Source organism: Antedon bifida, chromosome 9 (genome assembly GCF_963402885.1).
Source record: "Antedon bifida chromosome 9, ecAntBifi1.1, whole genome shotgun sequence".
Taxonomy (NCBI): domain Eukaryota; kingdom Metazoa; phylum Echinodermata; class Crinoidea; order Comatulida; family Antedonidae; genus Antedon; species Antedon bifida.
The window spans coordinates 8,896,624-8,964,941 of record NC_136234.1 but is presented as its reverse complement, the minus strand read 5'-3'; the positions used below and the strand labels follow the sequence as shown (position 1 = coordinate 8,964,941).

Genomic DNA, 68,318 nt, shown 5'->3' with positions numbered 1-68,318 from the left:
TATTTATTATCACTATGCGCTAGTTCTACCGATTGGGTATAGTAGCGCACAGTCGTAAACTAAATCCTATATATTATCACTGTGCGTTATTGCTACCAAAATTGGTATACTGTAGTAGCGCACAGTGGTAAACTAATCATATTTATTATCACTGTGCGCCAGTGCTACCAACATTTGTATAGTAGCGCACAGTGGTAAACTAATCTTATTTATTAACAATGTGCGCTAGTGCTACCAAATGGGTATAGTAGCGCACAGTGGTAAACTATATTCTATTTATTATTTATGTGCTCCTGTGCTACCAAACTGGGTGTAGTAGCGCACAGTGCTAAACTAAAACATATTTATTATAACTGTGCGCTAGTGCTACCAAAATAGGTAGAGTAGCGCACAGTGGTAAACTAATCCTATTTATTAACACTGTGCGCTAGTGCTACTAAATGGGTATAGTAGCGCACAGTGCTAAAACTAATTCTATTTATTAACACTGTGCGCTAGTGCTACTAAATGGGTATAATAGCGCACAGTGCAAAATTTATTATATTTATTAACACTGTGCGCTAGTGATACCAAAATGGGTATAGTAGCGCACAGTGCTAAAACTAATTCTATTTATTAACACTGTGCGCTAGTGCTACCAAACGGGTATAGTAGCGCACAAACGTAAACTAAATCTTGTTTATTATTTATGTGCTCCTGTGCTACCAAAATGGGTATAGTAGCGCACAGTGCTAAACTAAAACATATTTATTATCACTGTGCGCTAGTGCTACCAAAGTGGATATAGTAACGCACAGTGGTAAACTATATTCTATGTATTAACACTGTGCGCTAGTGCTACCAAAATTGGTATAGTAGCGCACAGTGCAAAATTAATCCTATTTATTAACACTGTGCACTAGTGCTACCAAATGGGTATAGTAGCGCACAGTGGTAAACTAAATCCTATATATTATCACTATGCGCTACTGCTACCAAAATGGGTATAGTAGCGCACAGTGGTAAACTAAACCATATTAATTATCACTGTGCGCTTGTGCTACTAAAAAGGGTATAGTAACGCACAGTGGTAAACTAAATCTTATATATTAACACTGTGCGCTAGTGCTACCAAACGGGTATAGTAGCGCACAAAGGTAAACTAAATCTTATTTATTTTTTATGTGTTCCTGTGCTACCAAACTGGGTATAGTAGCGCACAGTGTGCTAAACTAAAACCTATTTATTATCACTGTGCGCTAGTGATACCAAAATGGGTATAGTAGCGCACAGTGCTAAAACTAATTATATTTATTAACACTGTGCGCTAGTGCTACTAAATGGGTATAATAGCGCACAGTGCAAAATTTATCATATTTATTAACACTGTGCACTAGTGCTACCAAACGGATATAGTAGCGCACAAACGTAAACTAAATCTTGTTTATTATTTATGTGCTCCTGTGCTACCAAAATGGGTATAGTAGCGCACAGTGCTAAACTAAAACATATTTATTATCACTGTGCGCTAGTGCTACCAAAGTGGATATAGTAACGCACAGTGGTAAACTATATTCTATTTATTAACACTGTGCGCTAGTGCTACCAAAATTGGTATAGTAGCGCACAGTGCAAAATTAATCCTATTTATTAACACTGTGCACTAGTGCTACCAAATGGGTATAGTAGCGCACAGTGGTAAACTAAATCTTATATATTATCACTATGCGCTACTGCTACCAAAATGGGTATAGTAGCGCACAGTGGTAAACTAAACCATATTAATTATCACTGTGCGCTTGTGCTACCAACATAGGTATAGTAGCGCACAGTGGTAAACTAATCCTATTTATTAACACTGTGCGCCAGTGCTACCAAATGGGTATAGTAGCGCACAGTGGTAAATTGAATTCTATTTATTAACACTGTGCGCTAGTGCCACTAAATGGGTATAGTAGCGCACAGTGCTAAACTAAAACCTTTTTATTATCACTGTGCGCTAGTGCTACCAAAATGGGTATACTAGCGCACAGTGCTAAAACTAATCCCATTTATTACTTTATTAACACTGTGCGCTAGTGCTACCAAATGGGTATAGTAACGTATAGTGGTAAACCAAATCCCATTTATTATCAATGTGCACCAGTGCTACAAAAATGCGTATAGTAGCGCACAGTGGTAAACTAATCATATTTATTAACACTGTGCGCTAGTGCTACCAAATGAGTATAGTAGCGCACAGTGCTAAACTAAATCCTATTTATTATCACTGTGCGCAATTACTACAAAAATGGGTATAGTAGCGCACAGTGGTAAACTAAATCCTATATATTAACACTGTGCGCTAGTGCTACCAAACGGGTATAGTAGCGCACAAAGGTAAACTAAACCTTATCTATTATTTATGTGCTCCTGTGCTACCAAAATGGGTATAGTAGCGCACAGTGCTAAACTAAAACATATTTATTATCACTGTGCGCTAGTGCTACCAAAGTGTATATAGTAACGCACAGTGGTAAACTATATTCTATTTATTAACACTGTGCGCTAGTGCTACTAAATGGGTATGGTAGCGCACAGTGCTAAACTAAAACCTATTCATTATCACTGTACGCTAGTGCTACCAAAATGCGTATAGTAGCGCACAATGGTAAACTAATCCTATGTATTAACACTGTGCGCTAGTGCTACCAAATGGGTATAGTAGCTCACCGTGTAAAACTAAATTCTATTTATTAACACTGTGCGCTAGTGCTACCAAAATTGGTATAGTAGCGCACAGTGCAAAATTAATCCTATTTATTAACACTGTGCACTAGTACTACCAAATGGGTATAGTAGCGTACAGTGGTAAACTAAATCCTATATATTATCACTATGCGCTACTGCTACCAAAATGGGTATAGTAGCGCACAGTGGTAAACTAAACAATATTAATTATCACTGTGCGCTTGTGCTACTAAAAAGGGTATAGTAGCGCACAGTGGTAAACTAAATCCTATATATTAACACTGTGCGCTAGTGCTACCAAACGGGTATAGTAGCGCACAAAGGTAAACTAAATCTTATTTATTTTTTATGTGTTCCTGTGCTACCAAACTGGGTATAGTAGCGCACAGTGTGCTAAACTAAAACATATTTATTATCACTGTGCGCTAGTGCTACCAAAATAGGAATAGTAGCGCACAGTGGTAAACTAATCCTATTTATTAACACTGTGCGCCAGTGCTACCAAATGGGTATAGTAGCGCACAGTGGTAAACTGAATTCTATTTATTAACACTGTGCGCTAGTGCCACTAAATGGGTATAGTAGTAGCGCACAGTGCTAAACTAAAACCTTTTTATTATCACTGTGCGCTAGTGCTACCAAAATGGGTATAGTAGCGCACAGTGCTAAAACTAATCCTATTTATTAACACTATGCGCTAGTGCTACCAAATGGGTATAGTAACGTATAGTGGTAAACCAAATCCCATTTATTATCAATGTGCACCAGTGCTACAAAAATGCGTATAGTAGCGCACAGTGGTAAACTAATCATATTTATTAACACTGTGCGCTAGTTCTACCAAATGAGTATAGTAGCGCACAGTGCTAAACTAAATCCTATTTATTATCACTGTGCGCAATTACTACCAAAATGGGTATAGTAGTGCACAGTGGTAAACTAAATCCTGTATATTAACACTGTGCGCTAGTGCTACCAAACGGGTATAGTAGCGCACAAAGGTAAACTAAACCTTATTTATTATTTATGTGCTCCTGTGCTACCAAAATGGGTATAGTAGCGCACAGTGCTAAACTAAAACATATTTATTATCACTGTGCGCTAGTGCTACCAAAGTGTATATAGTAACGCACAGTGGTAAACTATATTCTATTTATTAACACTGTGCGCTAGTGCTACTAAATGGGTATGGTAGCGCACAGTGCTAAACTAAAACCTATTCATTATCACTGTACGCTAGTGCTACCAAAATGGGTATAGTAGCGCACAATGGTAAACTAATCCTATGTATTAACACTGTGCGCTAGTGCTACCAAATGGGTATAGTAGCGCACAGTGCTAAACTAAAACCTTTTTATTATCACTGTGCGCTAGTGCTACCAAAATGGGTATAGTAGCGCACAGTGCTAAAACTAATCCTATTTATTAACACTGTGCACTAGTACTACCAAATGGGTATAGTAGCGTACAGTGGTAGACTAAATCCTATATATTATCACTATGCGCTACTGCTACCAAAATGGGTATAGTAGCGCACAGTGGTAAACTAAACCATATTAATTATCACTGTGCGCTTGTGCTACTAAAAAGGGTATAGTAGCGCACAGTGGTAAACTAAATCCTATATATTAACACTGTGCGCTAGTGCTACCAAACGGGTATAGTAGCGCACAAAGGTAAACTAAACCTTATCTATTATTTATGTGCTCCTGTGCTACCAAAATGGGTATAGTAGCGCACAGTGCTAAACTAAAACATATTTATTATCACTGTGCGCTAGTGCTACCAAAGTGTATATAGTAACGCACAGTGGTAAACTATATTCTATTTATTAACACTGTGCGCTAGTGCTACTAAATGGGTATGGTAGCGCACAGTGCTAAACTAAAACCTATTCATTATCACTGTACGCTAGTGCTACCAAAATGCGTATAGTAGCGCACAATGGTAAACTAATCCTATGTATTAACACTGTGCGCTAGTGCTACCAAATGGGTATAGTAGCTCACCGTGTAAAACTAAATTCTATTTATTAACACTGTGCGCTAGTGCTACCAAAATTGGTATAGTAGCGCACAGTGCAAAATTAATCCTATTTATTAACACTGTGCACTAGTACTACCAAATGGGTATAGTAGCGTACAGTGGTAAACTAAATCCTATATATTATCACTATGCGCTACTGCTACCAAAATGGGTATAGTAGCGCACAGTGTGCTAAACTAAAAAATATTTATTATCACTGTGCGCTAGTGCTACCAAAATAGGTATAGTAGCGCACAGTGGTAAACTAATCCTATTTATTAACACTGTGCGCCAGTGCTACCAAATGGGTATAGTAGCGCACAGTGGTAAACTGAATTCTATTTATTAACACTGTGCGCTAGTGCCACTAAATGGGTATAGTAGTAGCGCACAGTGCTAAACTAAAACCTTTTTATTATCACTGTGCGCTAGTGCTACCAAAATTGGTATAGTAGCGCACAGTGCTAAAACTAATCCTATTTATTAACACTGTGCGCTAGTGCTACCAAATGGGTATAGTAACGTATAGTGGTAAACCAAATCCCATTTATTATCAATGTGCACCAGTGCTACAAAAATGCGTATAGTAGCGCACAGTGGTAAACTAATCATATTTATTAACACTGTGTGCTAGTTCTACCAAATGAGTATAGTAGCGCACAGTGCTAAACTAAATCCTATTTATTATCACTGTGCGCAATTACTACCAAAATGGGTATAGTAGTGCACAGTGGTAAACTAAATCCTGTATATTAACACTGTGCGCTAGTGCTACCAAACGGGTATAGTAGCGCACAAAGGTAAACTAAACCTTATTTATTATTTATGTGCTCCTGTGCTACCAAAATGGGTATAGTAGCGCACAGTGCTAAACTAAAACATATTTATTATCACTGTGCGCTAGTGCTACCAAAGTGTATATAGTAACGCACAGTGGTAAACTATATTCTATTTATTAACACTGTGCGCTAGTGCTACTAAATGGGTATGGTAGCGCACAGTGCTAAACTAAAACCTATTCATTATCACTGTACGCTAGTGCTACCAAAATGGGTATAGTAGCGCACAATGGTAAACTAATCCTATGTATTAACACTGTGCGCTAGTGCTACCAAATGGGTATAGTAGCGCACAGTGCTAAACTAAAACCTTTTTATTATCACTGTGCGCTAGTGCTACCAAAATAGGTATAGTAGCGCACAGTGCTAAAACTAATCCTATTTATTAACACTGTGCACTAGTACTACCAAATGGGTATAGTAGCGTACAGTGGTAAACTAAATCCTATATATTATCACTATGCGCTACTGCTACCAAAATGGGTATAGTAGCGCACAGTGGTAAACTAAACCATATTAATTATCACTGTGCGCTTGTGCTACTAAAAAGGGTATAGTAGCGCACAGTGGTAAACTAAATCCTATATATTAACACTGTGCGCTAGTGCTACCAAACGGGTATAGTAGCGCACAAAGGTAAACTAAATCTTATTTATTTTTTATGTGTTCCTGTGCTACCAAACTGGGTATAGTAGCGCACAGTGTGCTAAACTAAAACATATTTATTATCACTGTGCGCTAGTGCTACCAAAATAGGTATAGTAGCGCACAGTGGTAAACTAATCCTATTTATTAACACTGTGCGCCAGTGCTACCAAATGGGTATAGTAGCGCACAGTGGTAAACTGAATTCTATTTATTAACACTGTGCGCTAGTGCCACTAAATGGGTATAGTAGTAGCGCACAGTGCTAAACTAAAACCTTTTTATTATCACTGTGCGCTAGTGCTACCAAAATGGGTATACTAGCGCACAGTGCTAAAACTAATCCTATTTATTAACACTGTGCGCTAGTGCTACCAAATGGGTATAGTAACGTATAGTGGTAAACCAAATCCCATTTATTATCAATGTGCACCAGTGCTACAAAAATGCGTATAGTAGCGCACAGTGGTAAACTAATCATATTTATTAACACTGTGCGCTAGTTCTACCAAATGAGTATAGTAGCGCACAGTGCTAAACTAAATCCTATTTATTATCACTGTGCGCAATTACTACCAAAATGGGTATAGTAGCGCACAGTGGTAAACTAAATCCTGTATATTAACACTGTGCGCTAGTGCTACCAAACGGGTATAGTAGCGCACAAAGGTAAACTAAACCTTATTTATTATTTATGTGCTCCTGTGCTACCAAAATGGGTATAGTAGCGCACAGTGCTAAACTAAAACATATTTATTATCACTGTGCGCTAGTGCTACCAAAGTGTATATAGTAACGCACAGTGGTAAACTATATTCTATTTATTAACACTGTGCGCTAGTGCTACTAAATGGGTATGGTAGCGCACAGTGCTAAACTAAAACCTATTCATTATCACTGTACGCTAGTGCTACCAAAATGGGTATAGTAGCGCACAATGGTAAACTAATCCTATGTATTAACACTGTGCGCTAGTGCTGGGTATAGTAGCTCTCAGTGTAAAACTAAATTCTATTTATTAACACTGTGCGCTAGTGCTACCAAAATTGGTATAGTAGCGCACAGTGCAAAATTAATCCTATTTATTAACACTGTGCACTAGTGCTACCAAATGGGTATAGTAGCGCACAGTGGTAAACTAAATCCTATATATTATCACTATGCGCTACTGCTACCAAAATGGGTATAGTAGCGCACAGTGGTAAACTAAACCATATTAATTATCACTGTGCGCTTGTGCTACTAAAAAGGGTATAGTAGCGCACAGTGGTAAACTAAATCCTATATATTAACACTGTGCGCTAGTGCTACCAAACGGGTATAGTAGCGCACAAAGGTAAACTAAATCTTATTATATTCAGAACATTTATTTCTCTTCTCTTTTCTATTAACAGTGTTTGTAAAAAAAAACAATTTTAAATAAGAGAGGCGAACCCCAGAAAGTATTTATTTTTTATGTGCTCCTGTGCTACCAAACTGGGTATAGTAGCGCACAGTGCTAAAACCTTTTTATTATCACTGTGCGCTAGTGCTACCAAAATGGGTATACTAGCGCACAGTGCTAAAACTAATCCTATTTATTAACACTGTGCGCTAGTGCTACCAAATGGGTATAGTAACGTATAGTGGTAAACCAAATCCCATTTATTATCAATGTGCACCAGTGCTACAAAAATGCGTATAGTAGCGCACAGTGGTAAACTAATCATATTTATTAACACTGTGCGCTAGTTCTACCAAATGAGTATAGTAGCGCACAGTGCTAAACTAAATCCTATTTATTATCACTGTGCGCAATTACTACCAAAATGGGTATAGTAGCGCACAGTGGTAAACTAAATCCTGTATATTAACACTGTGCGCTAGTGCTACCAAACGGGTATAGTAGCGCACAAAGGTAAACTAAACCTTATTTATTATTTATGTGCTCCTGTGCTACCAAAATGGGTATAGTAGCGCACAGTGCTAAACTAAAACATATTTATTATCACTGTGCGCTAGTGCTACCAAAGTGTATATAGTAACGCACAGTGGTAAACTATATTCTATTTATTAACACTGTGCGCTAGTGCTACTAAATGGGTATGGTAGCGCACAGTGCTAAACTAAAACCTATTCATTATCACTGTACGCTAGTGCTACCAAAATGGGTATAGTAGCGCACAATGGTAAACTAATCCTATGTATTAACACTGTGCGCTAGTGCTGGGTATAGTAGCTCTCAGTGTAAAACTAAATTCTATTTATTAACACTGTGCGCTAGTGCTACCAAAATTGGTATAGTAGCGCACAGTGCAAAATTAATCCTATTTATTAACACTGTGCACTAGTGCTACCAAATGGGTATAGTAGCGCACAGTGGTAAACTAAATCCTATATATTATCACTATGCGCTACTGCTACCAAAATGGGTATAGTAGCGCACAGTGGTAAACTAAACCATATTAATTATCACTGTGCGCTTGTGCTACTAAAAAGGGTATAGTAGCGCACAGTGGTAAACTAAATCCTATATATTAACACTGTGCGCTAGTGCTACCAAACGGGTATAGTAGCGCACAAAGGTAAACTAAATCTTATTATATTCAGAACATTTATTTCTCTTCTCTTTTCTATTAACAGTGTTTGTAAAAAAAAACAATTTTAAATAAGAGAGGCGAACCCCAGAAAGTATTTATTTTTTATGTGCTCCTGTGCTACCAAACTGGGTATAGTAGCGCACAGTGCTAAACTAAAACATATTTATTATCACTGTGCGCTAGTGCTAATAAAATAGGTATAGTAGGACACAGTGGTAAACTAATCCTATTTATTAACACTGTGCGCTAGTGCTACCAAATGGGTATAGTAGCGCACAGTGGTAAACTAAATTATATTTATTAACACTGTGCGCTAGTGCCACTTAATGGGTATAGTAGCGCACAGTGCTAAACTAAAACCTATTTATTATCACTGTGCGCTAGTGCTACCAAAATGGGTATAGTAGCGCACAGTGCTAAAACTAATCCTATTTATTAACACTGTGCGCTAGTGCTACCAAATGGGTATAGTAACGTATAGTGGTAAACCAAATCCCATTTATTATCAATGTGCGCCAGTGCTACCAAAATGCGTATAGTAGCGCAGAGTGGTAAACTAATCATATTTATTAACACTTTGCGCTAGTGCTACCAAAATGGGTATAGTAGCGCACAGTGCTAAAACTAATCCTATTTATTAACACTGTGGGCTAGTGCTACAAAATGGGTATAGTAACGTATAGTGGTAAACCAAATCCCATTTATTATCAATGTGCGCCAGTGCTACCAAAATGCGTATAGTAGCGCACAGTGGTAAACTATTCATATTTATTAACACTGTGCGCTAGTGCTACCAAATGAGTGTAGTAGCGCACAGTGGTAAACTAAATCCTATATATTATCACTATGCGCTACTGCTACCAAAATTGGTATAGTAGCGCACAGTGCAAAATTAATCCTATTTATTAACACTGTGCACTAGTGCTACCAAATGGGTATAGTAGCGCACAGTGGTAAACTAAATCCTATATATTATCACTATGCGCTACTGCTACCAAAATGGGTATAGTAGCGCACAGTGGTAAACTAAACCATATTAATTATCACTGTGCGCTTGTGCTACTAAAAAGGGTATAGTAACGCACAGTGGTAAACTAAATCCTATATATTAACACTGTGCGCTAGTGCTACCAAACGGGTATAGTAGCGCACAAAGGTAAACTAAATCTTATTTATTTTTTATGTGTTCCTGTGCTACCAAACTGGGTATAGTAGCGCACAGTGTGCTAAACTAAAACATATTTATTATCACTGTGCGCTAGTGCTACCAACATAGGCATAGTAGCGCACAGTGGTAAACTAATCCTATTTATTAACACTGTGCGCCAGTGCTACCAAATGGGTATAGTAGCGCACAGTGGTAAACTGAATTCTATTTATTAACACTGTGCGCTAGTGCCACTAAATGGGTATAGTAGCGCACAGTGCTAAACTAAAACCTTTTTATTATCACTGTGCGCTAGTGCTACCAAAATGGGTATAGTAGCGCACAGTGCTAAAACTAATCCTATTTATTAACACTGTGCGCTAGTGCTACCAAATGGGTATAGTAACGTATAGTGGTAAACCAAATCCCATTTATTATCAATGTGCACCAGTGCTACCAAAATGCGTATAGTAGCGCACAGTGGTAAACTAATCATATTTATTAACACTGTGCGCTAGTGCTACCAAATGAGTATAGTAGCGCACAGTGCTAAACTAAATCCTATTTATTATCACTGTGCGCAATTACTACCAAAATGGGTATAGTAGCGCACAGTGGTAAACTAAATCCTGTATATTAACACTGTGCGCTAGTGCTACCAAACGGGTATAGTAGCGCACAAAGGTAAACTAAACCTTATTTATTATTTATGTGCTCCTGTGCTACCAAAATGGGTATAATAGCGCACAGTGCTAAACTAAAACATATTTATTATCACTGTGCGCTAGTGCTACCAAAGTGTATATAGTAACGCACAGTGGTAAACTATATTCTATTTATTAACAATGTGCGCTAGTGCTACTAAATGGGTATGGTAGCGCACAGTGCTAAACTAAAACCTATTCATTATCACTGTACGCTAGTGCTACCAAAATGGGTATAGTAGCGCACAATGGTAAACTAATCCTATGTATTAACACTGTGCGCTAGTGCTACCAAATGGGTATAGTAGCTCTCAGTGTAAATCTAAATTCTATTTATTAACACTGTGCGCTAGTGCTACCAAAATTGGTATAGTAGCGCACAGTGCAAAATTAATCCTATTTATTAACACTGTGCACTAGTGCTACCAAATGGGTATAGTAGCGCACAGTGGTAAACTAAATCCTATATATTATCACTATGCGCTACTGCTACCAAAATGGGTATAGTAGCGGACAGTGGTAAACTAAACCATATTAATTATCACTGTGCGCTTGTGCTACTAAAAAGGGTATAGTAGCGCACAGTGGTAAACTAAATCCTATATATTAACACTGTGCGCTAGTGCTACCAAACGGGTATAGTAGCGCACAAAGGTAAACTAAATCTTATTTATTTTTTATGTGCTCCTGTGCTACCAAACTGGGTATAGTACCGGACAGTGCTAAACTAAAACATATTTATTATCACTGTGCGCTAGTGCTACCAAAATAGGTATAGTAGGACACAGTGGTAAACTAATCCTATTTATTAACACTGTGCGCCAGTGCTACCAAATGGGTATAGTAGCGCACAGTGGTAAACTAAGTTATATTTATTAACACTGTGCGCTAGTGCCACTTAATGGGTATAGTAGCGCACAGTGCTAAACTAAAACCTATTTATTATCACTGTGCGCTAGTGCTACCAAAATGGGTATAGTAGCGCACAGTGCTAAAACAAATCCTATTTATTAACACTGTGCGCTAGTGCTACCAAATGGGTATAGTAACGTATAGTGGTAAACCAAATCCCATTTATTATCAATGTGCGCCAGTGCTACCAAAATGCGTATAGTAGCGCAGAGTGGTAAACTAATCATATTTATTAACACTTTGCGCTAGTGCTACCAAAATGGGTATAGTAGCACACAGTGCTAAAACTAAACCCATTTATTATCAATGTGCGCCAGTGCTACCAAAATGCGTATAGTAGCGCACAGTGGTAAACTATTCATATTTATTAACACTGTGCGCTAGTGCTACCAAATGAGTGTAGTAGCGCACAGTGGTAAACAAAATCCTATATATTATCACTATGCGCTACTGCTACCAAAATTGGTATAGTAGCGCACAGTGCAAAATTAATCCTATTTATTAACACTGTGCACTAGTGCTACCAAATGGGTATAGTAGCGCACAGTGGTAAACTAAATCCTATATATTATCACTATGCGCTACTGCTACCAAAATGGGTATAGTAGCGCACATTGGTAAACTAAACCATATTAATTATCACTGTGCGCTTGTGCTACTAAAAAGGGTATAGTAACGCACAGTGGTAAACTAAATCCTATATATTAACACTGTGCGCTAGTGCTACCAAACGGGTTTAGTAGCGCACAAAGGTAAACTAAATCTTATTTATTTTTTATGTGTTCCTGTGCTACCAAACTGGGTATAGTAGCGCACAGTGTGCTAAACTAAAACATATTTATTATCACTGTGCGCTAGTGCTACCAACATAGGTATAGTAGCGCACAGTGGTAAACTAATCCTATTAATTAACACTGTGCGCTAGTGCTACCAAATGGGTATAGTAGCGCACAGTGGTAAACTGAATTCTATTTATTAACACTGTGCGCTAGTGCCACTAAATGGGTATAGTAGTAGCGCACAGTGCTAAACTAAAACCTTTTTATTATCACTGTGCGCTAGTGCTACCAAAATGGGTATAGTAGCGCACAGTGCTAAAACTAATCCTATTTATTAACACTGTGCGCTAGTGCTACCAAATGGGTAAAGTAGCGCACAGTGCTAAACTAAATCCTATTTATTATCACTGTGTAAAAAAAAAAAAAAAAAAAATCATATTTATTAACACTGTGCGCTAGTTCTACCAAATGAGTATAGTAGCGCACAGTGCTAAACTAAATCCTATTTATTATCACTGTGCGCAATTACTACCAAAATGGGTATAGTAGCGCGCAGTGGTAAACTAAATCCTGTATATTATCACTGTGCGCTAGTGCTACCAAAGTGTATATAGTAACGCACAGTGGTAAACTATATTCTATTTATTAAACTAAAACATATTTATTATCACTGTGCGCTAGTGCTACTAAATGGGTATGGTAGCGCACAGTGCTAAACTAAAACCTATTCATTATCACTGTACGCTAGTGCTACCAAAATGGGTATAGTAGCGCACAATGGTAAACTAATCCTATGTATTAACACTGTGCGCTAGTGCTACCAAATGGGTATAGTAGCTCTCAGTGTAAAACTAAATTCTATTTATTAACACTGTGCGCTAGTGCTACCAAAATTGGTATAGTAGCGCACAGTGCAAAATTAATCCTATTTATTAACACTGTGCACTAGTGCTACCAAATGGGTATAGTAGCGCACAGTGGTAAACTAAATCCTATATATTATCACTATGCGCTACTGCTACCAAAATGGGTATAGTAGCGCACAGTGGTAAACTAAACCATATTAATTATCACTGTGCGCTTGTGCTACTAAAAAGGGTATAGTAGCGCACAGTGGTAAACTAAATCCTATATATTAACACTGTGCGCTAGTGCTACCAAACGGGTATAGTAGCGCACAAAGGTAAACTAAATCTTATTTATTTTTTATGTGCTCCTGTGCTACCAAACTGGGTATAGTAGCGCACAGTGCTAAACTAAAACATATTTATTATCACTGTGCGCTAGTGCTACCAAAATAGGTATAGTAGGACACAGTGGTAAACTAATCCTATTTATTAACACTGTGCGCTAGTGCTACCAAATGGGTATAGTAGCGCACAGTGGTAAACTAAATTATATTTATTAACACTGTGCGCTAGTGCCACTTAATGGGTATAGTAGCGCACAGTGCTAAACTAAAACCTATTTATTATCACTGTGCGCTAGTGCTACCAAAATGGGTATAGTAGCGCACAGTGCTAAAACTAATCCTATTTATTAACACTGTGCGCTAGTGCTACCAAATGGGTATAGTAACGTATAGTGGTAAACCAAATCCCATTTATTATCAATGTGCGCCAGTGCTACCAAAATGCGTATAGTAGCGCACAGTGGTAAACTAATCATATTTATTAACACTTTGCGCTAGTGCTACCAAAATGGGTATAGTAGCGCACAGTGCTAAAACTAATCCTATTTATTAACACTGTGGGCTAGTGCTACAAAATGGGTATAGTAACGTATAGTGGTAAACCAAATCCCATTTATTATCAATGTGCGCCAGTGCTACCAAAATGCGTATAGTAGCGCACAGTGGTAAACTATTCATATTTATTAACACTGTGCGCTAGTGCTACCAAATGAGTGTAGTAGCGCACAGTGCTAAGCTAAATCCTATTTATTATCACTGTGCGCAATTACTACCAAAATGGGTATAGTAGCGCACAGTGGTAAACTAAATCCTATATATTAACATTGTGCGCTAGTGCTACCAAACGGGTATAGTAGCGCACAAAGGTAAACTAAACCTTATCTATTATTTATGTGCTCCTGTGCTACCAAAATGGGTATAGTAGCGCACAGTGCTAAAACTAATCCTATTTATTAACACTGTGCGCTAGTGCTACCAAATGGGTATAGTAGCGCACAGTGCTAAACTAAATCCTATTTATTATCAGTGTAAAAAAAAAAAAAAAAAAATCATATTTATTAACACTGTGCGCTAGTTCTACCAAATGAGTATAGTAGCGCACAGTGCTAAACTAAATCCTATTTATTATCACTGTGCGCAATTACTACCAAAATGGGTATAGTAGCGCGCAGTGGTAAACTAAATCCTGTATATTAACACTGTGCGCTAGTGCTACCAAACGGGTATAGTAGCGCACAAAGGTAAACTAAACCTTATTTATTATTTATGTGCTCCTGTGCTACCAAAATGGGTATAGTAGCGCACAATGCTAAACTAAAACATATTTATTATCACTGTGCGCTAGTGCTACCAAAGTGTATATAGTAACGCACAGTGGTAAACTATATTCTATTTATTAAACTAAAACATATTTATTATCACTGTGCGCTAGTGCTACTAAATGGGTATGGTAGCGCACAGTGCTAAACTAAAACCTATTCATTATCACTGTACGCTAGTGCTACCAAAATGGGTATAGTAGCGCACAATGGTAAACTAATCCTATGTATTAACACTGTGCGCTAGTGCTACCAAATGGGTATAGTAGCTCTCAGTGTAAAACTAAATTCTATTTATTAACACTGTGCGCTAGTGCTACCAAAATTGGTATAGTAGCGCACAGTGCAAAATTAATCCTATTTATTAACACTGTGCACTAGTGCTACCAAATGGGTATAGTAGCGCACAGTGGTAAACTAAATCCTATATATTATCACTATGCGCTACTGCTACCAAAATGGGTATAGTAGCGCACAGTGGTAAACTAAACCATATTAATTATCACTGTGCGCTTGTGCTACTAAAAAGGGTATAGTAGCGCACAGTGGTAAACTAAATCCTATATATTAACATTGTGCGCTAGTGCTACCAAACGGGTATAGTAGCGCACAGTGCTAAACTAAAACATATTTATTATCACTGTGCGCTAGTGCTACCAAAATAGGTATAGTAGCGCACAGTGGTAAACTAATCCTATTTATTAACACTGTGCGCTAGTGCTACCAAATGGGTATAGTAGCGCACAGTGCTAAACTAAAACCTATTTTTTATTTGAAATCTGCATCCGAATTTATTGCTCCACCATTATATAATTTGTTTAACTTGTCCCTGCGTATGGGGGAAATCCCCGCTAAGTGGAAAATGTCCCATATCACTCCTATATTTAAATCTGGTGATAAAAATGCAATTTGTAATTACAGACCAATATTCCTTACCATATGTTCGAAACTGCTTAAAAAATAGTGTTTTCAAGTATATCTGATCACGTTGCTTATAATTGTCCAATTACAGAAGCCCAGCACGGTTTTTTCCCTCCCGTTCCTGTGTTTCCCAACTTACCAACCTAACTCATACATGGGCATCTTCGCTGGATAAAGTTAAAGCCCCCAGAATTGATGTTATCTTTCTCGACTACGCCAAAGCGTTTGATAAACTGCCTCACCATATTATTTTAAAGAAGCTGGCTAGTCACTTCAATATCAGAGGCAATGTCTGGAAATGGATCATTTCATTTCTATTTGGACGTTCCCAAAGAGTCTTGTATCAAGGATCCATTAGCCCATCATCCCCAGTTACCTCTGGCATACCACAGGGCAGCGTACTTGGACCCCTTATTTTTAACTTGTTTATAAATGACCTTCCCTCATCTATTATCTCCTCATGTGCATTGTTTGCCGATGATACGATAATTTATAGAAATATATTTGCAGTAGACGATGAAGTTGTTCTTCAGTGTGATCTGATCAGGCTTTCCTCTTGGTGTTATCTAAATGAAATGGAGCTTAACTTAAATAAAACCAAGGTTCTCCACATTACAAGATCAAGGAAAGAGTATAGACCTGTTTATCGTATAAATGATTTGCCTATTAAATCCGTATCTAGTCACTGTCATCTGGGGGTTACGATTAATAGTGAACTTACTTGGGATGACCATGTACACTTAATTATTTCTCGTTCAAATCGAATGTTGGGTTTTATTACTACTATTGCAGGAGGATCATCCCCTTCAGCTATTTTCTCGCTCTATAAAGCTCTCATTGTCCCCATCCTTATATGGTGTTCCTGCGTGGTTGCCTCGAACCAAAAAACTTACGGAACGTATCGAGGCAGTCCTTAAACAAAGAAGAGGTGAAATGGAATACGAAGAACGTCTCAATTGGCCTACACTATCTAATCGAAGAAATTATCTTCTGTTATCCTTTGTTTGTAAATCACTTATTGGAACGGTTGATTGTAGTAGTGTTCTTCAATCTGTAGTTGTTAATGGCCGTCACCTTGACCACTCAAGTTCATTCATCACTATGCTCGAACCAATTGTCTTCATCATTCCGCTATTAACATATTCCCTAGGTTATGGGAAGAGTTACCGGAAATGATTAAAAATTCTTTAATTTTAGACGGTTTTCCAACATTTTTAAATTCACATGTATTATATTGACTTTGTTGAATCGATTTTAAGTATTTTATCTCTTTGTTTTATATTGACAATGTTGATTCGTCTATTTGTAATATAAATTTCTATAGATAGTTTATTATATATCATTGTTGTTACTTTGGGAGTACGGGACCTGAACTCTTGTTATAGTGATTAGGTTCACTTTTAAGTTCCTGCCTACTCCCTTAGTTTCAGTGTTTTTGTATGTTTGTAACTGGTTTTTGGCATAAATAATAGTAATAATAATAATAATAATAAGTACATTAGAAGGCGCCGGGGAAAGTGTGTAAATGCTGACCTTAAGTTAAGGGGAAAGTAAGGAAAACAACCGTTTTAAACCAAAATATCGGCTAAATATATTCTTTTTTGCGTTTCAACATATATGTTAATGATTCCAATTACGATACAAACTTTTTTTTTTATTTTGTAGGTAAAATGGCAGATATAACCCCTTTTGTCTTTCCCCTTAACGTTTTCATACCACAATCGCTGTGCTAAGGGGAATTTATTATATTACCCTTAATGCCATTTTACACTAAAAAGAGGGAAGTAAAATCAACCGATTGACCCCTATCTAAGTTTATTTTCTGTCAATCCTTAAGGCTACAATTTATATAAAACAAAATAATTAAATGGTTAAATTCTGTTTCACCAAATTTATAAATAATTTCTAGGTCCTAGAGGCATGTCTTTTAATTTGTTGTCGGTGTCTTCTATTCTAGGCCTAGAAGGCCTAGCCTAGGTCTAAGTGATGCGGCCTTTGCCGCCTGGCTGGGCGTGAGGTGAGTTGGTACCAATTTTAAAAACTAGTTGCATAGGCCTAGTCAGCTAAGGGTGTGTAGAAAGCGACGACCTCGAATTGGACGACCCCAACGACCCGGTTTGCCATGTTTATGATATTTCGTGTGCCAATCGAGTCAAATGCAGTTTTAATGATGCACTCTTGGCGTTCCAGCATATATGTTCGTTTGTTCGTGTCGACACATTCAGTATCAAATGGCGATATTTCTGTATTTTTTCAACCAATTGCTTGCTTGCGAGTATTATATAAGGTATGGTTTAAAGATCTTTGGCTATGTTCGGCTTCGGGATGTTAATACCACACTTAGGCCTAGGCTAGGCTAGGCTATAGGGGTCGTCGGTTTCGTGTAATGGGTCGTCCAATTCTAGGTCGCCCGGGTCGTTGGGGTCGTCCAATTCGAGGTCGTCGCTTTCTACACACCCGCTATTTAAATGCCTACAGGGTTTAGCACCATCTTATTTAACAAATCTATTCAAATTTATGGACACTTTTCACCCAAAAAATACAAGAAGTCAATCAACAAAAACTCTAAATGTTCCAGCATGGAACAATATTTATGGAAAGAGAATGTTTAACTATAGAGCATCAACCTTATGGAATAATCTTCCTGTACATATCCGTAAAAATTATGAGACACTTAGTCAAGTTGAATTTAAACATCTTGTATAACTTCTATTGTACATAGTTTTAATATAGCTTTTACTTTTATTTTTCTTGTATTTTTTTTTTCCAAATCTGGACCTCTTGGGAGACCAGTACTTGTGTATTGAAAGAGCTATTCCAGAATAAAGAAAGATTTGTATTGTATTGTATTGTATATGAACATATCTCCATCCAGCTGCCCGTTATTTGACATGACATAGTGACCTTGATGGTACACATCTAAGCGTTGAGGATTGCCATACCAGATTCCGACAACTATTTTCTGATCTGGAGCTGTGTTCAGGAAATGAAGTCATAACGTTTGAGGATTCGTTGAACTCTCATATACATCTCACAAGTCTCTCCAATTGCAACGATAGACATAAATGTGCTGATGCGCTCTTGACATGTGTACCCATGACACCAGCCGTGATCTTGTGGTCCATTGATCAAATCAACATAACCGTTAGACCCAATGACGATTGGTGAAGACGTCGTAATTCTGTGTCAGGATCAAGACTTTCAATAATCAACATAGCGTAATCATAGTCATAGCATTCAAAAGCCTGCCAAGATTCATGCCATATGCAGTCTTCTGTACCAATGATACCTTAATGAAAAGAGCAGATTATATAAAAGATCACAGCTACAACACAGTGATTCTCCTACTCCTCAAAAAAGGGATGCCACAATAAAATAGCGTGCCCAGTCTCGGTGAATGGACTGGTCTTGTTTCAAGAGTGCAACTTTAATAGGAGGAAAGATTTAGGGAAGAATCACAGTTTACAAAAGCTAAAATTCAACATTAAAGCAGACAACCAACCTTTATGTGGACATTTTTCATCATAAGGAATTTTAAGTCCACGTCTCGGATCTCTATCCCACTCGTATGGAGAATCAGGAATAACATAACCAGGCCGTGATCCTCCTAGAATTCCACCATCTTCATCTCTGATCATTGCTTTCTTAAATGCATCACAATCCATCTCCACGCAATCAGAAAGATTAACTTTACTGTTAAGATTAAATGAAAAGTGTAATGTATTGAACTTGATTAATATTACTTGCTACCAATTATTTAAACTTCCTTCACCTGTTACCATATATATTATGTTAACCCACTTCTATATAACCCTGGCTACTTAATGGTCACTAATGGCTAAAGTAGACCCTCTGCTTAGACCACTAAACATTCCACCTTGACAGATTAATTACCCATTACCGATATTGTTATTATAATATATAGTAAATGTAGAATAAAGAATAAACACTTTAGTGCTAGCTTTCAACTATAACAGAACTTGTCTCTCTCTAACTTATTTGTATTGTAAATCGGTACATTACACTACAGTGGCGACGAGAATGGCCCTTATTGGCAAAATTGAAGAATTTATTGAAGGAAGGGAAGATTGGTCACAGTTTGTTGAGCGTTTAGACTTTAGACTAGAGTCTGAGGAAGAAGAAGAACAACAGGAAACTGATTGGCGGTACGTTGTCAATAACCAGAGGCTCTACGCAATAACCAACACGATATTCTACCAACAACAGCAATCTAACTGGATTTCACACTGTATTCGGAGACAGAACTATGATCCCTGCGAAGTTCTTACATTTTATGACCAAAAAAGTAAATTGATAGGAAGACCGAGCCCAAGTATACTTCAGAGAACTATAAACGCTAGTCAACTAGACCGAGAAGACTATATAAGGAAGTGCTTCCAGCATCTTTTATAGAAGACAATAACTACTATGTCCAGTAGTCATTAAGTTGATTAAGTTATGTCTTGATGTTTAATTTTAATTTTAAATGTAAATAGGTTGGGTAATCATCAGGAATAGTCCTGAACAGGGAGATGAGCGCCCCTGCCCACCGATGAGTTTCGGGATCCCTTTGACCCGGAGGGAGAGTACCCGTCAGGGTTACAGGTCCCAGGTTTTTAGTTGTTTTTAAAATTAATTAGTGTTCCATGACCTTCTCATCAAAATTAACGTCTCTCATAAAATTAAGAAAAGTTGTGCTATGTCAACATAATGTCAATGACGGCGAAATGTCCCCAATATTGGGGATAGCTATGAAAACAAATAAGTAAGTAAGTAACTTGTATTTCAAGGCAAAAGAAATTACTACAGAGGAGAAGAAACAAGCAACACTGTTAACAGTTATTGGCCCATCATCTTATAAGCTTTTACGAAATTTGGTTACACCAGAAAAACCTAAGGATAAAACATTCGATGAGCTGGTAACAGCTATGAATGGGCATCACAGTCCATGTGCCTAGTGAAATTGTACAGCGATACAAATTCAACTCACGCTTTCGACGTGATAATGAAACAGTGCCTGAATTTATGGCATCGCTTCGATCGATGGCAGAATTCTGTAACTTTGGAGCCTCGCTCAATACAATGTTACGAGATCATCTAGTTTTTGGCGTCCGTAATCACGGAATTTGGTCTTTTGGCAGAAAAAGCACTGACACTGGAAAAAGCTGTTGAAATTGCAACTAGCATCGAAACTGCAACAAGAAATGTAAGAGATCTGGCGCAGCCAACCTCTGCAGCTGCAGTTGAAAATGTAAACAAAATTGCTTACAAAAAGAAGTCAAAATTTACGGAATTGTTAAAAAAATGTCCAAAATTTCCACTTTTTAAACTTCAAGAATTATGCTATAATATTGCCATTTATGCACATATATTATAGGAACATCATCTTATAAAGCCATAGTAACTAAAAAAATAAAAAGGTCTAAATTTTGACATTTTTCGAAAAATTCACTGCGGGGGACCAAAGGAATTTTTTTAGAAAAATTGCCAAATTTTCTTCTTTTTAAAATTCAATAAGTATGCTATAATATTGCAATTTATGCACATATATTGTGTTAACATCATCTTATGGAGACATAAAAACTAGTTAAGTCAAAAAATAAAAGGGTAAGTATTTGGCCATTTTTCGAAAATTTCACTGCTGGGGACCGAAGGAATTTTTCGAAAATTTGCAAATGTTCACTTTTTGATATCCAATAATTATGCTATTATATTGTCATTTATGTATATATATTGTGTTAACATCATCTTATAGAGCCATAGTAACTAGTTATGTAAACAAATAAAAGGGTCGAAATTTTGCCATTTTTCGAAAATTTCAATGCAGGGGAAAAAAGGAATTATTTCGAAAAATGGCAAAAATGTCCACTTTTTAAAATTCGATAATTATGCTATAAAATTGCAATTTATGCACATATATTGTGTTAACATAATCTTATGAAGCCATAAAAACTAGTTATGTCAAATACAAATAAGAAGTCGAAACCATGTTTTCGCTGTGGAAAGAATAACCATTTGCCAGACAAATGTTATTTTAAGCAAACAGCTTGCCATTATTGTAACAAGGTAGGACACATTCAATCTGTTTGTCTTAGCAAAAAGAAGGGGAAGCCCCAAACAGTTAAAAATGTTGTGGCAGATGAGCCAAGCGATGAACCAAGCAACATAGCTACAGAAATGTATGAAGAATTATTTGGAATAAAGACCACGTCTAGTCCTCCACCTATGAAAGTTAAGATACTGTTAGATGGTTTGGATACTGAAATGGAAATTGACACAGGAGCCTCGGTATCAATAATGTCGCAGACGAAATTTAGGCAATTATGGCCTGAAAGAAAACTTGAACCATCGTCAGTTAAGCTACGTACGTACACTGGACAAATAATGGATGTTTTGGGTAAAATTAATGCTGAAGTTACATACCAGAGTACTACTACAATATTACCGTTAACGATTGTGCGAACAGATGGACCTACCCTAATTGGTCGAGACTGGCTTCAGTTTATAAAGTTGGACTGGCAACAAATCAAGGTAATAAACCAATTAGATTTAAGTTCACTGCTTGGTAAATACCAAGAAATATTTAAAAATGAACTAGGTACCCTTAAGGGTAATGAAGCAAAAATGTATGTTGATAAAGAGACAATGCCAAAATTTTGCAAAGCCAGAAATGTTCCGTATGCTTTGCGACAGAAAGTAGATGATATTTATGGAAAGAGAATGTTTAACTATAGAGCATCAACCTTATGGAATAATCTTCCTGTACATATCCGTAAAAATTATGAGACACTTAGTCAAGTTGAATTTAAACATCTTGTATAACTTCTATTGTACATAGTTTTAATATAGCTTTTACTTTTATTTTTCTTGTATTTTTTTTTTCCAAATCTGGACCTCTTGGGAGACCAGTACTTGTGTTTTGAAAGAGCTATTCCAGAATAAAGAAAGATTTGTATTGTATTGTATTGTATTGTATATGAACATATCTCCATCCAGCTGCCCGTTATTTGACATGACATAGTGACCTTGATGGTACACATCTAAGCGTTGAGGATTGCCATACCAGATTCCGACAACTATTTTCTGATCTGGAGCTGTGTTCAGGAAATGAAGTCATAACGTTTGAGGATTCGTTGAACTCTCATATACATCTCACAAGTCTCTCCAATTGCAACGATAGACATAAATGTGCTGATGCGCTCTTGACATGTGTACCCATGACACCAGCCGTGATCTTGTGGTCCATTGATCAAATCAACATAACCGTTAGACCCAATGACGATTGGTGAAGACGTCGTAATTCTGTGTCAGGATCAAGACTTTCAATAATCAACATAGCGTAATCATAGTCATAGCATTCAAAAGCCTGCCAAGATTCATGCCATATGCAGTCTTCTGTACCAATGATACCTTAATGAAAAGAGCAGATTATATAAAAGATCACAGCTACAACACAGTGATTCTCCTACTCCTCAAAAAAGGGATGCCACAATAAAATTGCGTGCCCAGTCTCGGTGAATGGACTGGTCTTGTTTCAAGAGTGCAACTTTAATAGGAGGAAAGATTTAGGGAAGAATCACAGTTTACAAAAGCTAAAATTCAACATTAAAGCAGACAACCAACCTTTATGTGGACATTTTTCATCATAAGGAATTTTAAGTCCACGTCTCGGATCTCTATCCCACTCGTATGGAGAATCAGGAATAACATAACCAGGCCGTGATCCTCCTAGAATTCCACCATCTTCATCTCTGATCATTGCTTTCTTAAATGCATCACAATCCATCTCCACGCAATCAGAAAGATTAACTTTACTGTTAAGATTAAATGAAAAGAGTAATGTATTGAACTTGATTAATATTACTTGCTACCAATTATTTAAACTTCCTTCACCTGTTACCATATATATTATGTTAACCCACTTCTATATAACCCTGGCTACTTAATGGTCACTAATGGCTAAAGTAGACCCTCTGCTTAGACCACTAAACATTCCACCTTGACAGATTAATTACCCATTACCGATATTGTTATTATAATATATAGTAAATGTAGAATAAAGAATAAACACTTCAGTGCTAGCTTTCAACTATAACAGAACTTGTCTCTCTCTAACTTATTTGTATTGTAAATCGGTACATTACACTACAGTGGCGACGAGAATGGCCCTTATTGGCAAAATTGAAGAATTTATTGAAGGAAGGGAAGATTGGTCACAGTTTGTTGAGCGTTTAGACTTTAGACTAGAGTCTGAGGAAGAAGAAGAACAACAGGAAACTGATTGGCGGTACGTTGTCAATAACCAGAGGCTCTACGCAATAACCAACACGATATTCTACCAACAACAGCAATCTAACTGGATTTCACACTGTATTCGGAGACAGAACTATGATCCCTGCGAAGTTCTTACATTTTATGACCAAAAAAGTAAATTGATAGGAAGACCGAGCCCAAGTATACTTCAGAGAACTATAAACGCTAGTCAACTAGACCGAGAAGACTATATAAGGAAGTGCTTCCAGCATCTTTTATAGAAGACACTAACTACTATGTCCAGTAGTCATTAAGTTGATTAAGTTATGTCTTGATGTTTAATTTTAATTTTAAATGTAAATAGGTTGGGTAATCATCAGGAATAGTCCTGAACAGGGAGATGAGCGCCCCTGCCCACCGATGAGTTTCGGGATCCCTTTGACCCGGAGGGAGAGTACCCGTCAGGGTTACAGGTCCCAGGTTTTTAGTTGTTTTTAAAATTAATTAGTGTTCCATGACCTTCTCATCAAAATTAACGTCTCTCATAAAATTAAGAAAAGTTGTGCTATGTCAACATAATGTCAATGACGGCGAAATGTCCCCAATATTGGGGATAGCTATGAAAACAAATAAGTAAGTAAGTAACTTGTATTTCAAGGCAAAAGAAATTACTACAGAGGAGAAGAAACAAGCAACACTGTTAACAGTTATTGGCCCATCATCTTATAAGCTTTTACGAAATTTGGTTACACCAGAAAAACCCAAGGATAAAACATTCGATGAGCTGGTAACAGCTATGAATGGGCATCACAGTCCATGTGCCTAGTGAAATTGTACAGCGATACAAATTCAACTCACGCTTTCGACGTGATAATGAAACAGTGCCTGAATTTATGGCATCGCTTCGATCGATGGCAGAATTCTGTAACTTTGGAGCCTCGCTCAATACAATGTTACGAGATCATCTAGTTTTTGGCGTCCGTAATCACGGAATTTGGTCTTTTGGCAGAAAAAGCACTGACACTGGAAAAAGCTGTTGAAATTGCAACTAGCATCGAAACTGCAACAAGAAATGTAAGAGATCTGGCGCAGCCAACCTCTGCAGCTGCAGTTGAAAATGTAAACAAAATTGCTTACAAAAAGAAGTCAAAATTTACGGAATTGTTAAAAAAATGTCCAAAATTTCCACTTTTTAAACTTCAAGAATTATGCTATAATATTGCCATTTATGCACATATATTATAGGAACATCATCTTATAAAGCCATAGTAACTAAAAAAATAAAAAGGTCTAAATTTTGACATTTTTCGAAAAATTCACTGTGGGGGACCAAAGGAATTTTTTAGAAAAATTGCCAAATTTTCTTCTTTTTAAAATTCAATAAGTATGCTATAATATTGCAATTTATGCACATATATTGTGTTAACATCATCTTATGGAGACATAAAAACTAGTTAAGTCAAAAAATAAAAGGGTAAGTATTTGGCCATTTTTCGAAAATTTCACTGCTGGGGACCGAAGGAATTTTTCAAAAATTTGCAAATGTTCACTTTTTGATATCCAATAATTATGCTATTATATTGTCATTTATGTATATATATTGTGTTAACATCATCTTATAGAGCCATAGTAACTAGTTATGTAAACAAATAAAAGGGTCGAAATTTTGCCATTTTTCGAAAATTTCAATGCAGGGGAAAAAAGGAATTATTTCGAAAAATGGCAAAAATGTCCACTTTTTAAAATTCGATAATTATGCTATAAAATTGCAATTTATGCACATATATTGTGTTAACATAATCTTATGAAGCCATAAAAACTAGTTATGTCAAATACAAATAAGAAGTCGAAACCATGTTTTCGCTGTGGAAAGAATAACCATTTGCCAGACAAATGTTATTTTAAGCAAACAGCTTGCCATTATTGTAACAAGGTAGGACACATTCAATCTGTTTGTCTTAGCAAAAAGAAGGGGAAGCCCCAAACAGTTAAAAATGTTGTGGCAGATGAGCCAAGCGATGAACCAAGCAACATAGCTACAGAAATGTATGAAGAATTATTTGGAATAAAGACCACGTCTAGTCCTCCACCTATGAAAGTTAAGATACTGTTAGATGGTTTGGATACTGAAATGGAAATTGACACAGGAGCCTCGGTATCAATAATGTCGCAGACGAAATTTAGGCAATTATGGCCTGAAAGAAAACTTGAACCATCGTCAGTTAAGCTACGTACGTACACTGGACAAATAATGGATGTTTTGGGTAAAATTAATGCTGAAGTTACATACCAGAGTACTACTACAATATTACCGTTAACGATTGTGCGAACAGATGGACCTACCCTAATTGGTCGAGACTGGCTTCAGTTTATAAAGTTGGACTGGCAACAAATCAAGGTAATAAACCAATTAGATTTAAGTTCACTGCTTGGTAAATACCAAGAAATATTTAAAAATGAACTAGGTACCCTTAAGGGTAATGAAGCAAAAATGTATGTTGATAAAGAGACAATGCCAAAATTTTGCAAAGCCAGAAATGTTCCGTATGCTTTGCGACAGAAAGTAGATGACTAACTTGATCGCTTACAACGAGAAGGCATTATTGAACCTATACAGTTTTCAGACTGGGCTGCACCAATAGTTCCGGTACTTAAGGCAGATAAATCTACCATTAGGATCTGTGGTGACTACAAAATTACTGTAAATAAAGCAGCCAAAGTTGATCAGTATCCTTTGCCCCGAAGAAAAATTTACTAAATTGGACATATGTCACAAGCGTACCAACAATTACTCTTGGATAAAGATTCTCGAAAATATGTTGTAATCAACACTCAAAAGAGACTTTACAATATACACAGTTGCCGTTTGGAGTCTCTTCAGCACCAGCGATTTTCCAGCATGTCATGGAAGGACTATTACAAGGAGTTAAAGGTGTTACAGTATACCTGGACGATATATTAATTACAGGAAAGAATGACTTTGAGCATTTCGAAACTCTTGAAACCGTCCTAAAGCGACTGGCAGATGCTGGACTTCGTCTAAAAAAGCGTAAGTGTGTTTTTATGTATTGTTTGAAGGTTTGCATGGCGAAATCGAATGTTGATATAAAGTTTGCGGTACACCACGTGTATTAGTTCTGAAAAGAACTGTTGAGTTTCTCGACGTTTCGATCAATATACTTTGATCGTCCTCAGGAGTGAGAATGCAGAAAGTCCAGGAAACTTGGAATATAAGTGGGAAGGGTGGGACTGGTGTGAAAGCCAGAAACAATGGCAAGTTCACACAGTGGGAGGGATTGAAACTAGCTATAGCAGAGCATTGTTTCTCAAGAACAATAGTGAATGGAAACTTGCTATAGAAGAGCATTGTTTCTGATAGGTGTGAAAAGCAGGGTGAGGCAAGCTAAAAACAATAGCATTGTCTCAAAGTTGGGTGTGGACTGGCCAAACAAGACCATGTGTCCAGACTGGGTTGTGAAATGTAAACTGGCCAGAAACTATGGCATTGTTTACTGTCGATGAAGATTCTTGTTGAATAAAGATAGCCAAATGTCACTAATAACAAATCCAATATCTTGATGAACAGTGTTGTGTTTGTAGATTTCAATAGCTTCCCTGGTTCGTCTGGAATGCCAAGAAGGAACGGTAGCAATTAGTTCAGCATCTTTCCAATTAACTCGGTGTTGTTGTTTGTGAGAATGCATAACTATTGATGATTTGTCTTGCTCTCCTCTTCTGGCATGGCCTTGATGTTCTTTAAGCCTGGTTTGAAGGTCGCGTCCAGTTTCCCCAATGTATACCTTTCCACATTCACATGGGATGCAGTATACACCAGGTTGATTGTGTTTAGCTGGTTTGTCCTTGTGTGTTTGAAGACACTGTGACAACTTGTTGACTGCACTATGAAATACTTTTATGTCGGCGTTTTGTAGTACTCGCTGGATACGATGAGAAAGCTGTCCCAAATATGGTAAACATACAGACTTTCTGAACTCTACAGGATCGTTGTTGTTGGTTGACGATGACTTGAAGTCCTTCCTGTTGTAACCATTGAGTTCCAATGCTTTGTTGACATGATGTATTTCTTGTCGGAGACACTTCTTGTCGCTGATGGTGTGCGCTCTTTTGATAAGAGTTTTACAAACTGATTTCTTCGTTGACGGATGGTGGAAAGATCGCTTGTGTAAATATCTGTCCGTGTGCGTGGGTTTGCGATATACTTTGTGGGACAGAGTGCCCTCAGGTTCCTTTGTGACAAATACGTCAAGAAATGGTAAACTGTGGTCGTTTTCCTCTTCCATGGTGAATGCTATGTTACAGTGTTGAGAGTTGAGGTGTATTAGAAAACTATCTAAGTCCACCTTGTTGTGCTGCCAGATGATAAAAGTGTCGTCAACATATCGAAGCCATAGTTTTGGGCGCTTGTTGGTGGAGTAGAGTGCTAGATGTTCGAGCTCCTCCAGAAAGATGTTGGCAATGACCGGGGATAAAGGAGATCCCATAGCCGTGCCTTCAGTTTGTTCAAACAACTTTACCGAGAGGAACTTGGAGGAGGTTCGTCACAGATTAGACACAGCTTTACAACGAGGAGACTACGACAAGGTGAACAAATGGTCCCACAAGTCTGGCCAGTTCACCTTCGAGACCACTCGCAAGAAGCAAATCAAGAAATTAAATCGTCTTGCAAACAACAACCAAAGGGAGAAAACACCAACTCTTAGCCGTACTCAGTTTAACGCCAAGACTGTAGTGAACCTAAGCAGTCGTGACTTGTCACAATCCGAGAGATCAGTTCTCGTACTTGGCTTAAACTTTGCTACGGCACCTTCAACTATACCGAAGGAAGAGATCATCCAACGAATCGAACCTACTTTGACAGGTCTTGACAAAACTTCATCAGACAGCATCCGCATGCAGATCTCTCAACTGTTACGCCAGGACACCAAACCGAAATCCAACATCACCAAGGAAGAACGAGATGCTCTCAAAACTCTCCGAGCAGACTCAACAATCCACATCCTACCAGCAGACAAGGGGAATGCCACCGTCATCATGAACGTTACAGAGTACAAGAAGATTATGCAGCTCTTGAACACTCCTACGTATAGGAAAATCAAGAAAGATCCAACTCAATCCATCGAGAGGAAGATCGCAGCTAAACTTCTACAACTACATCGCTCTGAAGCTCTACCCAAGTCTACCTACCACCAACTTCGACCATCAGCAACAACTTGTCCCAGACTATTTGGGCAACCTAAGATCCATAAGCAGGACATACCACTACGTCCTATTGTCTCTTCCAGAGGCTCACCAACGTACAACCTGGCAAAACATCTAGCCAAGATATTGTATCCACTGGTAGGACTAACAGGTCATCATGTGAAGAATTCCCAGCATTTCGTGGAAATCATCAAGGACGTCTACCTGGAACCAACAGACAAGCTGATCAGCTTTGACATCAAGTCTTTATTCACCAATGTTCCAGTTAGGGAAGCTTGCACTATAGTCAAACATCGACTGCAAGCTGACCCTAAACTCCAACAGAGGACCGCACTTTCTGCAGAAGAAATCCATGAGTTACTTCTACTATGTCTAACATCTACCAACTTCAAGTGGCGAGACCAATTCTTTGAACAAACTGAAGGCACGGCTATGGGATCTCCTTTATCCCCGGTCATTGCCAACATCTTTCTGGAGGAGCTCGAACATCTAGCACTCTACTCCGCCAACAAGCGCCCAAAACTATGGCTTCGATATGTTGACGACACTTTTATCATCTGGCAGCACAACAAGGTGGACTTAGATAGTTTTCTAATACACCTCAACTCTCAACACTGTAACATAGCATTCACCATGGAAGAGGAAAACGACCACAGTTTACCATTTCTTGACGTATTTGTCACAAAGGAACCTGAGGGCACTCTGTCCCACAAAGTATATCGCAAACCCACGCACACGGACAGATATTTACACATGACGGTCATACTGGAATTGTCAGAATGAAAAGTTTTGCTCGGGATTCGTTATGGTGGCCTAATATGGACAAAGACATATCAAAGCAGTGCGATACATGCCAATCCAATCAAACTTTACCACCTAAAGCACCATTGCACCCATGGAATTGGCCAAATAGACCATGGTCACGATTAAATATCGACTGTGCTGGACCATTTATTGGAAAAATGTTTTTAATACGATGCATACTCAAAATGGCTTGAGGTAATTCCGGTAAATTCCTCAACGACAAATACCACAGTGGATAAGCTCAGGCTTATATTTGCATCGCATGGATTGCCAGATAAAATAGTATCCGACAATGGAACATGTTTCACCAGTGATGAATTTCATACATTCGTAATGGGATGCAGTATACACCAGGTTGATTGTGTTTAGCTGGTTTGTCCTTGTGTGTTTGAAGACACTGTGACAACTTGTTGACTGCACTATGAAATACTTTTATGTCGGCGTTTTGTAGTACTCGCTGGATACGATGAGAAAGCTGTCCCAAATATGGTAAACATACAGACTTTCTGAACTCTACAGGATCGTTGTTGTTGGTTGACGATGACTTGAAGTCCTTCCTGTTGTAACCATTGAGTTCCAATGCTTTGTTGACATGATGTATTTCTTGTCGGAGACACTTCTTGTCGCTGATGGTGTGCGCTCTTTTGATAAGAGTTTTACAAACTGATTTCTTCGTTGACGGATGGTGGAAAGATCGCTTGTGTAAATATCTGTCCGTGTGCGTGGGTTTGCGATATACTTTGTGGGACAGAGTGCCCTCAGGTTCCTTTGTGACAAATACGTCAAGAAATGGTAAACTGTGGTCGTTTTCCTCTTCCATGGTGAATGCTATGTTACAGTGTTGAGAGTTGAGGTGTATTAGAAAACTATCTAAGTCCACCTTGTTGTGCTGCCAGATGATAAAAGTGTCGTCAACATATCGAAGCCATAGTTTTGGGCGCTTGTTGGTGGAGTAGAGTGCTAGATGTTCGAGCTCCTCCAGAAAGATGTTGGCAATGACCGGGGATAAAGGAGATCCCATAGCCGTGCCTTCAGTTTGTTCAAACAACTTTACCGAGAGGAACTTGGAGGAGGTTCGTCACAGATTAGACACAGCTTTACAACGAGGAGACTACGACAAGGTGAACAAATGGTCCCACAAGTCTGGCCAGTTCACCTTCGAGACCACTCGCAAGAAGCAAATCAAGAAATTAAATCGTCTTGCAAACAACAACCAAAGGGAGAAAACACCAACTCTTAGCCGTACTCAGTTTAACGCCAAGACTGTAGTGAACCTAAGCAGTCGTGACTTGTCACAATCCGAGAGATCAGTTCTCGTACTTGGCTTAAACTTTGCTACGGCACCTTCAACTATACCGAAGGAAGAGATCATCCAACGAATCGAACCTACTTTGACAGGTCTTGACAAAACTTCATCAGACAGCATCCGCATGCAGATCTCTCAACTGTTACGCCAGGACACCAAACCGAAATCCAACATCACCAAGGAAGAACGAGATGCTCTCAAAACTCTCCGAGCAGACTCAACAATCCACATCCTACCAGCAGACAAGGGGAATGCCACCGTCATCATGAACGTTACAGAGTACAAGAAGATTATGCAGCTCTTGAACACTCCTACGTATAGGAAAATCAAGAAAGATCCAACTCAATCCATCGAGAGGAAGATCGCAGCTAAACTTCTACAACTACATCGCTCTGAAGCTCTACCCAAGTCTACCTACCACCAACTTCGACCATCAGCAACAACTTGTCCCAGACTATTTGGGCAACCTAAGATCCATAAGCAGGACATACCACTACGTCCTATTGTCTCTTCCAGAGGCTCACCAACGTACAACCTGGCAAAACATCTAGCCAAGATATTGTATCCACTGGTAGGACTAACAGGTCATCATGTGAAGAATTCCCAGCATTTCGTGGAAATCATCAAGGACGTCTACCTGGAACCAACAGACAAGCTGATCAGCTTTGACATCAAGTCTTTATTCACCAATGTTCCAGTTAGGGAAGCTTGCACTATAGTCAAACATCGACTGCAAGCTGACCCTAAACTCCAACAGAGGACCGCACTTTCTGCAGAAGAAATCCATGAGTTACTTCTACTATGTCTAACATCTACCAACTTCAAGTGGCGAGACCAATTCTTTGAACAAACTGAAGGCACGGCTATGGGATCTCCTTTATCCCCGGTCATTGCCAACATCTTTCTGGAGGAGCTCGAACATCTAGCACTCTACTCCGCCAACAAGCGCCCAAAACTATGGCTTCGATATGTTGACGACACTTTTATCATCTGGCAGCACAACAAGGTGGACTTAGATAGTTTTCTAATACACCTCAACTCTCAACACTGTAACATAGCATTCACCATGGAAGAGGAAAACGACCACAGTTTACCATTTCTTGACGTATTTGTCACAAAGGAACCTGAGGGCACTCTGTCCCACAAAGTATATCGCAAACCCACGCACACGGACAGATATTTACACATGACGGTCATACTGGAATTGTCAGAATGAAAAGTTTTGCTCGGGATTCGTTATGGTGGCCTAATATGGACAAAGACATATCAAAGCAGTGCGATACATGCCAATCCAATCAAACTTTACCACCTAAAGCACCATTGCACCCATGGAATTGGCCAAATAGACCATGGTCACGATTAAATATCGACTGTGCTGGACCATTTATTGGAAAAATGTTTTTAATACGATGCATACTCAAAATGGCTTGAGGTAATTCCGGTAAATTCCTCAACGACAAATACCACAGTGGATAAGCTCAGGCTTATATTTGCATCGCATGGATTGCCAGATAAAATAGTATCCGACAATGGAACATGTTTCACCAGTGATGAATTTCATACATTCGTAATGGGATGCAGTATACACCAGGTTGATTGTGTTTAGCTGGTTTGTCCTTGTGTGTTTGAAGACACTGTGACAACTTGTTGACTGCACTATGAAATACTTTTATGTCGGCGTTTTGTAGTACTCGCTGGATACGATGAGAAAGCTGTCCCAAATATGGTAAACATACAGACTTTCTGAACTCTACAGGATCGTTGTTGTTGGTTGACGATGACTTGAAGTCCTTCCTGTTGTAACCATTGAGTTCCAATGCTTTGTTGACATGATGTATTTCTTGTCGGAGACACTTCTTGTCGCTGATGGTGTGCGCTCTTTTGATAAGAGTTTTACAAACTGATTTCTTCGTTGACGGATGGTGGAAAGATCGCTTGTGTAAATATCTGTCCGTGTGCGTGGGTTTGCGATATACTTTGTGGGACAGAGTGCCCTCAGGTTCCTTTGTGACAAATACGTCAAGAAATGGTAAACTGTGGTCGTTTTCCTCTTCCATGGTGAATGCTATGTTACAGTGTTGAGAGTTGAGGTGTATTAGAAAACTATCTAAGTCCACCTTGTTGTGCTGCCAGATGATAAAAGTGTCGTCAACATATCGAAGCCATAGTTTTGGGCGCTTGTTGGTGGAGTAGAGTGCTAGATGTTCGAGCTCCTCCAGAAAGATGTTGGCAATGACCGGGGATAAAGGAGATCCCATAGCCGTGCCTTCAGTTTGTTCAAACAACTTTACCGAGAGGAACTTGGAGGAGGTTCGTCACAGATTAGACACAGCTTTACAACGAGGAGACTACGACAAGGTGAACAAATGGTCCCACAAGTCTGGCCAGTTCACCTTCGAGACCACTCGCAAGAAGCAAATCAAGAAATTAAATCGTCTTGCAAACAACAACCAAAGGGAGAAAACACCAACTCTTAGCCGTACTCAGTTTAACGCCAAGACTGTAGTGAACCTAAGCAGTCGTGACTTGTCACAATCCGAGAGATCAGTTCTCGTACTTGGCTTAAACTTTGCTACGGCACCTTCAACTATACCGAAGGAAGAGATCATCCAACGAATCGAACCTACTTTGACAGGTCTTGACAAAACTTCATCAGACAGCATCCGCATGCAGATCTCTCAACTGTTACGCCAGGACACCAAACCGAAATCCAACATCACCAAGGAAGAACGAGATGCTCTCAAAACTCTCCGAGCAGACTCAACAATCCACATCCTACCAGCAGACAAGGGGAATGCCACCGTCATCATGAACGTTACAGAGTACAAGAAGATTATGCAGCTCTTGAACACTCCTACGTATAGGAAAATCAAGAAAGATCCAACTCAATCCATCGAGAGGAAGATCGCAGCTAAACTTCTACAACTACATCGCTCTGAAGCTCTACCCAAGTCTACCTACCACCAACTTCGACCATCAGCAACAACTTGTCCCAGACTATTTGGGCAACCTAAGATCCATAAGCAGGACATACCACTACGTCCTATTGTCTCTTCCAGAGGCTCACCAACGTACAACCTGGCAAAACATCTAGCCAAGATATTGTATCCACTGGTAGGACTAACAGGTCATCATGTGAAGAATTCCCAGCATTTCGTGGAAATCATCAAGGACGTCTACCTGGAACCAACAGACAAGCTGATCAGCTTTGACATCAAGTCTTTATTCACCAATGTTCCAGTTAGGGAAGCTTGCACTATAGTCAAACATCGACTGCAAGCTGACCCTAAACTCCAACAGAGGACCGCACTTTCTGCAGAAGAAATCCATGAGTTACTTCTACTATGTCTAACATCTACCAACTTCAAGTGGCGAGACCAATTCTTTGAACAAACTGAAGGCACGGCTATGGGATCTCCTTTATCCCCGGTCATTGCCAACATCTTTCTGGAGGAGCTCGAACATCTAGCACTCTACTCCGCCAACAAGCGCCCAAAACTATGGCTTCGATATGTTGACGACACTTTTATCATCTGGCAGCACAACAAGGTGGACTTAGATAGTTTTCTAATACACCTCAACTCTCAACACTGTAACATAGCATTCACCATGGAAGAGGAAAACGACCACAGTTTACCATTTCTTGACGTATTTGTCACAAAGGAACCTGAGGGCACTCTGTCCCACAAAGTATATCGCAAACCCACGCACACGGACAGATATTTACACATGACGGTCATACTGGAATTGTCAGAATGAAAAGTTTTGCTCGGGATTCGTTATGGTGGCCTAATATGGACAAAGACATATCAAAGCAGTGCGATACATGCCAATCCAATCAAACTTTACCACCTAAAGCACCATTGCACCCATGGAATTGGCCAAATAGACCATGGTCACGATTAAATATCGACTGTGCTGGACCATTTATTGGAAAAATGTTTTTAATACGATGCATACTCAAAATGGCTTGAGGTAATTCCGGTAAATTCCTCAACGACAAATACCACAGTGGATAAGCTCAGGCTTATATTTGCATCGCATGGATTGCCAGATAAAATAGTATCCGACAATGGAACATGTTTCACCAGTGATGAATTTCATACATTCGTAATGGGATGCAGTATACACCAGGTTGATTGTGTTTAGCTGGTTTGTCCTTGTGTGTTTGAAGACACTGTGACAACTTGTTGACTGCACTATGAAATACTTTTATGTCGGCGTTTTGTAGTACTCGCTGGATACGATGAGAAAGCTGTCCCAAATATGGTAAACATACAGACTTTCTGAACTCTACAGGATCGTTGTTGTTGGTTGACGATGACTTGAAGTCCTTCCTGTTGTAACCATTGAGTTCCAATGCTTTGTTGACATGATGTATTTCTTGTCGGAGACACTTCTTGTCGCTGATGGTGTGCGCTCTTTTGATAAGAGTTTTACAAACTGATTTCTTCGTTGACGGATGGTGGAAAGATCGCTTGTGTAAATATCTGTCCGTGTGCGTGGGTTTGCGATATACTTTGTGGGACAGAGTGCCCTCAGGTTCCTTTGTGACAAATACGTCAAGAAATGGTAAACTGTGGTCGTTTTCCTCTTCCATGGTGAATGCTATGTTACAGTGTTGAGAGTTGAGGTGTATTAGAAAACTATCTAAGTCCACCTTGTTGTGCTGCCAGATGATAAAAGTGTCGTCAACATATCGAAGCCATAGTTTTGGGCGCTTGTTGGTGGAGTAGAGTGCTAGATGTTCGAGCTCCTCCAGAAAGATGTTGGCAATGACCGGGGATAAAGGAGATCCCATAGCCGTGCCTTCAGTTTGTTCAAACAACTTTACCGAGAGGAACTTGGAGGAGGTTCGTCACAGATTAGACACAGCTTTACAACGAGGAGACTACGACAAGGTGAACAAATGGTCCCACAAGTCTGGCCAGTTCACCTTCGAGACCACTCGCAAGAAGCAAATCAAGAAATTAAATCGTCTTGCAAACAACAACCAAAGGGAGAAAACACCAACTCTTAGCCGTACTCAGTTTAACGCCAAGACTGTAGTGAACCTAAGCAGTCGTGACTTGTCACAATCCGAGAGATCAGTTCTCGTACTTGGCTTAAACTTTGCTACGGCACCTTCAACTATACCGAAGGAAGAGATCATCCAACGAATCGAACCTACTTTGACAGGTCTTGACAAAACTTCATCAGACAGCATCCGCATGCAGATCTCTCAACTGTTACGCCAGGACACCAAACCGAAATCCAACATCACCAAGGAAGAACGAGATGCTCTCAAAACTCTCCGAGCAGACTCAACAATCCACATCCTACCAGCAGACAAGGGGAATGCCACCGTCATCATGAACGTTACAGAGTACAAGAAGATTATGCAGCTCTTGAACACTCCTACGTATAGGAAAATCAAGAAAGATCCAACTCAATCCATCGAGAGGAAGATCGCAGCTAAACTTCTACAACTACATCGCTCTGAAGCTCTACCCAAGTCTACCTACCACCAACTTCGACCATCAGCAACAACTTGTCCCAGACTATTTGGGCAACCTAAGATCCATAAGCAGGACATACCACTACGTCCTATTGTCTCTTCCAGAGGCTCACCAACGTACAACCTGGCAAAACATCTAGCCAAGATATTGTATCCACTGGTAGGACTAACAGGTCATCATGTGAAGAATTCCCAGCATTTCGTGGAAATCATCAAGGACGTCTACCTGGAACCAACAGACAAGCTGATCAGCTTTGACATCAAGTCTTTATTCACCAATGTTCCAGTTAGGGAAGCTTGCACTATAGTCAAACATCGACTGCAAGCTGACCCTAAACTCCAACAGAGGACCGCACTTTCTGCAGAAGAAATCCATGAGTTACTTCTACTATGTCTAACATCTACCAACTTCAAGTGGCGAGACCAATTCTTTGAACAAACTGAAGGCACGGCTATGGGATCTCCTTTATCCCCGGTCATTGCCAACATCTTTCTGGAGGAGCTCGAACATCTAGCACTCTACTCCGCCAACAAGCGCCCAAAACTATGGCTTCGATATGTTGACGACACTTTTATCATCTGGCAGCACAACAAGGTGGACTTAGATAGTTTTCTAATACACCTCAACTCTCAACACTGTAACATAGCATTCACCATGGAAGAGGAAAACGACCACAGTTTACCATTTCTTGACGTATTTGTCACAAAGGAACCTGAGGGCACTCTGTCCCACAAAGTATATCGCAAACCCACGCACACGGACAGATATTTACACAAGCGATCTTTCCACCATCCGTCAACGAAGAAATCAGTTTGTAAAACTCTTATCAAAAGAGCGCACACCATCAGCGACAAGAAGTGTCTCCGACAAGAAATACATCATGTCAACAAAGCATTGGAACTCAATGGTTACAACAGGAAGGACTTCAAGTCATCGTCAATAGTCTAGGACCTGGGTCAGATTTGTATGCATTTAATTTAGGAGAGAATATCTCAACTGTTATAGGATAATTTGACCCCCACGAACAACATGGAATGTGTGCCAAATTCGCTATCCGGGGCGAACATGCCCAAAATCGGGGTCAAAGGTTAAAAATGTGTGGTTCTTATATCTCGACAACCACTTGTCGTACAGATTTGCTTTTGGTGTCAAATTGTTCAGAATATACATATTTATATTCAATTTAACACAACTTTTAGCGAAAAAATGACCGGAAATGCTTTTACTGACCTTTGACCCAAAAATGACCAAAAAACACATTTTCGGGTTAAATTATTTTTTAAAATGCCAATGGACAAACTGTATGGTATCAAATGAAAGCATACACAATATGCTACCAATTGCTACCCAACTTGTATTGAAAATTTTTAATTATGAAGCTAATTGTATGGAAAATGTGCATATTTTGATTACTTTTATACAAAATATGAATATTTGGTAGCGTAATTGTTAAGTTTATTTATATAATATTAAATAATTTAAGTGTTTGGAAAAACTATTTGGTATCAAATGAAAGTCCATAAAATATTCTATCCATTGCTACCCAACATGTATTAAAAATCTGTAATTATGATGCTAATTTTGTTAAAAATTTACATATTTTATTATTTTTTTTTTTTTTAATGAGTATATTAAATAGTGTAAATTTATTTTGGTTTATTTATGATATTAAATAATTCAAATGTTCTTTTGGTGTCAAATCGTGCAGAATATACATATTTATATTTGGTCTAACACAACTTTTTTTAGCGAAAAAATTACCGGAAATGCTTTACTGACCTTTGACCCAAAAATGACAAAAAACACATTTTCGTGTTAAATTATTCTTTAAAATGCCAATGAATACACTGTATGGTATCAAATGAAAGCATACACAATATGCTACCGATTGCTACCCAACTTGTATTGAAAATTTTAATTATGAAGCTAATTGTATGGAAAATGTGCATATTTTGATTACTTTTATACAAAAAATGAATATTTGGTAGCGTAATTTTTATATTTATTTATATAATATTAAATAATGTAAGTGTTTGAAAAAACTATTTGGTATCAAATGAAAGCCCATAAAATATTCTATCCATTGCTATCCAACTTGTATTAAAAATCTGTAATTATAATGCTAATTTTGTTTAAAATTTGCATATTTTATTTTTTTTGTGCAAAAATGAGTATATTAAAAAGTGTAAATTTATTTTGGTTTATTTATATTAAATAAAAGTGTTTGGAAGATCTTGGTAAGTTTACCAAGCATTTTGATACCATATCATTTTGATAGACCAACGGGTTACGGAGATTTGGGTGCCATTTTGAAATTGCATTGAAAATCTGTAATTATGAATAATGATGTAGATTTTTTTTGAAAAATTTGCATATTTTATAAATTTTTGACAAAAATGAGTATATTAAATAGTGTAAATTTATTTTGGTTTATTTATAATGATTAAATTATTAAAGTGTTTAGGAGATCTATTTTGGTATTAAATAAAAGCCCATAAAATAGTCTATCCATTGAGTATTGGAATAAGTGACCATTCACTCATTTATATTGTTCGGAAAAACCAAAAAATGAAATCTGAACCAAAAACTATAAATATTAGATCTTTTAGGAAATTCAATGAACATAAATTTACTGAAACAATAAGAAATTTAAATTGGAACTTAGTGTTTCAATCAACTAATACAGATGAAGCTTTAAAAATTTGGACAAACCTCTTTAAAGAAGCGTGTGATATCCATGCTCCATTCAAAATTAAGCGTATTAAGAACTCTATGCCTGAATGGATCACTCCAGAATATCTTAGATTAAGTAAAGACCGAGACTACTTCTTTTCTAAAGCTCATAAAACAAATGACCCTGCTGATTGGGCAAAAGCTAAACAATTCAGAAATAAAGCTAACAACATGAATCGTCACCTTAAAAAGAAATGTTGTTCTACTGCAATTAATGAAAATGTTAAAAACCCCAAAATGATTTGGAAAACTATTAAAAGTATTATACATGATGATAAAAAACAATCAATTAACTCTCTTATAACTGAGAATGAAGTTGTCTCTGATGACATTAAAATAGCTAACAAATTTAACTGTTATTTTTCTTCTATTGGAGAGTCTTTAGCATGTAAAATTGTCAGTGATTCTAACAATACTAATGACACTTCTTTTAACAGTAAATTTTCTTTTGATTTGATTGCACCAGAAGTAGTTTTTGATCATATAAACGCTTTTCAAAACAACAAAGCTTCTGGTATTGATAATCTTGATTTAAAGTTACTTAAACTTGCCTCTCCTATTATCTGCCACTCACTTACTCACATTATAAATTTATCATTAACCACAGCGACATTTCCATCAGCCTGGAAAGTTGCTAAAGTTACCCCAATTTTTAAAGATGGGGACAGATCTAATACAGAAAACTATAGACCAATTTCTGTCCTACCTATTTTATCAAAAATCATTGAACGATTTGTTTACGATCAACTTTATGAATATCTAACATATAACAATATTATAACTCAATGCCAATCAGGATTTAGAAATTTTCACTCTACTAATACTGCACTTATTGATGTTTCTGAATACGTGCTTAATAATCTTAACAATGGCAAAGTCACTGCTGCCATTTTTCTTGATTTAAAAAAGGCTTTCGACACAGTTGACCATAAACTTCTATTAATTAAACTTGAACAATATGGAATCAGAGGTACTACACTGAACTGGTTCTCAACATACCTTTCTGGAAGGTCACAGATTGTTAAAATTAACTCAAAATTATCTGAACCTAAAGATGTTACTATTGGTGTGCCTCAAGGATCCATCCTTGGGCCACTTCTATTTATTATTTATGTAAATTCCTTACCAGAAATTATAACTACTAATTCAAAATGTGCAATGTTTGCTGATGACACTAATGTCCTTTGTTCTGCCTCTGATCCTATCGAATTACAATCTATTATTGATAAAAATGTTGCTAATATATCAAAATGGTTTAAAACAAACAAACTAACAATTAACGTTAAGAAAACCAAATTCATGCTATTTAGTTCCAAACATAATTTTCCAAACTTTTGTAATATTTCTTGTTTAATTAATGATAACATTGTAGATAGGGTCGATAGTTTTAAGTATTTAGGAATCACGTTTGATACATTTTTTACGTGGGGAAAACATATTGAGAATTTTTGCTCAAAGATTTCCCAACGTATTGGTGTTATACGTAGATTAAGAAGTTTCATTCCAAATTTTTCTCTTAAGCTCTTAGCAAATGCCTTAGTTTTACCATTTTTTGATTATTGTAGTCCCGTTTGGTCCAACTGTTCATCAGCGCACCTTAACTCACTCCAAATATTGTTAAATAGACTTGCCAGAATTATCCTATATGCTGATATTAGAACACCTGTTGATGATCTCATGACATCACTCAATTGGAAACATATAAATCAACGATGGGACCATAATATTCTTATAATGACCTTTAAATGTTTAACAGGTACTGTTCCCGATTACCTAATTGATTTTTATGATTTTATTGATAATTATCACAATTTAAATACAAGAAGCAAATCGAAAAACACTTTAGTCTTACCAAAATGGCATAATGATTCTGGTAAAAGAACATTTCAATACCGCTCAGTCAAACTCTGGAATAATCTTTCACCAGATATATTCGCAGCTCTATAAATTCATTAACTTTGCAATCGTTTAAAAATTTGATCTAACTGTATTTTTCTCTTGCTTCTTGTGATATTGTAGTCTTTAAAAACGTTTTCATAATTTTCCATTTTTATTGTTTATATTTGTAATTTGTAAGTGTTAACTGGACTTCAAGGAAGAACAATGTACAAATATTGAATGAATATCCAGAATAAAGAAAGATTTCTATCTATCTATCTATCTACCCAACTTGTATTGAAAATCTAATTATGATAGTTTTAAAAAAAAATGTGCATATTTTATTAATTTTTGACAAAAACAAAAATGAGTACTGTATAAGTTAAAATTATAAAGGTTTTTTAGAAAATGTGTTATACAGTTTGAGGGGAAAAGGTCATAGGTCAAGGTCACAACTAACAAAAAACTATTTTACTGCCTAGAGACCACAGTTTTTATCTGATTCTCACCCAACTTAGCCACAATGATCAATGACTCATCATATAATTGTGGTTAAATTTTGAAGGGTCAGGGTCAAAGATCAAGGTCCACAAAAAAAAAGAAATAAAAAAATAATAAAAAAAAAAACCTCAGCGGGACTTGAACCAGCGATCTCATCCACAACTTTGTAGTGTGCAGTTAGCCTATTTACATTTTAAACTAATACAAAAAAATATTTAAAAAATATATATATATTTTCCGGGGACATTTTATGTAGGGGAATTTTATAGTAGGCGGAGGTTTGTACTCTCGGAGTACCCTCTAGTTATACATATAATTCTAGTGTTTTAAATAAATATTTGGTATACATGCTACCTAGTACATACAGATTATCCAATATGTATTGAAAATGAATCATTTTTTTTGGAAAATATAGAGTTATATAATATTATAAATAAACCAAAATAAATTTACACTACTTATTACTGTATACTCATTTTTAGAATATTTTCAAAAAAGTCGTAATTAAAGATTTTCAATACAAGTTGTGTACCAATGGATAGTATATTGTATAGGGTTTTATTTTTTATACCAAATATAACGCTAGAATTATTTAAACCAAAATAAATTTACACTAATTTATACTCATTTTTGTCTAAAGTTATTAAAATATGCACATTTTCCAAAAATAGCATCACATAATTAAAGATTTTCAATACAAGTTGGGTAGCTATGGATAGCATATTTTATGTGCTTTCCTTTGATACCAAATATGTCTTCCAAACATTTGAATTATTTAATATCATAAATAAACCAAAATAAATTTACACTATCTAGTATTCTCATTTTTTTTAAAAAATAATAAAATATGTACATTTTTAACAAAATTAGCATCATAATTAAGGATTTTTAATACAAGTTGGATAGCAATGGATAGAATATTTTATGGACTTTCATTTGATACCAAATAGTTTTTCCAAACACTTAAATTATTTAATATAATATAAATAAACATAACAATTACGCTACCAAATATTCATTTTTTGTATAAAAATAATCAAAATATGCACATTTTCCATAAAATTAGCTTCATAATTAAACATTTTCAATACAAGTTGGGTAGCAATGGGTAGCATATTGTGTATGCTTTCATTTGATACCATACAGTTTGTCCATTGGCATTTTAAAGAATAATTTAACCCGAAAATGTGTTTTTTGGTCATTTTTGGGTCAAAGGTCAGTAAAAGCATTTTCGGTCATTTTTTCGCTTAAAGTTGTGTTAGATCGAATATAAATATGTATATTCTGAACAATTTGACACCAAAAGTTAATCTGTATGACAAGTGGTTGTCAAGATATAATAACCACACATTTTTAACCTTTGACCCCGATTTTGGGCATGTTCGCCCCGGATAGCGAATTTGGCACACATTCCATGTTGTTCGTGGGGGTCAAATTATCCTATAACAGTTGAGATATTCTCTCCTAAATTAAATGCATACAAATCTGACCCAGGTCCTAGACTACAACCAACAACAACGATCCTGTAGAGTTCAGAAAGTCTGTATGTTTACCATATTTGGGACAGCTTTCTCATCGTATCCAGCGAGTACTACAAAACGCCGACATAAAAGTATTTCATAGTGCAGTCAACAAGTTGTCACAGTGTCTTCAAACACACAAGGACAAACCAGCTAAACACAATCAACCTGGTGTATACTGCATCCCATGTGAATGTGGAAAGGTATACATTGGGGAAACTGGACGCGACCTTCAAACCAGGCTTAAAGAACATCAAGGCCATGCCAGAAGAGGAGAGCAAGACAAATCATCAATAGTTATGCATTCTCACAAACAACAACACCGAGTTAATTGGAAAGATGCTGAACTAATTGCTACCGTTCCTTCTTGGCATTCCAGACGAACCAGGGAAGCTATTGAAATCTACAAACACAACACTGTTCATCAAGATATTGGATTTGTTATTAGTGACATTTGGCTATCTTTATTCAACAAGAATCTTCATCGACAGTAAACAATGCCATAGTTTCTGGCCAGTTTACATTTCACAACCCAGTCTGGACACATGGTCTTGTTTGGCCAGTCCACACCCAACTTTGAGACAATGCTATTGTTTTTAGCTTGCCTCACCCTGCTTTTCACACCTATCAGAAACAATGCTCTTCTATAGCAAGTTTCCATTCACTATTGTTCTTGAGAAACAATGCTCTGCTATAGCTAGTTTCAATCCCTCCCACTGTGTGAACTTGCCATTGTTTCTGGCTTTCACACCAGTCCCACCCTTCCCACTTATATTCCAAGTTTCCTGGACTTTCTGCATTCTCACTCCTGAGGACGATCAAAGTATATTGATCGAAACGTCGAGAAACTCAACAGTTCTTTTCAGAACTAATACACGTGGTGTGTTTTTATGGTTAAATCTGTTGGTTATTTGGGACACCTGATCGACAAAGAGGGATTGCATCCCACAAACGCCAAAGTGAGAGCAATTAAAGATGCTCCAGCGTCTCAAAACTTGACAGAACTGAGAGCTTATTTGGGATTATTATCTTATTATGAAGTTTTCACCAAACTTATCCAACACACACTTAATTGCTCTGTTATATGCCTTACTTCGTAAGGATAAAGCTTTGAACTGGACAAATTTAGAACAATCTACTTTTGATAAATCAAAGGAATTGCTACTTTCCTGCAGAGTACTTGCACATTATGATCCAAAAAAGGAAATAATATTATCGTGTGATGCATCTCAATATGGAATTGGGGCTGTGTTAGCACATCGACAAAGTGACGGTACAGAAAGACCAATCGCATTTGCATCTAGAACACTTGCAGAAGCGGAAAAAAAGTATTCGCAAACTGAGAAAGAAGGTTTGGCATGCGTTTTCGGAGTAACGCGATTTCAGTCTTACATTTATGGTAGACATTTCACATTGGTAACAGACCATAAGCCATTGCTGGGTCTTATTAATGAGGACAGACTTGTGCCCAGCCAAGCATCAGCTAGAATCCAACGTTGGGCACTGAAATTAGGTACATACAAATATACATTAAGATTCAAACTGACAAAGTCCCATGCCAATGCGGATGCCTTAAGCAGATTACCATTGCCAGGAAAACCAGAATCAATTCCACAACCTGCCGAAACTGTTCTATTGATGGAGCCAATGAACCAATCTCCAGTTTCCACAGCAGATATTAAAGGTTGGACGGTTAAAGATCCAACACTTTCTCGAGTTCTTTACTACATTGAAAAGGGTTGGCCCAATACTAATCCAAAAATTGAAAACTTGCAACCATATTGGATGGATCTGACAAAGAGAACTCTCTACACAAGATGGATGTATTTTGTGGGAAAATAGAATTGTTGTTCCACAGCCTGGTAGAAAACAGTTGCTACAAGCACTACATGACGGTCATACTGGAATTGTCAGAATGAAAAGTTTTGCTCGGGATTCGTTATGGTGGCCTAATATGGACAAAGACATATCAAAGCAGTGCGATACATGCCAATCCAATCAAACTTTACCACCTAAAGCACCATTGCACCCATGGAATTGGCCAAATAGACCATGGTCACGATTAAATATCGACTGTGCTGGACCATTTATTGGAAAAATGTTTTTAATACGATGCATACTCAAAATGGCTTGAGGTAATTCCGGTAAATTCCTCAACGACAAATACCACAGTGGATAAGCTCAGGCTTATATTTGCATCGCATGGATTGCCAGATAAAATAGTATCCGACAATGGAACATGTTTCACCAGTGATGAATTTCATACATTCGTAAAGCGAAATGGAATAAGACATTCTTTAACAGCCCCATATCACCCATCATCGAATGGTCTTGCGGAACGTGCTGTACGCACATTTAAAGAAACAATGAAACGTACGAAAGATGGATATATCGAAACAAAAGTCGCAAGATTCTTATGTTGTAATTTGTATGTTCTTGTTATCAGTTTCTTGTTTTTAGGACCCAAGTGGAAATAAGTTTTTAACTTTTCTTGGCATTCCTTGTAATCAAGGCCTGTTTTTTCCGTGCAATTGTTTTTCTATTTTCTATGTATTATATTTTATTGTTTTTTAACCTTGATTACCAAATAAAGTTAAAAAAAAAAACAATTCAAGATTCCTATTTAAATATAGAAATACACCTCATAGCACAACTGGCAAAACACCAGCAGAATTACTGAATGGCCGAAAATTGAAAACGCATTTTGATCTTTTACACCCTTATCAAGCAGATCGTGTTATCACTCAACTTGAAAAACAGAAATTAGCCCATGATCGTCATGCAAAGAACGCACTTTTGCAGAAGGAGAGTAGGTGTATATAAAGAACTTTAGAGGACAAAATCTGAAATGGTTACCCGGAACAATAATATTAAAATCCGGTCGCATCTCATTCAAGACAAAACTAGAAGATGGACGAGTTTGTCGTCGTCATGCCGACCATATCAGGAAGCGTTATAGGCCTGTTCAAACTCAGGATAAACAGCTTACAAACAAAGATGATCCTCCACAATTACCTCCAATGCTCATTAATCCAAATCTGAACAGTGGAAACATCACAATCGACTGTCGAAGCACAGTCTATTACTGCTCAGCGAAGAGTATACCTTACTCGCGATAGAAAACCGCCGGAAAGATATGGACATTTTTAATAACTGAAATATAGAAACTCTTATGGACATTATTACTGGACAATTTAAAATGTTGATCTTATGTTTTACTTTATACAGTGCATTATACCATATACATTTAAAGTGTTATTAAACCATAACTTAGTACAGTGCTGCTTTGATTCAATTATAAATAAATAGCTTAGAATTGTTTATAATAGAAGGGAGGGAATGTAATGTATTGAACTTGATTAATATTACTTGCTACCAATTATTTATACTTCCTTCACCTGTTACCATATATATTATGTTAACCCACTTCTATATAACCCTGGCTACTTAATGGTCACTAATGGCTAAAGTAGACCCCTCTGCTGAGACCACTAAACATTCCACCTTGACAGATTAATTACCCATTACCGATATTGTTATTATATATAGTAGATGTAGAATAAAGAATAAACACTTCAGTGCTAGCTTTCAACTATAACAGAACTTGTCTCTCTCTCACTTCTTTGTATTGTAAATCGGTACATTACAAAAAGTATTGTAGGTAAGTGTACTAGGTTGATGAAAATAATGCAACTAGCAAGTAAGGATACACAATGATTTACATTTACGTAACTTGGATAAATGCAAGTGGTCCGTAGATATATAGGATAAATACTATTAGTACTTACCCTAAATTAGGTATATGTATGTAAACCCTGTTCTTGTCTCTGACTGTTACCTTCTTTGTACAGTACCTACAGCGGACATTGGGTGGATACCATCATCATTTGATGGATTGGTCATAGTAGCGTAATGATCTTTCTTACACGCAGTATCAAAATGAGCGAATGTGACATCTATTGATAAGAAAGAGCAAAATACCTTTATTTGTAAATAAATAAGTATGTTGAAATATATTCATTTGGTAAGTTTCACCAAAAATGTATTCCGATATTAAAGACATATTTTATGATAAAACAGTACTAAGGGACAACCTCAACATTACAGTGGTGATAACTTGGATACAATGGCAATTTTATGTTATCCAAATAAGCATTCAGCTTCATGTGTAAACAGTATGAGTATGCGTTTCCTGCAATAGAACTCAACTGGTTTGTCCAAGTAAGGACTAGGTTTGTCCAAGTAAGGACCAGATTATGTCATGCTTTTACATACCTTGCAATCTTGTGTTTCCAGCAATAGCTGGGTAATTATGTATACCATGAAATGGAAAAAATGGAGCAAAATTATCACCAGACATGAAATTTGCCCTCACGTATCCAGCATTTCCATTGTCTGGACCACAAGGTGCACACTGTTTTGCACTTTGACCTGCATTCTCCGGTTGATTCTGAAATATTTACATGAAAATGTTAATGGGAAAATGTAATATTTTAATCAGAATTTATAAATTACGTGACTGATTACACAATGGAATGGTATTATCAGTACACGTTAAGAAAAAGAAGGTAGAAGAGTAAGAAAGTCCTTTGACAAATTTCCTTATGAAAGTCAAGTATGCATATATAATATCTATACATTGATTTTATTTGACAGAATGCAAAATATAGTTCCCCAAACTGACAAAATAATAACATTTGAAAAACAGAAATAAAATCTTTTAAAATGAATAATAAAAATGTTCATATTTATTGAAAATGTTTATATCTTTTTTTTGTGTCTTTTTTGGGTTTCCCACTTTTATTTCATCGTCATTAACATTGTTCCATTCATTATGATTTTTACATTTATACATTATCTAATCTAATTCATCATAATTGCTTAATTACAGTATTCAGTTTGTAACATGCTACAAATGTTTATATTCTTACTGAACCTACCTGTAACTCATCGCAATCAAAGAACAGGCTTGTACCAATTATAAACGATGACTACATTCTCACACATACTTATCAACAGCTTCATGACTAAGAGAAGATGGCCCAATGACAAATGGCATCACCCCGATGTTGTTGTCTAAAATCTAAGTTACTAGATAAGGAAAAGAGAAGTATTTTGGTATTGCTTACCTGCTCCAACTGTGTGGTGAATTACATTATCCTGAATTGCATCCAGATAGCAGGACTGAAGCCATTATGAAATGTATATTCACGTACAAACGATGGACTTTCTACAGTAACTTCTCCAATATCCAAGAAAGCAACTGAATAATGTGGCTCATAAAAATCTGAAACAAATAAATAAGTGTCACTATCGAATGAATAAGTGCCAGACAAAAACCTCAGGGAAAAAAAAGTTACAATTACAGAACTAACACTTTCCAATGTAAGAATGTTCCCTTATAGAAGTATTTTAACACAACCTGTGTTATTATAATGTATTATTCTGGTCCTCAAGCTTTACTGGAAACTGAGGAAATTCGGATTAGGCCCTCCACGGTGTATACTGCATCCCATGTGAATGTGGAAAGGTATACATTGGGGAAACTGGACGCGACCTTCAAACCAGGCTTAAAGAACATCAAGGCCATGCCAGAAGAGGAGAGCAAGACAAATCATCAATAGTTATGCATTCTCACAAACAACAACACCGAGTTAATTGGAAAGATGCTGAACTAATTGCTACCGTTCCTTCTTGGCATTCCAGACGAACCAGGGAAGCTATTGAAATCTACAAACACAACACTGTTCATCAAGATATTGGATTTGTTATTAGTGACATTTGGCTATCTTTATTCAACAAGAATCTTCATCGACAGTAAACAATGCCATAGTTTCTGGCCAGTTTACATTTCACAACCCAGTCTGGACACATGGTCTTGTTTGGCCAGTCCACACCCAACTTTGAGACAATGCTATTGTTTTTAGCTTGCCTCACCCTGCTTTTCACACCTATCAGAAACAATGCTCTTCTATAGCAAGTTTCCATTCACTATTGTTCTTGAGAAACAATGCTCTGCTATAGCTAGTTTCAATCCCTCCCACTGTGTGAACTTGCCATTGTTTCTGGCTTTCACACCAGTCCCACCCTTCCCACTTATATTCCAAGTTTCCTGGACTTTCTGCATTCTCACTCCTGAGGACGATCAAAGTATATTGATCGAAACGTCGAGAAACTCAACAGTTCTTTTCAGAACTAATACACGTGGTGTGTTTTTATGGTTAAATCTGTTGGTTATTTGGGACACCTGATCGACAAAGAGGGATTGCATCCCACAAACGCCAAAGTGAGAGCAATTAAAGATGCTCCAGCGTCTCAAAACTTGACAGAACTGAGAGCTTATTTGGGATTATTATCTTATTATGAAGTTTTCACCAAACTTATCCAACACACTTAATTGCTCTGTTATATGCCTTACTTCGTAAGGATAAAGCTTTGAACTGGACAAATTTAGAACAATCTACTTTTGATAAATCAAAGGAATTGCTACTTTCCTGCAGAGTACTTGCACATTATGATCCAAAAAAGGAAATAATATTATCGTGTGATGCATCTCAATATGGAATTGGGGCTGTGTTAGCACATCGACAAAGTGACGGTACAGAAAGACCAATCGCATTTGCATCTAGAACACTTGCAGAAGCGGAAAAAAAGTATTCGCAAATTGAGAAAGAAGGTTTGGCATGCGTTTTCGGAGTAACGCGATTTCAGTCTTACATTTATGGTAGACATTTCACATTGGTAACAGACCATAAGCCATTGCTGGGTCTTATTAATGAGGACAGACTTGTGCCCAGCCAAGCATCAGCTAGAATCCAACGTTGGGCACTGAAATTAGGTACATACAAATATACATTAAGATTCAAACTGACAAAGTCCCATGCCAATGCGGATGCCTTAAGCAGATTACCATTGCCAGGAAAACCAGAATCAATTCCACAACCTGCCGAAACTGTTCTATTGATGGAGCCAATGAACCAATCTCCAGTTTCCACAGCAGATATTAAAGGTTGGACGGTTAAAGATCCAACACTTTCTCGAGTTCTTTACTACATTGAAAAGGGTTGGCCCAATACTAATCCAAAAATTGAAAACTTGCAACCATATTGGATGGATCTGACAAAGAGAACTCTCTACACAAGATGGATGTATTTTGTGGGAAAATAGAATTGTTGTTCCACAGCCTGGTAGAAAACAGTTGCTACAAGCACTACATGACGGTCATACTGGAATTGTCAGAATGAAAAGTTTTGCTCGGGATTCGTTATGGTGGCCTAATATGGACAAAGACATATCAAAGCAGTGCGATACATGCCAATCCAATCAAACTTTACCACCTAAAGCACCATTGCACCCATGGAATTGGCCAAATAGACCATGGTCACGATTAAATATCGACTGTGCTGGACCATTTATTGGAAAAATGTTTTTAATACGATGCATACTCAAAATGGCTTGAGGTAATTCCGGTAAATTCCTCAACGACAAATACCACAGTGGATAAGCTCAGGCTTATATTTGCATCGCATGGATTGCCAGATAAAATAGTATCCGACAATGGAACATGTTTCACCAGTGATGAATTTCATACATTCGTAAAGCGAAATGGAATAAGACATTCTTTAACAGCCCCATATCACCCATCATCGAATGGTCTTGCGGAACGTGCTGTACGCACATTTAAAGAAACAATGAAACGTACGAAAGATGGATATATCGAAACAAAAGTCGCAAGATTCTTATGTTGTAATTTGTATGTTCTTGTTATCAGTTTCTTGTTTTTAGGACCCAAGTGGAAATAAGTTTTTAACTTTTCTTGGCATTCCTTGTAATCAAGGCCTGTTTTTTCCGTGCAATTGTTTTTCTATTTTCTATGTATTATATTTTATTGTTTTTTAACCTTGATTACCAAATAAAGTTAAAAAAAAAAACAATTCAAGATTCCTATTTAAATATAGAAATACACCTCATAGCACAACTGGCAAAACACCAGCAGAATTACTGAATGGCCGAAAATTGAAAACGCATTTTGATCTTTGACACCCTTATCAAGCAGATCGTGTTATCACTCAACTTGAAAAACAGAAATTAGCCCATGATCGTCATGCAAAGAACGCACTTTTGCAGAAGGAGAGTAGGTGTATATAAAGAACTTTAGAGGACAAAATCTGAAATGGTTACCCGGAACAATAATATTAAAATCCGGTCGCATCTCATTCAAGACAAAACTAGAAGATGGACGAGTTTGTCGTCGTCATGCCGACCATATCAGGAAGCGTTATAGGCCTGTTCAAACTCAGGATAAACAGCTTACAAACAAAGATGATCCTCCACAATTACCTCCAATGCTCATTAATCCAAATCTGAACAGTGGAAACATCACAATCGACTGTCGAAGCACAGTCTATTACTGCTCAGCGAAGAGTATACCTTACTCGCGATAGAAAACCGCCGGAAAGATATGGACATTTTTAATAACTGAAATATAGAAACTTTTATGGACATTATTACTGGACAATTTAAAATGTTGATCTTATGTTTTACTTTATACAGTGCATTATACCATATACATTTAAAGTGTTATTAAACCATAACTTAGTACAGTGCTGCTTTGATTCAATTATAAATAAATAGCTTAGAATTGTTTATAATAGAAGGGAGGGAATGTAATGTATTGAACTTGATTAATATTACTTGCTACCAATTATTTATACTTCCTTCACCTGTTACCATATATATTATGTTAACCCACTTCTATATAACCCTGGCTACTTAATGGTCACTAATGGCTAAAGTAGACCCCTCTGCTGAGACCACTAAACATTCCACCTTGACAGATTAATTACCCATTACCGATATTGTTATTATATATAGTAGATGTAGAATAAAGAATAAACACTTCAGTGCTAGCTTTCAACTATAACAGAACTTGTCTCTCTCTCACTTCTTTGTATTGTAAATCGGTACATTACAAAAAGTATTGTAGGTAAGTGTACTAGGTTGATGAAAATAATGCAACTAGCAAGTAAGGATACACAATGATTTACATTTACGTAACTTGGATAAATGCAAGTGGTCCGTAGATATATAGGATAAATACTATTAGTACTTACCCTAAATTAGGTATATGTATGTAAACCCTGTTCTTGTCTCTGACTGTTACCTTCTTTGTACAGTACCTACAGCGGACATTGGGTGGATACCATCATCATTTGATGGATTGGTCATAGTAGCGTAATGATCTTTCTTACACGCAGTATCAAAATGAGCGAATGTGACATCTATTGATAAGAAAGAGCAAAATACCTTTATTTGTAAATAAATAAGTATGTTGAAATATATTCATTTGGTAAGTTTCACCAAAAATGTATTCCGATATTAAAGACATATTTTATGATAAAACAGTACTAAGGGACAACCTCAACATTACAGTGGTGATAACTTGGATACAATGGCAATTTTATGTTATCCAAATAAGCATTCAGCTTCATGTGTAAACAGTATGAGTATGCGTTTCCTGCAATAGAACTCAACTGGTTTGTCCAAGTAAGGACTAGGTTTGTCCAAGTAAGGACCAGATTATGTCATGCTTTTACATACCTTGCAATCTTGTGTTTCCAGCAATAGCTGGGTAATTATGTATACCATGAAATGGAAAAAATGGAGCAAAATTATCACCAGACATGAAATTTGCCCTCACGTATCCAGCATTTCCATTGTCTGGACCACAAGGTGCACACTGTTTTGCACTTTGACCTGCATTCTCCGGTTGATTCTGAAATATTTACATGAAAATGTTAATGGGAAAATGTAATATTTTAATCAGAATTTATAAATTACGTGACTGATTACACAATGGAATGGCATTATCAGTACACGTTAAGAAAAAGAAGGTAGAAGAGTAAGAAAGTCCTTTGACAAATTTCCTTATGAAAGTCAAGTATGCATATATAATATCTATACATTGATTTTATTTGACAGAATGCAAAATATAGTTCCCCAAACTGACAAAATAATAACATTTGAAAAACAGAAATAAAATCTTTTAAAATGAATAATAAAAATGTTCATATTTATTGAAAATGTTTATATCTTTTTTTTGTGTCTTTTTTGGGTTTCCCACTTTTATTTCATCGTCATTAACATTGTTCCATTCATTATGATTTTTACATTTATACATTATCTAATCTAATTCATCATAATTGCTTAATTACAGTATTCAGTTTGTAACATGCTACAAATGTTTATATTCTTACTGAACCTACCTGTAACTCATCGCAATCAAAGAACAGGCTTGTACCAATTATAAACGATGACTACATTCTCACACATACTTATCAACAGCTTCATGACTAAGAGAAGATGGCCCAATGACAAATGGCATCACCCCGATGTTGTTGTCTAAAATCTAAGTTACTATATAAGGAAAAGAGAAGTATTTTGGTATTGCTTACCTGCTCCAACTGTGTGGTGAATTACATTATCCTGAATTGCATCCAGATAGCAGGACTGAAGCCATTATGAAATGTATATTCACGTACAAACGATGGACTTTCTACAGTAACTTCTCCATTATCCAAGAAAGCAACTGAATAATGTGGCTCATAAAAATCTGAAACAAATAAATAAGTGTCACTATCGAATGAATAAGTGCCAGACAAAAACCTCAGGGAAAAAAAAGTTACAATTACAGAACTAACACTTTCCAATGTAAGAATGTTCCCTTATAGAAGTATTTTAACACAACCTGTGTTATTATAATGTATTATTCTGGTCCTCAAGCTTTACTGGAAACTGAGGAAATTCGGATTAGGCCCTCCACGGTGTATACTGCATCCCATGTGAATGTGGAAAGGTATACATTGGGGAAACTGGACGCGACCTTCAAACCAGGCTTAAAGAACATCAAGGCCATGCCAGAAGAGGAGAGCAAGACAAATCATCAATAGTTATGCATTCTCACAAACAACAACACCGAGTTAATTGGAAAGATGCTGAACTAATTGCTACCGTTCCTTCTTGGCATTCCAGACGAACCAGGGAAGCTATTGAAATCTACAAACACAACACTGTTCATCAAGATATTGGATTTGTTATTAGTGACATTTGGCTATCTTTATTCAACAAGAATCTTCATCGACAGTAAACAATGCCATAGTTTCTGGCCAGTTTACATTTCACAACCCAGTCTGGACACATGGTCTTGTTTGGCCAGTCCACACCCAACTTTGAGACAATGCTATTGTTTTTAGCTTGCCTCACCCTGCTTTTCACACCTATCAGAAACAATGCTCTTCTATAGCAAGTTTCCATTCACTATTGTTCTTGAGAAACAAAATTTGTTTCTCAAGAACGCTCCAGCTCAAAAGCGGCGCTGTGTCGCAATAGACCAACCTATGTAATAACTATCACAAAGTTCAATTTCAGCGAATTTGAAAAAATGTTCAATTTTATTTTTTTTACATAATATGAATGGTTGATATGTGTTTTACCTACCCACGAAGTCTTATTATGAACCAATAAATATAAATGAGTTAAATTCCGTAATCTTTGATGTGTGTTTCTTTTAAAATATCTGAAAACAAAAATGTACAGTGCCCGAACGACAATAAAATACTCCATTTTTCGCTAGAAGTATCATCGGCTTTCTCCTTCGCAAACTCCGCCATGTTTGGTATCGGCAGAAAGCTTAGATTTTATTCTATCTAACCCTGCTCTTGATTCGTTGGATAAATATTATTCTAACCAATTAAACATCGTCTTATTGCCGTCTTGTTGTTGCTACCCTGCCCAAACAAATCTGTAAAAACTACGTTGCTGATTGGTCAATTTTCATTACATCATTACTGAGCATGCGCATTTGCTATGTTTACGCTTCGATCTGGCTACCGCGCCTGCGCGAAGTAGATCGAACAACACATGTTCCAGGGAAATTCTTACGAAAACATACTTTACTATTATTATATACTGTATTACTGATTTTTCGCAATACGTTCGTAATGTCTCGGAAGGACCCGCCTAAGGAAATTCTAGATGCGTTAAATGGTGCCAATGATTTTGGTTTTAATAATGAGGATGCTGAAGTAATTCAGCAATACTTTGAAGATTACTTCGGAGACAACGTCAACGTCAATAAAGATGAAGATGACAGCAGTGACACTGATGATGATGATGAAGATGATAACGTTTTCGAATACCATAGTGACGGTGATTCCTCATCTCAACCACCAATTCATGATGACCAACTAGGCCTAGGCCTTTTTGCTGACGATGACGAAGTGGAGAATGGCCATCCTAGGCCGGTTATCCAGAGGGTAGACGTCCTTAGATGTAATGAAATGCCTCTGTAAGTACATTTTATTTTTTCTTGTATGTAAACTAAAATCCGTCTTGTCACATTCAATGTTAATTATCACTATGAAGAAATGATATAACTTTAACTTTATATTATTAATATTACTAGGCCTAGGCTAGGCCTATGGTCTACTAATTCAATAAATTAGTTGAGGTAAAATAAAGTCAACTTAGGCCTAGGCTAATTAAAAAATGTCAATAAGCAAATTTGATTTTTACAAATACATTCATGCTTGTTTGTTAAATTAAACTGTCTGTATTTGTTTTTCTTTAGTTGTGACAAAACTGCAGATTGGTGTAACATTCAAAATGATGAAGAACTACAGAAAATCCGATCATTCAAACGCTGCAGATGTGGTAATGGACCCGACAAAAACGTTTGCCTAAAACAATTTGAGGAAGAATTTATTTTACAGAGGCGTGCTGAAATGTGTGAGCTCAGTAATGTAGAACGAAAAATGTTCATCATGGGGCACATAAGTAGAAGCATTAACAGAGGACAAACCACGAACTGTACCAAGCGAAAGGCCCAAAAACAAAGAACAAGAACAAGTTGTACATACAAAGTTGATGGTTTTAGAGTTTGTCGACAAACCTTTGAGTTTTTGCATTGGTAAGTGTTGTTAAAAAACAATAAACTGTTTAAAATTGTTTTGCATTGCATACAATTGTGAATAATAATAATATCGTGAAAAATTAAATTAGACCATCTTAAAAAATAATTTCAATGTACGGTACTAAACAATAAATTTAACTTGTGCTAGTGTATGTTTTATGGACAATTATAATCCAAAAACGGGAGGTACTGTATTACTATTAGCTTGTTTATACGAGTCACAAGACCAGATGAATGGCTTTGTTATATTAGAATCTGTGTTCTTTATTTTTTCTGACCAGCATACAATGGACTTTGTTGTTGCTCTGAATACGCCCGGTCTAAAACAATAGTCCTGGCCTTCCTTTATGTTCCCGGCTAAGAAATGTATATTTTCTTTTGTATTATTATGTTTGTATTTTCTTGTAGCATCTCTAATTGTCAGTTGACTGCAATATGCAAGCATTTTAAGGAAAATGGAGCAACACCACCACGAAAAAACTCTGGTGGTCGGAACAAAACAGCCTTATCGCACAGTGATGTCAAGCATGTAGTGACGTTTCTAGAAACATATGCAGAGAGAAATGGTTATGCCTTGCCGGGTAAAACTATGGGAGTGCGTTGCGATGACTCCAGGATGAGACTGTTACCAACTTGTAAGACAAAGAAAGCAATATTCAAAGTGTATGAGCAGCAAATGATTGAAGTTAACAGACGTAGGACAATGGCAGGTAATAAATATTCTAATAATAAAAACGAATTTACTATCAATTCTAGCAGTTCTTAGCTTAAAATTAATCAGATTTTTATAATTATAATGAATCATGAATCATAATCTGCTGCACTTGAAACAGATGTATAAACGCTGTACCACCTAGTTATTATAATTTTCACTTAAAAATCGCTGTGCATAAACTTATTTAAAAAAAGAGATACATCCACTACAGTATTTGAAAGTCCCTCCATATGAAATTTTCTTTTACTATAAATACCCTTAACCTGCTTCTTTCTTATTCATAGATCATATTCCTCTGCGGTTTGCAAGAAAAAGTTCATTTTATAAGATGTGGAAGGAGTACTGTCCGTACATCAAAATTACAAAACCGAAAAGTGACCTATGTTGGGTATGCCAGAAAAACAATTCAGCTGTTTTCCACAGTGCAAATAGCAGTGATCAATCTAAACGTGAACGGTAAGTTTTTGATTAACACAAACTATTATGTTTTGGTTTGTTATACAAGAACAAAACATTATGCATCTAAGGAAGAAAATGTAGTGCTGTGCTGGTATCCTCCACCCATGGCATGCTTACTTTTTTTTCTTCACTTCAGAAACACTTAGTGTGAACCTACCCTAAAAAAAAAATTTGTTGTATACCCCTATAACTTTGTTTTCATTTTCTATAGACTGGCCAATCAACTTGATCATTTGGACAAAGTCAGTAAAGAAAGAGAATTCTATAGAAGTAATGTTTTGGATGCAAAAGCAAATTTGAAAGGTGAAAGTTTAGGTATTCATGCTCCATCTTCAAGGAAAATGAAAAGTCATTACAGCTTTGACTTTGCGCAGCAGGTTCTGTATCCATCTGATCCAGATCAACCTGGCCCAATTTACTTCATTACCCAGCGCAAATGTGGCATTTTTGGTGTTGCTGCAGAAGGCCTAGGAAAACAAGTGAACTATTTAATTGACGAAGGAAGTCAAGCATCTAAAGGCGCAAACAGCGTCATAAGTTATGTACATCATTTTTTTGCTACTTATGGCCTTGGAGAAACTGAATGTCAACTGAACTGTGACAATTGTAGTGGCCAGAACAAGAATAACTACCTTTTGTGGTACCTAAGCTGGCGCTGTATGCACAACCTACATGCATCATTGGCATTGCATTTCATGATAGCCGGCCACACAAAGTTTTCACCGGATTGGGCATTCGGACTTCTGAAGCAGCGTTACTTTCGATGTTTCGTTAGTTCGCTTGCAGACATGGAAGATGTTGTGCATACAAGTTCTACGACGGGTGTGAACATTCCACAACTTGTTGCAAATGAAGGAGGGAAGGTATTTGTTAAAGCATATGACTGGAATTCTTTCCTATCACCCTATTTTAGGAAATTGCCTAATATCCTAAAGATGCACCACATCCGATTCTCGTCAGAAAATCCTGGAATGGTGTATTACAAGGAGTATATTGATACGCCAGAACAAAGCCTACAGTTGCTCAAGGATGTAAACAACATACCTCCACTTATTTTACCAGAACCCATTCCATACCCTGGTTTATCATTTAAAAGGCAATCATACCTCTATGACTCAGTACGAGAGTTTTGTAAATTTGAGGCAAGGGATATTGTGTGTCCCGCTCCAAGCGAGTAGAGGTCCTGTCGCAATATTGTTGTAGAGTTAAAAATCTTGTTTAGCAATTTATTTATTTGCAATAAAATTAATATAGATTTTAAGTGACAGTTGCGGCAATTTTAACTGGTCAAATATTTTAATTTTTATTTGTTTTATATTTATATTTTAATGTGCAATCTATTCACTTTTCTATTAAATAAAATTTGTTGACGATCATACTGGTTTAACTTTTTTAACAGGGCAATAACTTTAATGGCAATTTATTAATATACTTTCATTTTATACTTTCATTTTATACTTTCATTTTATACAGTAATTAAAAAATGTGTATATAAATTTTCTCAGTGTCATGCTTTGTCGACTTTCATTTTGTTGGCATTCAGTTGAGAAAATACTGTTTTTGAAAATGATAATGTTGAAATAAATTAATGATTTTAACAACTAATGTTCTTTATTGTATTGTTATTGTGTGTGCAAAATTTCTTTACAATCAGACAATGGGAACTTTACTGTTGCTATGTTGTTTTGACTGTCCTTTTCCAAAACCAGCACAGTTTACGCTCTGTTGATTTCAAATTCATTTTCCTCTAAAACCTGGATTTCCTTTTAGTGAAAGTGCTGTTTAGTTTTTGACTTATAACTTTGGATAGGTTCAACTAAATTTAATGTATGATATATCATTGTAAAGCTTAATATGTAAAGAATATGAATTTATAAAAAGATAGGAATTAAAAAAATTGATCTGGATGCTGATTTTGAGCTGGAGCGCCTCCAATGCTCTGCTATAGCTAGTTTCAATCCCTCCCACTGTGTGAACTTGCCATTGTTTCTGGCTTTCACACCAGTCCCACCCTTCCCACTTATATTCCAAGTTTCCTGGACTTTCTGCATTCTCACTCCTGAGGACGATCAAAGTATATTGATCGAAACGTCGAGAAACTCAACAGTTCTTTTCAGAACTAATACACGTGGTGTGTTTTTATGGTTAAATCTGTTGGTTATTTGGGACACCTGATCGACAAAGAGGGATTGCATCCCACAAACGCCAAAGTGAGAGCAATTAAAGATGCTCCAGCGTCTCAAAACTTGACAGAACTGAGAGCTTATTTGGGATTATTATCTTATTATGAAGTTTTCACCAAACTTATCCAACACACTTAATTGCTCTGTTATATGCCTTACTTCGTAAGGATAAAGCTTTGAACTGGACAAATTTAGAACAATCTACTTTTGATAAATCAAAGGAATTGCTACTTTCCTGCAGAGTACTTGCACATTATGATCCAAAAAAGGAAATAATATTATCGTGTGATGCATCTCAATATGGAATTGGGGCTGTGTTAGCACATCGACAAAGTGACGGTACAGAAAGACCAATCGCATTTGCATCTAGAACACTTGCAGAAGCGGAAAAAAAGTATTCGCAAATTGAGAAAGAAGGTTTGGCATGCGTTTTCGGAGTAACGCGATTTCAGTCTTACATTTATGGTAGACATTTCACATTGGTAACAGACCATAAGCCATTGCTGGGTCTTATTAATGAGGACAGACTTGTGCCCAGCCAAGCATCAGCTAGAATCCAACGTTGGGCACTGAAATTAGGTACATACAAATATACATTAAGATTCAAACTGACAAAGTCCCATGCCAATGCGGATGCCTTAAGCAGATTACCATTGCCAGGAAAACCAGAATCAATTCCACAACCTGCCGAAACTGTTCTATTGATGGAGCCAATGAACCAATCTCCAGTTTCCACAGCAGATATTAAAGGTTGGACGGTTAAAGATCCAACACTTTCTCGAGTTCTTTACTACATTGAAAAGGGTTGGCCCAATACTAATCCAAAAATTGAAAACTTGCAACCATATTGGATGGATCTGACAAAGAGAACTCTCTACACAAGATGGATGTATTTTGTGGGAAAATAGAATTGTTGTTCCACAGCCTGGTAGAAAACAGTTGCTACAAGCACTACATGACGGTCATACTGGAATTGTCAGAATGAAAAGTTTTGCTCGGGATTCGTTATGGTGGCCTAATATGGACAAAGACATATCAAAGCAGTGCGATACATGCCAATCCAATCAAACTTTACCACCTAAAGCACCATTGCACCCATGGAATTGGCCAAATAGACCATGGTCACGATTAAATATCGACTGTGCTGGACCATTTATTGGAAAAATGTTTTTAATACGATGCATACTCAAAATGGCTTGAGGTAATTCCGGTAAATTCCTCAACGACAAATACCACAGTGGATAAGCTCAGGCTTATATTTGCATCGCATGGATTGCCAGATAAAATAGTATCCGACAATGGAACATGTTTCACCAGTGATGAATTTCATACATTCGTAAAGCGAAATGGAATAAGACATTCTTTAACAGCCCCATATCACCCATCATCGAATGGTCTTGCGGAACGTGCTGTACGCACATTTAAAGAAACAATGAAACGTACGAAAGATGGATATATCGAAACAAAAGTCGCAAGATTCTTATGTTGTAATTTGTATGTTCTTGTTATCAGTTTCTTGTTTTTAGGACCCAAGTGGAAATAAGTTTTTAACTTTTCTTGGCATTCCTTGTAATCAAGGCCTGTTTTTTCCGTGCAATTGTTTTTCTATTTTCTATGTATTATATTTTATTGTTTTTTAACCTTGATTACCAAATAAAGTTAAAAAAAAAAACAATTCAAGATTCCTATTTAAATATAGAAATACACCTCATAGCACAACTGGCAAAACACCAGCAGAATTACTGAATGGCCGAAAATTGAAAACGCATTTTGATCTTTGACACCCTTATCAAGCAGATCGTGTTATCACTCAACTTGAAAAACAGAAATTAGCCCATGATCGTCATGCAAAGAACGCACTTTTGCAGAAGGAGAGTAGGTGTATATAAAGAACTTTAGAGGACAAAATCTGAAATGGTTACCCGGAACAATAATATTAAAATCCGGTCGCATCTCATTCAAGACAAAACTAGAAGATGGACGAGTTTGTCGTCGTCATGCCGACCATATCAGGAAGCGTTATAGGCCTGTTCAAACTCAGGATAAACAGCTTACAAACAAAGATGATCCTCCACAATTACCTCCAATGCTCATTAATCCAAATCTGAACAGTGGAAACATCACAATCGACTGTCGAAGCACAGTCTATTACTGCTCAGCGAAGAGTATACCTTACTCGCGATAGAAAACCGCCGGAAAGATATGGACATTTTTAATAACTGAAATATAGAAACTTTTATGGACATTATTACTGGACAATTTAAAATGTTGATCTTATGTTTTACTTTATACAGTGCATTATACCATATACATTTAAAGTGTTATTAAACCATAACTTAGTACAGTGCTGCTTTGATTCAATTATAAATAAATAGCTTAGAATTGTTTATAATAGAAGGGAGGGAATGTAATGTATTGAACTTGATTAATATTACTTGCTACCAATTATTTATACTTCCTTCACCTGTTACCATATATATTATGTTAACCCACTTCTATATAACCCTGGCTACTTAATGGTCACTAATGGCTAAAGTAGACCCCTCTGCTGAGACCACTAAACATTCCACCTTGACAGATTAATTACCCATTACCGATATTGTTATTATATATAGTAGATGTAGAATAAAGAATAAACACTTCAGTGCTAGCTTTCAACTATAACAGAACTTGTCTCTCTCTCACTTCTTTGTATTGTAAATCGGTACATTACAAAAAGTATTGTAGGTAAGTGTACTAGGTTGATGAAAATAATGCAACTAGCAAGTAAGGATACACAATGATTTACATTTACGTAACTTGGATAAATGCAAGTGGTCCGTAGATATATAGGATAAATACTATTAGTACTTACCCTAAATTAGGTATATGTATGTAAACCCTGTTCTTGTCTCTGACTGTTACCTTCTTTGTACAGTACCTACAGCGGACATTGGGTGGATACCATCTTCATTTGATGGATTGGTCATAGTAGCGTAATGATCTTTCTTACACGCAGTATCAAAATGAGCGAATGTGACATCTATTGATAAGAAAGAGCAAAATACCTTTATTTGTAAATAAATAAGTATGTTGAAATATATTCATTTGGTAAGTTTCACCAAAAATGTATTCCGATATTAAAGACATATTTTATGATAAAACAGTACTAAGGGACAACCTCAACATTACAGTGGTGATAACTTGGATACAATGGCAATTTTATGTTATCCAAATAAGCATTCAGCTTCATGTGTAAACAGTATGAGTATGCGTTTCCTGCAATAGAACTCAACTGGTTTGTCCAAGTAAGGACTAGGTTTGTCCAAGTAAGGACCAGATTATGTCATGCTTTTACATACCTTGCAATCTTGTCTTTCCAGCAATAGCTGGGTAATTATGTATACCATGAAATGGAAAAAATGGAGCAAAATTATCACCAGACATGAAATTTGCCCTCACGTATCCAGCATTTCTATTGTCTGGACCACAAGGTGCACACTGTTTTGCACTTTGACCTGCATTCTCCGGTTGATTCTGAAATATTTACATGAAAATGTTAATGGGAAAATGTAATATTTTAATCAGAATTTATAAATTACGTGACTGATTACACAATGGAATGGCATTATCAGTACACGTTAAGAAAAAGAAGGTAGAAGAGTAAGAAAGTCCTTTGACAAATTTCCTTATGAAAGTCAAGTATGCATATATAATATCTATACATTGATTTTATTTGACAGAATGCAAAATATAGTTCCCCAAACTGACAAAATAATAACATTTGAAAAACAGAAATAAAATCTTTTAAAATGAATAATAAAAATGTTCATATTTATTGAAAATGTTTATATCTTTTTTTTGTGTCTTTTTTGGGTTTCCCACTTTTATTTCATCGTCATTAACATTGTTCCATTCATTATGATTTTTACATTTATACATTATCTAATCTAATTCATCATAATTGCTTAATTACAGTATTCAGTTTGTAACATGCTACAAATGTTTATATTCTTACTGAACCTACCTGTAACTCATCGCAATCAAAGAACAGGCTTGTACCAATTATAAACGATGACTACATTCTCACACATACTTATCAACAGCTTCATGACTAAGAGAAGATGGCCCAATGACAAATGGCATCACCCCGATGTTGTTGTCTAAAATCTAAGTTACTATATAAGGAAAAGAGAAGTATTTTGGTATTGCTTACCTGCTCCAACTGTGTGGTGAATTACATTATCCTGAATTGCATCCAGATAGCAGGACTGAAGCCATTATGAAATGTATATTCACGTACAAACGATGGAATTTCTACAGTAACTTCTCCAATATCCAAGAAAGCAACTGAATAATGTGGCTCATAAAAATCTGAAACAAATAAATAAGTGTCACTATCGAATGAATAAGTGCCAGACAAAAACCTCAGGGAAAAAAAAGTTACAATTACAGAACTAACACTTTCCAATGTAAGAATGTTCCCTTATAGAAGTATTTTAACACAACCTGTGTTATTATAATGTATTATTCTGGTTCTCAAGCTTTACTGGAAACTGAGGAAATTCGGATTAGGCCCTCCACGGACCCTCGACAGCCAGCAGTGCAGCGCCTACCAGATCAGCACACCGGGAGACAATCCCCTACTTTTTTCAAACAGTGTACCACGTTCTTTAATGTGCACTGTTAAGTACACAGGACCAACGGCTTTACATCTCATCCGAAGAATAAGGCAATGAGAGTAAAGCATCCTGCCTAAGGAACCATGGTGGTCTATTTATAATTATTTTCTCTCAATCTAATAACAATCATTGCCATGATTCAATAAATTGTTTATTAATTAAAAATATAAAAATCATCACCATTAATGACCAGAAATAATGAGTGATAGAGCTGATAATGTTAGTTTTCCCAACGATTATATAATCTTAAGTTTCCAAAGAAGGAAAGAAGGCAAATAAAGAGAATGCTAGAAGTTTGGACTGGCAAACAGTTTAGTGTACACATAAACAGTAGTTACTGGCACTGTATACTTCAACACAAAGAATAATTATTCTAAATATTTATTTCTTAGGCTTAATACTTACAATAGTTGATTAGATCCACTGCTAGCACTCTTCTTCCTTAGATTCATTCGCATAGTCTGACATTTTAACTTAAGGTACCTTCTCTGTGGGTGCTCAAATGAAAACTGTCAATGGATGTCAAAGGTTGAAAAAGCAATGCGTTGCTCAATTTCTAAACAATGACCCTGTTGTACACACATTTGACTGGATATTTGTTTAATTAATGTACAGTATGTATATGCATGTATGAACATGCTCGCCTGCATCTTAAATTGAGAGGATCTGTGTGTGTAGCATCCAATAAGAATTTAGTGAAGTTCGAGAAGCTGGGAAGAGCAACCCTGTGTTGATCTGGGCCTCCGTGGATAAATTGAACTTATTATACCTATTCATGGTAACAGTAACGTTTGTTGCTCTTAGAGTGGATACGGTAGTCTACAATTGAAGATGCTTTTAAAATTGGGGTAGGGGGAAGTATTAATAGAAGGTAGTGGGTTAAATAGAGGGAGACCTGCATTGAAAATTTGAAATGGACTGTAGTCTTCAAAAAGAAGTTGCTCTTAGATTGGATACACTAGTCTACAATTGATGGTGATTTTAGAATTATAATGCAGTATTAAATAGAAGATGGATGGTTAATTAGAGAGAAAAACTGCATTGACAATTTGAAAATGACTTATAATTAATTAAAAAATCACCAACCTTGGAATCCAGATGTTCTGCAATATCCATTGTAAAATCTTCAATTAGATTAAACTGAACATCAAATTTCTCAACAACTTTTAGTGTTGATCTGCGATTGATATGTGGAAAACACCCTCAATGACAGAAAACTCTGTTGAGTTGATACCTTCTAGCGTGGATGAGTTGGAATAAACAATGTTGAATTTAAAGAAGTAACCACTTCCTGACAGATTAATGGCAAGATCAGTGAAGTTGGCCCAGCCATGGATTATATCTACAGTGTTGTTGCTGACGAGCTCTGCATCAGATACTCCTGGGCATTTTCCATGGATGTGAAGAATGTCCCAGATTTTGCACAATTTCACCCTGTAAAAATCATTGAATAATTCCTTTTTTTTCGTAGAATATTTGTATCAAACCTATGGTGTATTACCACAGCTTGATAGCCTATATTGGAGTTTAGAAAGAATTGTGTTAAATCTACACTGGTATCCAATATAGAGATGCAAGGTTGAATCTCAAATAGCATCAGCCGTTGTAAACGTATACTCATTGTGCTTGAGAATTGATAGATGATTTCTACTCCTGGGTCACTAGATGCCTCTTCTTCAGCTTGCTTCTCAGAATACCTGTGAACCAATTAGTTATGTTGTTTTGTAATGATATAGGCATTATGGTTATGTTCGTTACAAGCCACACATGAGAATACAATTTAAGACTTTGGACAAGACGATACAAGCCAGTTCTTTACTACAGTAACTCTACAGAAAACTCTACTTCAACTCATTACTTACGTTTTATTGCCTGTACTTGGACCTCCTGTTGTATTTGTTGCTCTCACACCCCTTGTTGGGTCTTCGGCTGGGGGAGAAGGATCGGTCATTGCTAATAACCTCAACTTCAAGACTCTCGTACAAAGTACCGGTTTGTGCTGCATTAACAATTTCTGCTTGAAGGTTAACTAACTCATCATGTTCTAGGGTTGAATTGCCTGTAAGGAAGAAATGTTAATTATTGTTTAGATATTAAAAGAATAGGCAATGAAATAAAATTCAACTCATTTCTAAACATATAAAACTGAAAAAAGAAGAAATCTGGATAGATTATGTGATACTTTAATATGGTTAAAGAAAGCTATTTACTTACTGTATTATATATACCAAACTGGCAAGATTGTTAACAAGATCTTCTTCATAGAAGTCATCAACATCAACAGAAGCCACACCAACGTCAACCATTATAACCGGTGTAGTGATGATGTCAATTGGGTCACTACCACGTATAAGTATCCAAAGAGTCTGCCAATCGCGATCAAAATAGTTCTCGCCATAAATGCTGGAGTCATGAACTGATCGTCTGGTCTATTTGGATCTTCTGGAACCCATATGAACATATTTCCATCCAGCTGCCTGTTATTTGGCATGACATAGTGACCTTGATGGTACACATCTAAGCGTTGAGGATTGGCATACCAGATGCCGACAACTATTTTAAGTCATAACGTTTGAGGATTCGTTGAACTCTCATAAACATCTCATAAGTCTCTCCAATTGCAACGATAGACATAAATGTGCTGATGCGCTCTTGACATGTGTACCCATGACACCAGCCGTGATCTTGTGGTCCATTGATCAAATCAACATAACCGTTAGACACAATGACGATTGGTGAAGACGTCGTAATTCTTGTGTCAGGATCAAGACTTTCAATAATCAACATAGCGTAATCGTAGTCATAGCATTCAAAAGCCTGCCAAGATTCTTCTGTCCCAATGATACCTTAATGAAAAGAGCAGATTAGATAAAAGATTTTACTACCATTGATGTCTGTAACCATCATGTTTGAAATTCTATAATCCTATAATTCTAAGTCCACGTCTCGGATCTCTGTCCCACTCGTATGCAGAATCAGGAATAACATAACCAGGCCGTGATCCTACTAGAATTCCACCATCTTCGTCTCTGATCATTGCATTCTTAAATGCATCACAATCCATCTCCACGCACTCAGAAGGATTAAAGACCCCTTCCCTTCAATTTGTGACGTTTTGTAAAAATAATACATATATATTACTTTAAAAACATTAAACAAGGTCATTCCTTGTCTTAAATGTACGTTTTATGGTAAATTATGATAAAAAGTGAGAAACAATGCACTACCTATGTAGCTCGCGGCGAATGACCTCTCGTGGGCAGTCTTTAGGTCTAGCCTAGCTAGGCTGAGTTTTGTAGGCCTAGCCGGTAAACATCGGTAACGTACGAATATCGTATGCTAGTTATATACCTAGCCTGACGTTGTATAGTTGCTGCATTAATTGTCTTTCTATATTTGCCAGACTCCGTTGATACAAAATTGGGAAAACCTGGTACTTTCGGTGAAAATTTATGAGTCTTCCATTTGTTTTGGCCTCACGATCAATCAAAAAGTGGGTGAATTACAGAAGAAAAACAAAAATATCAATCCGCACGCAATGCATTTTGGGATTTATAGCGGGCCGCTAAAATTACTAGAATCAACTTATTTTTCACATTTTTAACCATTTAAAGACAAAAAAGTTACCATATAATATTTATTTTTACATTAATTGTAGTTTGTGACCTTAAATTAGATCTAAAAAACGTAGGGAAGGGGGTCTTTCGTCCTTAGATTCATTCGCATAGTCTGACATTTTAACTTAAGGTACCTTCTCTGTGGGTGCTCAAATGAAAACTGTCAATGGATGTCAAAGGTTGAAAAAGCAATGCGTTGCTCAATTTCTAAACAATGACCCTGTTGTAC

The 68,318-nt window shown here is 36.8% G+C and overlaps 14 protein-coding genes across 14 annotated transcripts; 7 read left to right on the top strand and 7 right to left on the bottom strand.

Moving 5' to 3' along the window:
* Nucleotides 1-21,729: 21,729 nt before the first annotated feature.
* Nucleotides 21,730-22,615, top strand: LOC144852913 (uncharacterized). The gene is made up of 2 exons (XM_078710973.1): nt 21,730-22,302; nt 22,610-22,615. The coding sequence occupies exons 1-2, from the start codon at nt 21,730-21,732 to the stop codon at nt 22,613-22,615; spliced, it is 579 nt and encodes a 192-aa protein (XP_078567099.1).
* Nucleotides 22,616-27,533: 4,918 nt separating this feature from the next.
* LOC144852912 (uncharacterized) lies at nt 27,534-28,325 on the bottom strand. The gene has a single exon (XM_078710972.1). It carries the CDS (start codon nt 28,323-28,325, stop codon nt 27,534-27,536), a length of 792 nt encoding a protein of 263 aa, XP_078567098.1.
* Nucleotides 28,326-29,078: 753 nt separating this feature from the next.
* On the top strand, nt 29,079-30,027 carry LOC144852911 (uncharacterized). The gene has a single exon (XM_078710971.1). It carries the CDS (start codon nt 29,104-29,106, stop codon nt 30,025-30,027), a length of 924 nt encoding a protein of 307 aa, XP_078567097.1. The 5' UTR covers nt 29,079-29,103.
* A 325-nt stretch (nt 30,028-30,352) lies between these two features.
* LOC144852910 (uncharacterized) lies at nt 30,353-30,868 on the bottom strand. Its single transcript, XM_078710970.1, has one exon. The coding sequence runs from the start codon at nt 30,866-30,868 to the stop codon at nt 30,353-30,355; it is 516 nt and encodes a 171-aa protein (XP_078567096.1).
* Nucleotides 30,869-31,621: 753 nt separating this feature from the next.
* Nucleotides 31,622-32,570, top strand: LOC144852909 (uncharacterized). The gene has a single exon (XM_078710969.1). The coding sequence runs from the start codon at nt 31,647-31,649 to the stop codon at nt 32,568-32,570; it is 924 nt and encodes a 307-aa protein (XP_078567095.1). The 5' UTR covers nt 31,622-31,646.
* A 325-nt stretch (nt 32,571-32,895) lies between these two features.
* LOC144852908 (uncharacterized) lies at nt 32,896-33,411 on the bottom strand. Its single transcript, XM_078710968.1, has one exon. The coding sequence runs from the start codon at nt 33,409-33,411 to the stop codon at nt 32,896-32,898; it is 516 nt and encodes a 171-aa protein (XP_078567094.1).
* Nucleotides 33,412-34,164: 753 nt separating this feature from the next.
* On the top strand, nt 34,165-35,113 carry LOC144852907 (uncharacterized). The gene has a single exon (XM_078710967.1). It carries the CDS (start codon nt 34,190-34,192, stop codon nt 35,111-35,113), a length of 924 nt encoding a protein of 307 aa, XP_078567093.1. The 5' UTR covers nt 34,165-34,189.
* A 325-nt stretch (nt 35,114-35,438) lies between these two features.
* Nucleotides 35,439-35,954, bottom strand: LOC144852906 (uncharacterized). Its single transcript, XM_078710965.1, has one exon. The coding sequence runs from the start codon at nt 35,952-35,954 to the stop codon at nt 35,439-35,441; it is 516 nt and encodes a 171-aa protein (XP_078567091.1).
* Nucleotides 35,955-36,707: 753 nt separating this feature from the next.
* On the top strand, nt 36,708-37,800 carry LOC144852905 (uncharacterized). The gene has a single exon (XM_078710964.1). It carries the CDS (start codon nt 36,733-36,735, stop codon nt 37,798-37,800), a length of 1,068 nt encoding a protein of 355 aa, XP_078567090.1. The 5' UTR covers nt 36,708-36,732.
* A 1,824-nt stretch (nt 37,801-39,624) lies between these two features.
* LOC144852904 (uncharacterized) lies at nt 39,625-43,978 on the top strand. The gene is made up of 2 exons (XM_078710963.1): nt 39,625-40,698; nt 43,466-43,978. The coding sequence occupies exons 1-2, from the start codon at nt 39,625-39,627 to the stop codon at nt 43,976-43,978; spliced, it is 1,587 nt and encodes a 528-aa protein (XP_078567089.1).
* A 3,340-nt stretch (nt 43,979-47,318) lies between these two features.
* LOC144852414 (fibrocystin-like) lies at nt 47,319-48,724 on the bottom strand. The gene is made up of 3 exons (XM_078710200.1): nt 48,614-48,724; nt 47,760-47,934; nt 47,319-47,440 (listed from the first exon to the last, which is right to left on the bottom strand). Exons 2-3 carry the CDS (start codon nt 47,842-47,844, stop codon nt 47,319-47,321), a joined length of 207 nt encoding a protein of 68 aa, XP_078566326.1. The 5' UTR covers nt 47,845-47,934; nt 48,614-48,724.
* A 3,919-nt stretch (nt 48,725-52,643) lies between these two features.
* LOC144852413 (fibrocystin-like) lies at nt 52,644-54,072 on the bottom strand. Its single transcript, XM_078710199.1, has 3 exons — nt 53,939-54,072; nt 53,085-53,259; nt 52,644-52,765 (listed from the first exon to the last, which is right to left on the bottom strand). Exons 2-3 carry the CDS (start codon nt 53,167-53,169, stop codon nt 52,644-52,646), a joined length of 207 nt encoding a protein of 68 aa, XP_078566325.1. The 5' UTR covers nt 53,170-53,259; nt 53,939-54,072.
* A 2,722-nt stretch (nt 54,073-56,794) lies between these two features.
* Nucleotides 56,795-59,043, top strand: LOC144852015 (uncharacterized). The gene is made up of 3 exons (XM_078709691.1): nt 56,795-57,164; nt 57,454-57,625; nt 57,840-59,043. Exons 1-3 carry the CDS (start codon nt 56,819-56,821, stop codon nt 58,804-58,806), a joined length of 1,485 nt encoding a protein of 494 aa, XP_078565817.1. The 5' UTR covers nt 56,795-56,818; the 3' UTR covers nt 58,807-59,043.
* Nucleotides 59,044-62,711: 3,668 nt separating this feature from the next.
* On the bottom strand, nt 62,712-64,102 carry LOC144852412 (fibrocystin-like). Its single transcript, XM_078710198.1, has 3 exons — nt 64,007-64,102; nt 63,153-63,327; nt 62,712-62,833 (listed from the first exon to the last, which is right to left on the bottom strand). The coding sequence occupies exons 2-3, from the start codon at nt 63,235-63,237 to the stop codon at nt 62,712-62,714; spliced, it is 207 nt and encodes a 68-aa protein (XP_078566324.1). The 5' UTR covers nt 63,238-63,327; nt 64,007-64,102.
* Between the last annotated feature and the right edge of the window lie 4,216 nt (nt 64,103-68,318).

Bases quoted from the DNA above. Each gene is read 5' to 3' on its own strand.
- LOC144852913 (XM_078710973.1), top strand. From the start codon at position 21,730: ATGTCAAATACAAATAAGAAGTCGAAACCATGTTTTCGCTGTGGAAAG.
- LOC144852912 (XM_078710972.1), bottom strand. From the start codon at position 28,325: ATGGAAGAGGAAAACGACCACAGTTTACCATTTCTTGACGTATTTGTC.
- LOC144852911 (XM_078710971.1), top strand. From the start codon at position 29,104: ATGCAGCTCTTGAACACTCCTACGTATAGGAAAATCAAGAAAGATCCA.
- LOC144852910 (XM_078710970.1), bottom strand. From the start codon at position 30,868: ATGGAAGAGGAAAACGACCACAGTTTACCATTTCTTGACGTATTTGTC.
- LOC144852909 (XM_078710969.1), top strand. From the start codon at position 31,647: ATGCAGCTCTTGAACACTCCTACGTATAGGAAAATCAAGAAAGATCCA.
- LOC144852908 (XM_078710968.1), bottom strand. From the start codon at position 33,411: ATGGAAGAGGAAAACGACCACAGTTTACCATTTCTTGACGTATTTGTC.
- LOC144852907 (XM_078710967.1), top strand. From the start codon at position 34,190: ATGCAGCTCTTGAACACTCCTACGTATAGGAAAATCAAGAAAGATCCA.
- LOC144852906 (XM_078710965.1), bottom strand. From the start codon at position 35,954: ATGGAAGAGGAAAACGACCACAGTTTACCATTTCTTGACGTATTTGTC.
- LOC144852905 (XM_078710964.1), top strand. From the start codon at position 36,733: ATGCAGCTCTTGAACACTCCTACGTATAGGAAAATCAAGAAAGATCCA.
- LOC144852904 (XM_078710963.1), top strand. From the start codon at position 39,625: ATGCCTGAATGGATCACTCCAGAATATCTTAGATTAAGTAAAGACCGA. The intron at 40,699-43,465 runs GTAAATTCCTTA...CCCAGGTCCTAG, and splicing joins CACTTCTATTTATTATTTAT to ACTACAACCAACAACAACGA.
- LOC144852414 (XM_078710200.1), bottom strand. From the start codon at position 47,844: ATGTCTGGTGATAATTTTGCTCCATTTTTTCCATTTCATGGTATACAT. The intron at 47,441-47,759 runs GTATGTAAAAGC...TCTTATCAATAG, and splicing joins TGGAAACACAAGATTGCAAG to ATGTCACATTCGCTCATTTT.
- LOC144852413 (XM_078710199.1), bottom strand. From the start codon at position 53,169: ATGTCTGGTGATAATTTTGCTCCATTTTTTCCATTTCATGGTATACAT. The intron at 52,766-53,084 runs GTATGTAAAAGC...TCTTATCAATAG, and splicing joins TGGAAACACAAGATTGCAAG to ATGTCACATTCGCTCATTTT.
- LOC144852015 (XM_078709691.1), top strand. From the start codon at position 56,819: ATGTATATTTTCTTTTGTATTATTATGTTTGTATTTTCTTGTAGCATC. The intron at 57,165-57,453 runs GTAATAAATATT...TCTTATTCATAG, and splicing joins CAGACGTAGGACAATGGCAG to ATCATATTCCTCTGCGGTTT. The intron at 57,626-57,839 runs GTAAGTTTTTGA...CATTTTCTATAG, and splicing joins GATCAATCTAAACGTGAACG to ACTGGCCAATCAACTTGATC.
- LOC144852412 (XM_078710198.1), bottom strand. From the start codon at position 63,237: ATGTCTGGTGATAATTTTGCTCCATTTTTTCCATTTCATGGTATACAT. The intron at 62,834-63,152 runs GTATGTAAAAGC...TCTTATCAATAG, and splicing joins TGGAAAGACAAGATTGCAAG to ATGTCACATTCGCTCATTTT.